At 45.4% G+C, this 70,742-nt stretch overlaps 6 protein-coding genes across 8 annotated transcripts; 4 read left to right on the forward strand and 2 right to left on the reverse strand.

The window, feature by feature from the left end:
- Positions 1-97: 97 nt before the first annotated feature.
- On the reverse strand, positions 98-635 carry LOC129597449 (uncharacterized; the record flags this gene model as incomplete). The annotated part of the gene is made up of 1 exon (XM_055494995.1): positions 98-635. A coding segment is annotated over exon 1 (538 nt), but the record flags the coding sequence as incomplete, so codon positions are not given.
- A 13,666-nt stretch (positions 636-14,301) lies between these two features.
- On the forward strand, positions 14,302-15,949 carry LOC129597490 (uncharacterized). Of its 2 annotated transcripts, none has more exons than XM_055495061.1 (2): positions 14,302-14,433; positions 14,809-15,949. In XM_055495061.1, the coding sequence occupies exons 1-2, from the start codon at positions 14,370-14,372 to the stop codon at positions 15,780-15,782; spliced, it is 1,038 nt and encodes a 345-aa protein (XP_055351036.1). In that variant the 5' UTR covers positions 14,302-14,369; the 3' UTR covers positions 15,783-15,949. The 2 variants fall into 2 exon arrangements, with proteins under 2 accessions (XP_055351036.1, XP_055351037.1); XM_055495062.1 differs by having other exon boundaries at positions 14,311-14,424.
- A 1,860-nt stretch (positions 15,950-17,809) lies between these two features.
- On the forward strand, positions 17,810-19,794 carry LOC129597484 (uncharacterized protein K02A2.6-like). Its single transcript, XM_055495055.1, has 2 exons — positions 17,810-18,748; positions 18,898-19,794. The coding sequence occupies exons 1-2, from the start codon at positions 17,810-17,812 to the stop codon at positions 19,792-19,794; spliced, it is 1,836 nt and encodes a 611-aa protein (XP_055351030.1).
- Positions 19,795-30,840: 11,046 nt separating this feature from the next.
- Positions 30,841-35,161, forward strand: LOC129597480 (uncharacterized). 2 transcript variants are annotated; one of them, XM_055495049.1, is made up of 5 exons: positions 30,841-31,065; positions 32,108-32,386; positions 33,044-33,232; positions 33,327-33,470; positions 34,696-35,161. In XM_055495049.1, the coding sequence occupies exons 2-5, from the start codon at positions 32,330-32,332 to the stop codon at positions 34,810-34,812; spliced, it is 507 nt and encodes a 168-aa protein (XP_055351024.1). In that variant the 5' UTR covers positions 30,841-31,065; positions 32,108-32,329; the 3' UTR covers positions 34,813-35,161. The 2 variants fall into 2 exon arrangements, with proteins under 2 accessions (XP_055351024.1, XP_055351022.1); XM_055495047.1 differs by having other exon boundaries at positions 30,846-31,060.
- A 3,229-nt stretch (positions 35,162-38,390) lies between these two features.
- Positions 38,391-41,659, reverse strand: LOC129597498 (uncharacterized). The gene is made up of 10 exons (XM_055495071.1): positions 41,316-41,659; positions 40,607-40,834; positions 40,317-40,386; positions 40,006-40,187; positions 39,659-39,928; positions 39,296-39,542; positions 39,064-39,227; positions 38,906-38,999; positions 38,559-38,832; positions 38,391-38,475 (listed from the first exon to the last, which is right to left on the reverse strand). The coding sequence occupies exons 3-9, from the start codon at positions 40,353-40,355 to the stop codon at positions 38,563-38,565; spliced, it is 1,266 nt and encodes a 421-aa protein (XP_055351046.1). The 5' UTR covers positions 40,356-40,386; positions 40,607-40,834; positions 41,316-41,659; the 3' UTR covers positions 38,391-38,475; positions 38,559-38,562.
- Positions 41,660-54,618: 12,959 nt separating this feature from the next.
- LOC129597491 (mitogen-activated protein kinase kinase kinase 19-like) lies at positions 54,619-57,271 on the forward strand. Its single transcript, XM_055495063.1, has 3 exons — positions 54,619-55,052; positions 55,105-56,506; positions 56,764-57,271. Exons 1-2 carry the CDS (start codon positions 54,695-54,697, stop codon positions 56,343-56,345), a joined length of 1,599 nt encoding a protein of 532 aa, XP_055351038.1. The 5' UTR covers positions 54,619-54,694; the 3' UTR covers positions 56,346-56,506; positions 56,764-57,271.
- Positions 57,272-70,742: the final 13,471 nt, after the last annotated feature.

Consider the following 70,742-nt stretch of genomic DNA (forward strand, 5'->3'; position numbering starts at 1 on the left):
CTATCCACGGCGACAACATCTTCTTTCCGGTTTCGACGTTGCGGAGCCAAGGTTGTTGGGTCCTTTATAGTTGAGTACCGTCCATACTCCATCGTACCGTTCCTTCCTGGTAGGATCCTTGTTGGATACTCTACCAGGACGAGGAGATCTCTCTTCTGGAAGTCCGGTACGGATTTCTTCTTATTGTAGAGTTCGGCTGCTTTCTGGAAGGCTTCGTCGATGTTCGTCTTCGCGATGTCGTGAGCCCTCTGGAGCCGTTCCTTCATCCTTCTGATGTATTGTTCCTTGTCGGTGTAGTGTTCCGGTGCATTGGTTCCGGTGATGACGTCCTGGGGTATGGTCATCTCACGTCCATACAGCATGTAGTAGGGTGAGAACCCGGTGGTCGCATGTTTGGCTCGGTTGATTCCACATACTACGTACTGTAGATTCCGGTGCCATCGGTGACCATCCTTGGCGTCGCATTCCTTCCGATTGCCGTCCAAGATCGTCTGCATGGAACGTTCGACTTGGCCTTGACCCTCTGGGTGGTAGGCTGTTCCAAAGGTATGCTCGATCCCGAAGATCCTGGCCACTTTGGCGAAGGTCTTAGCCGTGAAGTGGGATCCTTGGTCGGTGTGAAGGTGGGTCGGCATGCCGTATTTTAGACATCACTCCACGAAGAACTTTTCGAACTCCTGCCGAGTTAGTCTTGGTCGCTCGGGCTATGGTGAACTTGGTGAACTGGTCGGTAACGACCGCGATGTATTGGTATCCTTTCGACTCAGTCCGGGTAAAGGTCCTTTAAAGTCCGCGTAGATTCGGAACCATGGTTCACCGACCTCCATCTTCTGGAGTTTACCGGGTGGTTTAGTCCGGGCTTGTTCACCAAGGTACACCGGGGGCAGTTATCCACGTAGTCGTGAATGTCGGATAGCATCCGGTCCCAGTAGTACCGAAGCTTCGCTGCCTCCAATGTCTTCACACGGCCGAAGTGGTTGCCGGTTTTTCCGTCGTGAAGTGCTCGGATGATGCCTTTTCGCATGAAGAGCGGGACCACGAACCGTCGTTCCAACTTGGTGTTGTGGGTGGTCAGCCGGTATAATAGACCTCCGCTCATCTGGTAATGTTCCAACAATGGGGATTTATGGTCCAGCTGATCCTGGTTTTCCAGCTCATCGATCTTCTTCCGGAGGTGGGGGTCCCGGAGTTGCAGTCTGCGTAACTCCTTGTTGGACTCGATCGGCTTCTCTTCTTCATCCTCGGGTTCGCCTTGTGAACCCGGAGCCTCCGGTCCGTTAACCTCAGTAGTCCGTACTCTTGCGGTTTCGACCCTCGACTCGCCTTGTGAGCCCGGATCGTCCGGTACGACTACGTTGCTTACCCTTACATATGGGGTAGATAGGTCGTTCCAGTCCGAGATGACCTTGCATCCAGGCAGCGGGGTTACTTTTGGGACGGGGCGACGCATATTTGTGGTCTGCCTCCATTCAGCTGCCACTCGGAGAGACCTTATTTTAGCCTCATCCGTCCAGCCTCCGGGCTCAAGTATGAGGTCCGGATGTCTTCGGCTCTTTTCCTTGATTTCGTGTCGTTGTACCCGGAGAGACCTTATTTTGATCTCGTCCTTTAAGTCCTCAAAATTGGGTACCTTGTCCAATTCTTCATGGGGGTCGTTATCGTCGGGTCGTTCAAGGGGCCACCGAGACAGAGCATCCGCATTATCGCAGAAAATTCCAGGTTTGTACTCGATGGTAATGTCCTTGCCTTGCAGAGCCAAAGCCCACCGTGTTAACCGGGGGTTGATGCCGGGTCTATTGGACTCGCAGCGCATCAAGTTCTGTAAGGCTCGGTGATCCGTTCTGACGGTGAAGGGTCCATGGTCAATGAAGTGTTTAAACTTCTGGACGGCCCAAACTACGGCTAGGCATTCCCATTCGGTGACTCCGTAGTTCTTCTCGGCTCCATGGAGAACTCGGCTGGCAAATGCTACAGGGTGGTCTTCTTGTGACAACACCGCGCCAAGTCCGGCTCCACTGGCATCGCATTCGATTACCGTCTTCTTGGTCGGGTCGAATTTCGCGAGTACTGGGGCTGTAGTTAGAGCCTCTTTGATGCCATTGAACTCCGCTGTATGGTCGTCCGTCCAGTCTGTCCGGATGGAATTAGTCTTCCGAAGGAGTTCATAAATCTTCGATGTCCGTTGGGCATAGTTGCGGATGAACTTCCGATAGTAGTTAGCCAACCCGAGGAACGACCGCAATTGGCATTCTGTTCGCGGGGGTTGGTGTTGCGCAATAGCCGCTACCTTTTCGTCGTCGGTCTGGACTCCGGCTTTGCTGAGGACATGTCCGAGGAAGGGTAACTATCCGTTCCAACCTCGCACTTCGAGGGTTTGATGGTGAACCCGGCCTCAAGTAGGCAGTCCAGGGTGGCTCGGAAGGCTTCCTTGAATTCTTCAAAGGTCCGGCCAAAAGAAGATGATGTCATCGATGTACGCAAAAACACCTTTCTTGCGGGCTTTTGCGGTTATCTTATCGACATGCATCTGGAAGGTTGCGGGTCCGTTACAGACTCCGAACGGCATCCGGTTAAACCTGTACATGCCTTCTGGCGTAACGAAGGTTGTCATGTCCTTCGAGGCTTCGTCCATTGGGATCTGCCAAAAACCGGATTGGCAATCTACCTTGCCGTAATATTCCATCCCGGCGCACTTGTCCAGTAGTTCATCCGGGTTCGGAAGGGGGTAGTTGTTCTTTTTGGTTACTGCATTCAACTTAATGTAGTTGATGCAGAACCTGGTTCCGACGGAGCCGTCCGGGTTTTTCTTGGCTGCCAAGACCACGGGAAGCTCCATGCTGCGTCGGAGGTTCGATAACTCCTTGGTCCAGCATCTCTTGGACGTGTTTGGAGATGAATTCGGACCCTTCCAACTGGTTCTAGTTGGGTTCATCTTTATAGGCTTTGCACCTTGGACGTCGATGACGTGGGTGACTCCCTTGACGTCACCGTAGGGTCGTTTGAGGTTGGAAAGACAAGCCGATACTCCCACGATGTCCCGTAGAACTTGTCGCTGCTCATCGGTTAAGTTGTCACCGAGCTTCATGGAGTTGATGGCTTTCTTTTGTTCTTCGACGGTTGCCGGGTCTTCGTCACCTTCTTGGGTAAGTCGGACCCGGGCCTTTTGGTCGTCCGTCATATGTTCGTACGGCTCGACTCGACCCATTGGGGTTCCTTTCCGGATGGTTATATCCTTATTAGTGTGGTTAGCCACGAGGATGGTGAACTTCTTCCCGTCATGTGGGGTCGGACCATCCTTCATCTCGATACCTTCCGCTAAGGCTTCTTCCGAGCCGAGGTACATCAGGTACTTGTTCTTAGCGGGGTCAACTTCTATGTCGAGGGTTACCGTAACTTCGACGATAGCCCTGGGAAGTAGCTGGATCCGTACCGTAGTGGCGTCATATTGTGTCGCCCTCGGTAAGCTGTATGGCCGGTCTCCATTTTGTGAGACCCGGGCTACTCCCATCGGGATTTCCCATTCAATCCCTTCATTGTCGGGCTCGAACCCGTAAGTGTCGCTGTAGTGCATGTATCCGATCTTCGCACCCCTTCGGAGTACCTGGTTGTACTCAGTCGCGTTTTGGATCTTGATCCATGCAGTATCGCAAGTTGGTCGGATCTCAATGGTGTCTTCGATCGGCCGAACTCCCGGAGTACTTCCGCCGGAAAGACTCGAATTGGATATCCCGGTGAGGGGCCATACTCTTAAGGGTTCGCACCAGTACGGCGCATGTTGAGAAGGGTGGTAAGGTACACCTGTTCTCAATGAACACGGGCTGTCGGTCTTCGTCCTTGTCCTCGGTATGGAGCTGAAGACGATTGACGGTTGGGCCTGTAGCTATTGGCTTCAGCCTCCGTACCCGTTTCCATGGGTTATAGACGGTCTTCTCGGACTTAGTCTGTCGTACCGAGGCTGCCTTCGGTTTAGCCGAGGCTCCGTCTGGACTTGCATTTTTGTTGGGTTCAACCGGGTTACCTCCGACGGATGTCGCCTGTTGGGCAATCTGTTCGTCGTCGGTCTGAGATACCCGTTGTCCCGCCGCACGGACGTCATACGTGGGGCTGGCTTCCGAGGATTCGGCTTCGGAGGTGTTAGGGTCCTGTTCCAGGCCCGTATCGCTGGACGTAGCCGAGGTTACTGGGCTGTCAGCCGGGTGAAAACCGTAATTGCGGTTAACTCAGCCCGTCGTTGTGAGCCTCCGTTCTGGGGTTGCTGGGCTTCCTTTGAGGTTCGTTGCCGGACGATCCACCTTTTGGGGTTCGTCCGGGGGTGTGTCGATTCTACCCATTGAACCGAAGGGTCAGCCTATGTCGTTATCGTCGTCGTCATCGGAAGTATCCGAGGAGTTATTGTCTGAGGGGTCGGATGGCTCATTATCGGAGTCAGTGTCCGGTGAGTCACTTGTGCTCTGTACATCCGAGGCTTCCGAATCCCAATCTCCAAATTCGTCGGCTTCGCCTTCCTCCGCTGTTCCGGCGGATGGTCCAAGTAGACCGTCAGTGACCCTAGTTGGGGTCTGCTGAGTCGGTCCTTCCCGGTTCGGGAGGTCCAGGGGATGGTGGCCTACCATGCTCCCAGACTTCTTCGTTTCGAGTTCTGAGGGCTTGGACGATCGCTCCATTGTTTTCATGGCAGATCGGGCATTCTAAGGCCATATATTCCTGATCCGGGGCTTGTGCCCGTGTGTTGGCTAGGCGGCCCCCCGTTTTGTGGGTGCACAGCCTCGGCTAGCCTTACTTTCTTGGCCTGGTGCCAGTTACAAGGCTCGATCGGAGGTTCAGAGTCCGGTACGACCCTAGTTATGCGGGTGTCTTCGCCGTATCGACTCCAAAAGGAGGCAGTATCCAGGGTACCGAAGTGGTAAGGGTCCCGGAAGTGCCACATAAGGCGTCGACCCAGTTCATGGGACTGGATTTCCAGTATTGCCGGTATAGGGAGCTGATGTTCCACAAATTGTGCGTGGAGTACGATCCGCTCTTCTTCCCATTCGATGATCTCCTCTTCTAAGGCTTCGGTTAGGTTAATTACCTCCTGGCATTCCTCCCCTTGCGGCTCGGATCTGATCATCCGTTCTTGCGCCGACTCGGTCGAGTGCGAGTCTTATGCCGATCGTCCGGGTTTCAAGGAGGTGTCGAATGCCGGAAAACCAGGTTCGGTACCTTTGGTTAAGTATACCAGAGGCCGATGCCTCTGGTATCGGGATAGACTTTAGTATCCCTCGGACTGGTTCCAATCGGGTCGTCCGTACTTTCGCCAAGTATTGTTCGATGGCGTTATGGATCTGCAGCTCCGTTACGAGGCTTCGTTCGGTATCCGAGCATTGCGGGCAGACCGAGGGTCCGGGGTTCATCGGGTGATCAAGCCGACTTATCCGAGCCTCATTCGCTGCCGTGCCCGATGCCTCTGGTATCGGGATAGGCTGCACTACACCCGAAGATGGGTTCCGCTGACCCTCGTTGGGGGTCGTTGGCGCTCGGATGAAAACAAACTTGGAATGCAAGTAGTCGCATCCAAGAAGCACAGGAACGTCCGAGTCGTTGGGTTGGACGTGGAAGGTATGGGGACTGGTGAATCCTTGCAAAGTTACCGGTTCGGTACAGCAATGGGTCACCATGAAGGCGATTTGTCCGCCAACACCGCGTATTTTGGTGAAGTACCCCAGGGATTCGAGTTTAAGATTGTTGGCTCGGCAGAAACGCTCCTCTATTAGGGATGTTTCGGCTCCGGTGTCCAACATGGCCGTAGTTGTGACCGGTCCAATTTGAACTTCATGTGTCCATGCCCGGACCACCTTCGGTCGTCCGGTGGACTGTAACGGTTGGATCGTTACTTCTCGGATGGTAACTTCGACCGGAATTAGGGTTGTCGTTGATTTGCCGGGGACACTATTGGTGTCTACGCGCAGCGGTGATGAAATTCTGTCCCGTCTCGGTAGGTCTACTCCGTCTTGTGGGATGACCTCCGAGGGTCGGTGTGGACTTAGTCGTTCTGCCGGGGCTTGTAAGCCTGGTAGCCCGGGTGGAACTTCCATAACCGAGTGACTCGCCTCCGGACGGTTAGCTACTCCGTCCATTAACGATTCGGCGGTTTCCACCGGGTATATCCGGCTTGCTATCCGTTCTTCCATGGATGGTTGACCTTCTCGTAAAGTTGAGAGGTTATATTGCATGTTGAAGAACGTCCGCGATCCGGTTACAGTTCGTGCCGGTTGTCGCTGGAAGAGGTCCGCTTCCTGCTGCAGACAGTAGGCGGGTACCTGTGCCTCCAAAGGTACTGCTTCCCAGTCTTCGAAGTACTCCGTTACTTCGTCGGTCGGAAACCTCCGGCCGTCTACCTGGTTGGCCTACCAAGGACGGTTCAGGCGTCATTCTGACGTCCTGCGAGGTTGCGGGTCGGCGTCCCGATTCTCCGCTTAGCCCGTGGCTCATGCCTAATTGGGCACCGAGCCGTCCGGGCAGCCTGGTGACGTTTCTCGTCCCGGCTGGTCGGGTCCGGTTTCTCCGGCCGACATCCCCGGCTTCACCTTCTGGGCCTGGGGTCCGGGCGTTCTGTGTCCCGGCTGCCGATCGGATCCAAGTTCCTGGCCGATCCTCCCAGGTACCTGTTCTGGTCCGGGAGCCGCATTTTCGGCGTGGCGAGGTTCGGGTCGATTCTCCGAGTATCCGAACCGGGGATGTTCGGCGCCGAGTTGGGCTGCCGTCCCCGCCGCTAAAATTCTAGCGGACTCGCTGACCGTTGCGGAGGATAAGTCCTCGTTGAGGTTCCGAGTTGTGTCCAAGGGGTTATTCCGGTTAGTGGGGTTATCCTTATCCGGTGGTTCCGTTGGATGACAGAGGTCGAATGAGTCACCGGAGCTCATCGACCTTAGACGTTTCCCTGGGATGTACCCGGGACAGGTCCGCCAACTGCCGGTTGGTATCCGCCCGGGCCCCTATTGGGGGCCGGGGACGGCGGCAGTTGCGGCCGTTGGGCTGGTGGCGGAGTTGCCAATGGGGGTCGACCACCATTCTGGGGGTTCCCTCCATTTCCCTGGCCAGGCTGCCGGTTAGGGCTGCCTTGGCCGCCGAATCCGCCGGCATTCTGCTGGCGGGGGCGCGGGGGTGGTACGATGTTCGGGTAGTTTTGATTCGCCGAGCCTAATGGCCATCCGTTATCGTACCGGTACCTCCAGTCCAGGTACCATCTCCGGTTTGGGTTGTCTTCTAACCGGAGGTTGGCGTAGCCACAACTCGCTTGGTTGTGGTTGCCCCATAGGCAGTGACCGCAGGAAAATATTCCGTCCTGGGTCTACTGGAAGAACTTAGCTTCCATCCGATCGACGTAGGTTGCCTGCTGGCGAGCCTCCTGCTGTGGTGTCCGAGGCTGCCGCTGCATTCTGGGCCTGGCCGCCTCCACCCGCGCGGTTGCCGAAGTTTCCGCGGCCGCGATTCCCGCCGCCACGTCTTCCGCCGGAGCCACCATATTGTGAGGCTCCACCGCGTCCATATCCGCCTCCGAAGCCATACCCCTGGTTCTGAGGTTGGCCGTAGCCGGAGTTCTGGCCGTAGCCCTGTTGGGGCTGGCCGTAGCCGGGGCTCCGAGGCTGGCTGTAGCCCTGTTGGGGCTGGCCATAGCCGGAGTAACCCTGGCTCTGTGGTTGGCCGTAGCCGGGGCTCCGAGGCTGACTCGGTTGGCCGCTGCTCCCGTAAGCTGGCGGCGTGACCATGGTCCCTGTTGGGGCTCCATTGAGGTTCATCGCCGCCATTGCCGCCCAAGTCTGTTCAAGTTGACCACGGGCCTGGGGTGGTGGTGTCGCCGGAGGGCTCTGTCGGTGAAGCCCCGGTTGCACATTCTGGTAACCTGGCGAGTTGGGTTGGATGTATCCGGGAGCCGGTTGGGTCACAGGAACGGGAGTCGCCGTCCTGACGGTGATGTAGTTGGTGGAGTTGCCACCTTTAACTACCTGATACATCGGCTTGCCCCGGGTGAAGTCCCGTACATAGTCCCGGAACTCATGCGTCGTCTTCGGCATTCGGACGTCCAGAGCTGCCCGAAGGATTGGCTCCGTGACATTCGTCCGTAGGTAGAAGACTGCCAGTTCGTCGGTGAGGTTGCCTCGTTGCTTGAGGTTTATGATGGCGTCGTAGTACTGCTCGGGGGTCTCTTGCCCCAGCATGTACTTTCTGGTGGTGATGTCCGCGACTGCTGTGACCTGTTTGTCAGGGTCCATGAACCGGGCCGCAAATTGCTGCAGCCAATAATCAACGGTCCATCCGTTTTCTTCGGGTTCCAGAGTTGATTGGTTCTGGTACCACTCCAGGGCTTGTCCAGTTAGGGCGCCCTCTAGCTCCGTCATAAAGGCGACGTCCGTCATTGCGACGCCGTCAGCCTCCGAGCGATAAATTCGCCGGATCTTTGTGATCCAGCCTTCCACCTTGGCCCCGTCGCCGTTAAACTTCGGCAACTCTGCCCGATTCTTCCGAGCCAAGATCCGGTTGTTCCGCTCTTCGTATCGGCGCCGCCCTTCTTCATAGCCCTCCTGTCGGGCTTGAGCAATGTCTTGCTCATCAGGTGGTGGGGTCTGACGGTGTTGGACCGCCGGCATCGCCTGTTGGGCTACCGGAGGGTTCCAAGCCACCGGGTAGGCCGCTTGCTGGTTCTGCGCAGCCGGGGCGGAGGTGGGTGGGTTGAGGTTGAGGCTGTGGTTGGGGTTGAGGTATGGGTTACCAGGGGTGCCGGCTGGGGCTGTCCAGGTCCGGGCGGATTCTGCGCTCCATACCCCTGGTTCGGCGGTTGGTTTGGTGCCACATACCCAGGCATCCTCTGGGACTCTGTTGTGGTCGAGCCACATCCCGGTGGTATAACCACATTGGTCGGCCTGGGGCGCCGGACCTGTGGGTCCATATTTGCCCTGCAAGCTGGCATTCCCGACCAGCAGCCGGGGGGCCAGACCTATTGGGTCACGGTTGTCTGGCCGAGGCTGCTGTGATGCGTTATCCGGGTACCGGGTCAGCCAATCATGCCCTGCCTGCCGATAGGTTGAACCATCCTCGGCGTGTTCTGGGAACCCGAACGTTGTCGGTCCCGGTTATTCTGAATGGGTGAGGCCAGGGCGGGGGTCGGGGCCAGGAGTTCAAATCTCAGGGAAGTTCGAGGCTCTCGGGGGTCGTCTGTCCGGTTGATCGATACTACAGGCCTTGTTCGGTTGAGAACATCGTCGTTGTGGATGTTCCTCCGTACCGTGTAGGTAGTATAAGTGGCCGTAGAGAATTGGGAACAGCCGTCGAATGTCATTTCGTTCCGGCTCCGGGGCTGTCGGTACCAACGGCGGCCTCGGCATAGGTCCAACCGAAGGTTCATTCCGAAGCATTCCGACCTGGTAGGTTTGACTCTCGAGAGCCCCCGTTTGACCTGTTGGGTTCAGCAGGGGGTTGTCTCGGCGCAGGTAGTCGTCAATCTGCCGACATTTGTCCTGCTCTTGGGTAGTCCGGTAGGATGGGGTTGCTCAGTCATAGAGTCCTCAAGGTAGGTCTTTTCCTCCTTCAGGCACGCGACCTCAATACCCAGGTCTTCTCGTTCCTGGACCAGCTGATTGTACTTATCGCACAGGCCGGTGTACTTGTTGGTCACGTCCGTGGTGTAATCGTAGAGTTCCTGTTGGTACTTTAGGAGACGGTCCTGGTCTATCTGCAGTTGGGTCTTCTCGGACTCTAACTGTGTGATCCGGGCTCGTTGGGCCTCGATGACTGCAAGATTCTCGACGCGAGCCTGTTCGAACCGGGCTGTCTCATTCTGGAGATGAGTGGTGAGGGGAAGAATCTGCTGGCCAATTTGGGCCTGGCATAGCCGAAGGTCTAGGGCTATACCCTCCGGGTCATTCTGGTTCTCCCGGAGGTTCGCGTAGGCCGTCCGAAGGAAGTCGAGTTCCGAGTTGAGCTCGTCGATCTCTCCCTCCAGGCCGATAATGCCCTGCTTAAGGTGATGGTTCTCCTCGCGGTACTCATCCACCCGGTCGAACATCTTATGGAGTTCCGCCGAGCCAGCCTCGGAGTAGCCGAGGGCCTGTAACCGCTGCTCCAAGTCTTGGCGCAGGGTGGCCACTTCGGCCCGAGACTGCTCCAGCATGTCCTGGAGTCTAGTGACTTCGGCTTGTTCGTGACGGCAGGGCTCCTCAGTTACTTGCAACTGGGCCTCTAACCGTTCGATCTCTTGGGTAAGGTCATCAATGACAGCATTCGCACGTTCAAGTTCGTCAGTGAGCCTCTTGCGCTCCTGTTTGTGCAAAGCCACCGTCTGGGACAGAACATTCTCCGTCGATTCGACGATGTTTTGTCCGGCCAAGAGCTGGTTTTGCAGCTCGTAAATCCGTTGACGGAGGGCTTGTGGGTTGTCAATCTTCTCCGGAGGGTCTTTGTCAGGTACCGCCGGGGTGTAGTCCGAGGCTCCGATGTGAGCCTGGGTATTGCTTCGGTGACGGAAACCTGAAGCCTTTTCTGCTGTCCGGACGCTCGGTCACCTTATTGGGTAACACAGTTGCGTCGAAGACATCGTCGGTCGGTGATGGAGTTTTACCAGCCCCGAGGTCCGAGGGTTCGAACATCGGGGGTGTAGCCGGAAGGTCCGAGGTTGGCTTTGCAACCTTCGGTGAAGCCGATTTCGACTTCCGATCAGTCTTTGAGGCTTCGATCCGGCTGGCTCGGGTCGGCATAGGTTCACTGCCGGGGGTCTTGGGTTTCGGGGATGACGGTCCGCCAACCGAGGTTAAGTTAACCTCGGTAACCGAACCCTCAACCTCGCCCGTGGAGGTTGCAACCGACGAAATCCGGAATTTGACCGGGGAAACAGCTTTCTTAGCCGAGGAAGTGGGGGTTGCCGGCCGGGTCCTGGGTGTTCCAACCTGTTGGGTCGGAGTCCGGACCCCAGTGTTGGGGGTCCGAGCCTCGGTGTCCGAGGCTCGAGCCTCGGTGTTCGAGGTTCCAGCCGACTGCAACCTTCCCGTTGGTGATTTCGAAGTTCCCGGGGTCGGCTTCGGTGAGTTTGAAGTCCGACTTGAAGTTCCAGTAAGGATCCTCGGGTCCGGTGTGGTCACCTTCGGAGTCCCCGAGGGTCGCTTCGGGTCCGGCGACGTCGATTTCCGACTGTTGTCCAAAGATTTTGGGTTGTTGCCCGTTGGTTTGGGGCTTTGAGCCAGGGTCAATGGGGACTTAGTCGGTGAACCCGCCTTGTGGGTCACCCCCCGGGTCGGTGATACCATACCCTTCATCTGGCTCGGGCTCATCTGGCCTTGCCTCGGTTTCGGTCCAGCCATGCTGCCCTGTTGGGGCTGCACAGGGTCACCCATGTCCGGTGACGCCTCGGAGCTACTTAGCGCCGGGCTCGAGGCTCCATGGTCCGGGGTGATGGCCGGGAAGAGGACTGGCGAGGCACCTATTGGGTGCACAAGTCCAGCTGCAGGCTCGGAGTTCGCCTTTCGACCTATTGGGTCGTGCAGAACCTCCGGTTCGGCCTGTGGTAGCTCGAGGAACGTCCGGTCGTGGGCGTCCTCGAAGCTATCCTCCGGCGATTGAGTGAAGTCGTTCGCCAGGATCCGCGCGTCCCGCTTCTCCTTGGCCGACTTGGTCGACTGGTTCGACTTGCCGGACTTACTCGATCGGTTGGAATCCGACGAGTGAGGCTCACTACCCGGGCCGGCATGGCGGAAGGTGTACCCGCCTGCGTTGTCTCGTCGGGCGTAGCCTTGGTCGAACTTCCGTTCATACGGGTTCTCTCGACCGGACATCTTCGGTGGTGGCTCTATTGGAGCCTTGAAGTAGCCTCCGGGTTGACCCTTCAGCCAAGAAGTCGGACTATCCCTATTGGGGACTTGTCCGACGTTGATGAGGCTTTTTGCCTATTGAAGGTCCGAGGGTCCGGTGGGGGGGCAAAGGTCCGGTGGGGTGTGGGGTGATGGTGTAGGTGTGCTTGTACTACTTGCAACTCAGTACTGTTGTCAATACAGGGTACAGCTTACGTACGTCCTATACTACAGCACTGACCGCTATGACGTCACACACCGTTAAGTGGTCTTGCGGATTACTGCCTACGTCACGATTCTACGCGCCGCGTGCAAAATTCCAAAAAACAGTGACTCACTACGGACTTATAACATAGGGAATCTCCCCGTTATCCTGATTGGTCAGATTTTAATATGGTAAATCGGCCGTCGTGACGTCACAATTAATTTTTAATTTGAATTAATTATTTTTGCCGTGGGAAAATCGGCGAAAATTCCGGAAAAATTAAGAAAAATTATTTTTCACCGACCAAAAATTAATTTAGCCGGGGGAAATTAGCTCCCGTAATTTTCCGTAATTTTAGAAAGGTTGTTAACCGAGGCTCAGAGGGTCTACACCGAGGCTCGAGGGTCCGGCCTAGTAAGGCTGGCTAACCCTATTTCTACCCTAATTAGATGTTTTTAAGCCCGTTTTTTCGGGTAAAAATAAGTTTTAGCCGGCCAAAACTACTTTTAGTCCGGTGAAAATGAAAATTACCCCGCTATATCGGGTCTTTAGAGGCTCTACGAGGCTTACCGAGGGTCAGTCGACCCTATTTACCGGGTAAGTCCGCGTGAATCCGCTTGTCGATCCGGTGAATCCGCGCTGTTAAAGTTGCGGGTGCCACTTAAGGCAAAGGCGACCCCGATTGGTGAGGCTGCGAGGGTCCGCGAGGGTCCGCTGAGTCCGTGCCGTCCGTTCCGTCCGGGGATCCGCGGGAACCGCTAATCAACCCGGGCAAAGTCCGTCCGAGGGTTGTTGCCGCGAGGAACGTTCTGTCCACGCGCAAGGAAGAGGGTCTGCCGAGGCTTTCTGCCCGCAAGAGAGAGAGAAAAGACCAGACCGTTCTGGCTGGCGGCGATCAGATGGGGATAGGAACCGTTGGTTCTCTCCTTTCTTCACGTCGGCCGTACGGATGTAGGTCTACAGCGTGGTCTCAAGAGGTTCGCAGAAGGAAAAACTCAACGATCTGCTATCATGTGACAGCAGGCGAACAAAGGCTCACGATCGTGAGAAGAGGCTTTATTGTGGATAGCAATAAAGTACAGAGAACCCAAACACAAAGGCTCGATGTGAGCTGTAGATCAGAAATCACCGAATGTCAGCTAGTGAATGAAAAATGAACGGCACATCGAGCCGTAACATGGGAAAAAGCCTAATGCGGCACTGGGCAGATCCAACACGAGCGAGCGAACGCTGATAGGCCGAGATGTGGAAAGGAGGCGTGGCTCCGCCTACATCGAGGCCGATGATTGGCCGAGACGTGAGGCTGGGCGGAAAGCTGCCTGAGTCGAGGCCGATCTAGCGCTCGACAGCGAGTGCGACTCGGTGTGAGTCAGCACACCGGAAGCGGGACTGTCGCTGGCTGCCTACTCGTAGGCTGCCATAGCGACTGGCCCAACACTATTTCGGATTATTGAAAAATTTTATTTTTATTTTGCGCGTATTTCACTTGCAGTGGGGTCGTGAATAACATGTTACAGTTGTCTCGCCGTCAAAACCTAACTTTCAAACTTCGGTATCGGCTAATTTGCAAGCACATTCGTACAAATATTCTTTCTTGTGTGTAGCTTGTACTAACAATTTCTGAAGTAATAATTGGCGGGGATACCCAGGCACGCGTGTTGAAAGGGTCCACGACTCCACGGCTACAAAACAAAAAAAGAATTTTACAAAAAGCCTAAACTGTACCGGTGCAGGAATACTCGTAGTATGTATGTAATACGGTACCATGATTACGTATATCCATTTAATTGTAGATTGGCCACATCCTTTAAGCCACTGCAGATGAAATCACTTTTTAAAGCTTACTAGGGCAGTATCCTACCTTTCTCCCAAAATCTGAAGTTTTTTAACTTATACCTGGAAAATGGGCCCTGGTAAATGTCTACGTTAAAGCAGTACGGTACGAGCTCTTTATTTTATTGTCCATTTAATTAAAGCAGTTATGGTAAAACATCTAAATCTAAAAAATCAAATGGCACCTGGTTTATACATCTATTAGACTGATTTTTTGTTTTTTTTCGCAAAAATGTATTCTACGGATTCAGCTTCTTCAGACGGTACCGGTTCAAATGGTTCAAAGAGTTTAACTGAGCTGAAATACTGCGCTACCCGTTCTAACACGAAAACCCATCAGTTCTGCAAATTGCAGCTGCAGGGCAAAATAACGGATTCGACAAAGCTGTACTTACCGTGATCGATGAATAAGCACGCACCAACGTCTTCCTTCGCATTCACTGCGGACACATTCACTGCCAGTGATTATATACCCTGTGATAGATTACACAGCTGAATTGGCTCAAAACTCGAATATGGAAAAACTGAGATACGGGCTCGTAATTTTTTGGTTTATTTCGAACATGGAGGGTAAGACATGTAAGTAACAACGGAATTTATAAGTTCTATTATGCGAGACGTTCATCCTCATAAGTCATACCATAGAATTTCTAAACGCAACGAATTTCTAAACGAATTTCTTTTTTTCATTTCTATTTCTATTTATTTTTCGCAGTTCTTTTTACTCAAAGTTTCCTCTCCCGAATCATTATTATGTGTTTTATGTATGAAGGGTAAAAATATATACGTACTATGGGTGTTAGGTGTTACAAAGTGGTATAGTATGGTTGAAATGATGAACTGCGTAATTTTGCCTTTAACCTATGTTAATGTGAATAACCCATTAAAAACAACCGTGTTATTATTGTAAACATTCTTAAATTCATGATCTCTATTTTATGAACATCTTGCTAGGTGGGATGGCTGACCCGGACCAGGATCTTAGCCATAAAAATTCATCAGCATTCAACGGTATAATTTTTCCAGTCGCAGCAAATCCTTTTCGGGCAGACTTACTTACATTTGAAGAATGCAATCTTTATTTAAAATATCAACAGGAGCAATCGATATGCATGGTGGTGTTTGGTTACGATCCGTGCAATGTACATGATGACAGTCCTATCAAGGTTATGCTGAACACGTACTTGGATGTATCATGTATATACATGCCGCATGCGCTAGTAGCTAATACCACCAGACATGTGCGGCAAATTAGCCCGTATCGCGCCGTCCTGCTGAATCTGTTTGAAGGGCAGATAGATCAGGATCCCGTTACCGTTGATGTAGTCGAACCCATTCGTAATCAAACCGCGCACCTCGCTGTTTACGATTGCCAATCGCCGAATGCAACCGCCAAAGTATACGCACTGGGGATTTTGCCAAATGTGTACAGTTTCGCGCTCAAATATTGTCCCAACGTGACGATTCAGAAGAAGCACTTCGACGGAATGCCGCAGCTACGGCTGATCACGTTTGAGTTAATTACAATTAGCGCGCTGGAGCCGGGCACGTTCACGGATTTGATCCATCTGCGTAGCCTGACACTGGAGAGAGATTTCATCGGGGCGTTACTGAATCAAAATAGTCCTAAACCTAAACCCGCCTACAGCAGGTTTTCAAACGGCGATTACCTCCACTATTTGCACGATTTGCACTGCGCTTGCTCGTTTGCCTGGTTGCGCAGTTTCCTGAAACAGAAACCGTATTTGGTAGAAGAAAAGGACCTGGGTGAAGTATTCATAATCGGAAATTATTTATCTCCAAGTGTTAAAAGAAAGGGGAATGAAACGGATGTCTTCAGCGTAGACTGTTCCAGAAAAGTAACCCTGGATAATATTTGGACAGGCAGTGAATTCTCCTACAAAGCATGTTGCTCTGATAAGACGTGATTTATGTAGGAGATTCGATTTTCGCATTACCATGATCTAAATTTTTGGGATATGTCGCAGTTTCTCGCATTTTGAACGCTTTTACAACGCCGCTTCGCATTTTGAACAATCGCAACCTTGCCGTGTGCTAACTCTGTAAATATATTTATTGCAGCACTCTAAGTCGAGCCTTTTCTGAGCACTGTTTTACTAGTACATATACTAGCGATATAACGTTTTTGTTCCGAGAAATTCCGGATTATCGTGACATGAAGTATGATTATGCCGGATCTGGCTCCCCGGGCTATAGTGGCATAAGCTGTGCGTGGCTTATGTATGAGAATATAGGAACAACGTTACCAATTGGAAGGACATTCAATGTCCGTGCATCAGTTTGCTACAAGGTGCTGTTTGGATATTGCGGATGCGAGTTTGCATGGTACCGTCAATGGTGGGAAAATAACTCCGCTTTGCTGCATAGTGCGCGTGACACGGGGATTGTGTTTAAGTTTAAAGATTCTATTGCAAGCGATTATATGTATCCATCTGACATCTATGTACCCATCGATTGTGCTGTGGATATTCCCACGGGAGTTGCGTCGGGCAATCTCAACCAGACGGAGTACTCGACTAATGATGGCCCTGCTAGTATGTAGTGGCCCTAGAAGTCCGCGATCGTAATCATGTTTTTCGTTGATTCAGTGACGCATTGGTGAAATGTTATGCGTTTCGCTTGCTACGTTCCACAGTTTAGACTCGGTCGCTGACTTATAGCCCCTGCCGAGCATCACGTACATCAAGCAGCAGCGTAGAATGTTAAGCAGAGCTTTTATGATTGTTTGCTAATTAAGTTAAAGGCTGGAGCTTAAACAAAATCTCGAACAATCCTACTTCTAGTTTTTGCTTATAAAGAAATTTTCTGGGAGAGCAGAGCCACTGGGCACTGGCGCTCACAATTGTACTTCTTATTAGCTGGTTACAATCTCGAAAAATCGATGTTGGGTCATATTTTCCTGGCCTGTCTGAGTACGCAGATTACAGAACCGCAGTAAATTAGAGCGCGTCTCGGATCCATAAGGAAAGAGAGCTGATTCACGTCGGCTGCGAAGTTGCCGGAGACTCTCCGCAGGCAGAGATGCAAGACCGCAGATTGTGGTCCGCGAAACCGCCTCGAGCGGTGGAAAAAGCGCGGCATAAAATTTTATTACGCACTGCAATGCAGAACCTTCTACTGCTGCCTTTTAATGCTGACTAAAACAGTTCTCGAATTGATACCTGCATGGACTTCCGACTTCCTGAATAATGGATTAACGGAACTGAATCAAATTATTGAAATTTTTCATTGTACATAGTTTTTTTTCACTTGATTTGCACACTAGTACTCACAACACCGCATCCGTACGACAGTACAACTGCACAAGTATCGCTGAGTATCGGAATATCTATATAATGTCTATATGTATAATTACTTTTACTTTTTTAGCTGTTCTCTAGGTCATATTTATCGGTACAACACACACAATTTAACCGATTTAATTTTTGTCAGAAGTCAGTGCTCTATGTGATGAATGCTAATTATATGAATACTAATTATCTGTGCCAGGATTTCGGCCCTCTCATTCGGCCCCGTTGATCTCAGCTTCGATCTGCTCATCCAATTTGTGTTCTTATGTAATTTGTGCGCCATCGATACGCCCCAAAAGGGAAGGAGTAGCCCCAAAAACAAATTGTTGCCATGGGCCCCCATAGACATACATGGTAAATACATTGTCTGTTTGCGGACCGTTCGGAAAAACCGAGATAGACCGCGGCCTTCGGCATCGGCACGTTACAAAGTATTGAAAATTTAAGAAACTGTCAGATATATGTGTGTATACACATGACCTTTCTGCTTAGCAACGTTATGTACATGAGTCAATGTTTTGGTTTTGCTGACAGTCAGTCAGCGACCTGCGAGTTTGATAATAAATATACGTTTATTATCACGCCACGACAAACTGGCGTGAAGGCAACACGACCTCACGCGGTCTGATTCCCTACACCTCATAATGTCTCTCACGACGTCGACATCGCCTGCTTCGCCATCAGCCCCCACGACGTCCAGCGAGAAGACTGGATCAGGGCTGATCAAATTTGAACCCGCGAAGATGACATGGCGGTGGTGGCAATTCCAATATCGGAATTACGTAAAACTCCGGAAGATCACGGACATTGAAGACCAGAAGTGTCTCTTATTGGACGCCCTCGGCATCGACGCTGGAGAAATGCTGTTCTCCATGTGTCTTCCGGGCAATCCAGACGACTTCACGGTTGCCCAGATCGTGGACAAGCTTGAGCACGCCTACGTGAAAAAGACAAACGCTGCAACCGAGTGGGCCAACTACTTTAAGTTACGGCAAGAGGCCGGCGAGACCTTGCTGGACTTTTCAAACCGCCTGCGACGAAAGGCGCTTCCCTGCGCATTTCCAGCCGACGTGCTCGAGAAGAACATGTCGGCGACCTTTCTAAACGGAATCTCCAGCGACGCTACGCGCCAGCATCTACAGTCGCAAACTTACAACACACTCGAAAAAGCTCTTGAGATATGTGAAGAATATGAGCTGCGCAAGTCCAACAAGAAAGGTCAGACAGCGCCGGATGTGACGCGCGTCGACAATGCCCGGAGTGGCGGGGGCGGTGCCAGCAGAGGACGCGGTCGTGGACGCGGCAGCATGCAGAACCGTAGCAGCCGTCCTGACCGAAAGCCAGCTACCGCGAGAGATGCGTGCGATGGATGTGGCTCCATGCAGCACGAGAGGTCACAGTGCTGGGCGAAAGATCTTGCCTGCAAAAACTGCGGTAAAAAAGGGCACATCGCGAAGGTGTGTCGGAGCGGAAAGCAACCTGCAGCGCAGCAGCGAAGAGATGGGCGGCGGACATTTCTGGTGGAGGAGGAATTCGACGTCCTGTCCGTAGACACGACGGATGGACGATCCATCCACGTACCAGTAAAGCTGGATGGCGTGCTGTGTCGCCCGTACTGGATACAGGATCCAGCGTGACGATTATCACGGCCGACACGTGGCGATCAATCGGATCCCCGAAGCTGTCACCGTATACGAATACTCTGCGGAGCTTCACGGGGCACACATTAAAGGTCATCGGTACTGCAACCGTGGAAGTCGCCCACGCACGCACTTGCAAGTCACTGCCGATTGTGGTGGTGGCCAAAGAAGGCAACGTCCTGGGAAGGGACTGGATCCGCGCCTTGGACCTCAGCCGACTGAGTCTGCGGGATTTGCAGTCGACTATGGTGTCCACAGTTTCCGGCACGCTGGAGGTGGAACAGTTGCTGAAGAAGCGCAGCGCTGTTTTCCGGGACGAACTGGGCCATTGTAAACATTACAAGGCTCACCTGCACTTAAAGCCGGGCGCGACGCCTGTATTCCGGAAAGCCAGACCGGTCCCGTTTGCTTTTCGCGAAGCACTGGAGCGCGACCTGGATCGCCTGGTGGAGAGAGGCATCCTTACACCAGTAAAACGGGCCAACTGGGCAGCAGTGGTGACGGCGCAGAAACGGGCTCGAGACATCCGTACCTGTGCCGACCTTAGCACGGGACTCAACGACGCTCTCGACGTCCAGCAGTACCCACTGCCGACGCCCGATGAGCTGTTTGCGAAACTGAACGGAGGAAAGCAGTTCAGTACGTTGGATCTGGCGGAAGCGTACGCCCAGGTGGAGCTCGATGAGGAGAGCAAGAACCTGGTGGTAATAAACACGCACAAAGGGTTGTTCCGGTACAACCGACTGCCCTTCGGTGTCGCCTGCTGTCCCTCCGTGTTCCAGCAGATCATGGAAAGCGCCCTCCAGGGATGCGAGGGTGTCGCCGTTTACCTCGATGACATCATCGTCACCGGGGCGACGGAAGAGGAGCACCTCCGGAACCTGGAGAAGGTCCTCCAACGTCTGGAAGAGCACGCGAGGGTGTCGCCATTTACCTCGATGACATCATCGTCACTGGGGCGACGGAAGAGTAGCACCTCCGGAACCTGAAGAAGGTCCTCCAACGTCTTCCTTCAGGACTCCATGGAGTATCTGGGGTTCGTGGTAAACCACCGAGGTCGCCACATTTACCAAAACCGCGTCAAGGCACTGCGCGATATGGCCCGGCCGACCAACATCAGCGAACTCCGAGCGTTCATGGGTCTGGCCAACCATTACGGGAAGTTCGTACGCGACCTGTCCGGGAAGTGTGCGCCATTCCACAACCTCCTCAAGGCTGGAGTCCTCTGGTCCTGGTCCAAGGACTGCAAAACGCAGTTCCTTTCTTTAAAGCAGCAGATTGTCCGCGCGACATCCCTGGTTCATTACGACCCCCGGATGCCTCTGGTCCTCGCCGCGGACGCGTCACAATACGGCATTGGCGCCGTGATCCGCCACCGTTTTCCGGACGGCACGGAACGACCAATCGCGCACGCCTCGAAGACGCTCACAGCCGCCGAAAAGAACTACGGCCAGATAGAAAAGGAGGCCCTGGCACTGGTGTTTGGGTGCCGGAAGTTCCATCAATATATCGCTGGGCGCGAGTTCACTTTGTGCACTGACCACAAACCGCTGCTCAGTATGTATGGTCAACGGAAAGGAGTGCCGGTGGGGACTGCAAACCGCCTCCAACGGTGGGCGCTGATGCTGATGGGATATTCGTTCAGCATCGAATACCGCCGCACCGAGGAGTTTGGCCAAGCTGACGGACTGAGCCGCCTGCCACTGCATTCGACGCAGCTGGATGGCCTGCCCGCTCTGGGGATGGACAGTGTGGTCAACGCTGTTCACGTCGACAACGTGTCGCGTTTCCCGGTCTCGGTGGAAGCGATCGCCGAGGAAACAGCCAGAGATCCGGAACTGTCCACCGTGTATGGATACTTTATGAACGGCTGGCCGTCGACGGTAGATACCCTAGCGCGTTCCTACAAGCGACTAGAGCACGAGCTCGTCACCATCAACGGCTGCGTATGCTGGGGATCCCGGACCGTCGTGCCATCGAAGCACCGGCAGCAGATCCTGGATTACCTTCGCAGCGCCCACATGGGAGCGGGGAAGATGAAGGGTGAAGCACGAGGATACTGTTGGTGGCCTAACATGAACAAAGACATCGAACGAATGTCCAGTGAATGCCGAATTTGCACTGAACGCGCAAAAGAAACGGCAAAGATCCCGCTGGCGCAGTGGGAAGTGCCGGATGCACCTTGGAAGAGGCTCCACATGGACTTCACCGGTCCATTTCACGGCACAATGCTGCTAGTGATTCTGGACGCCATGTCGAAGTGGCCGGAGGTGATCCAGATGAAACACGCCACGTCCGACGGCGTTCTGGAGGCCCTCCTGAATCTGTTCAGCCGTTACGGAGCCTGCACCGAAATCGTCACCGTTAACGGTACGCAGTTTACCTCGCAAGAGTTTCCAAATTTCTGCACGGTACACAGCATCCGACATCTGCGTACACCACCTGGCCACCCACAGCCGAACGACCAGGCGGAGCGCTACGTTCAAACCTTTAAGGACGGAATCAGCAACCTGATGGCCGACCGGAAGCCATTGCCCACAGCTCTGCGGGAATTCCTGTTCCGATACCGGAACGCGCCACAGGCCACAACTGGCAAGTCGCCAGCGGAATTGTTTCTGAGCCGCAAACTGCGTGGTCAGCTGGACTTGCTGGTGCCTGTTCTAATGACAACAGTGGAGCGTAACCGGAAGCGTTACCAGCGAAATTTCGACCAACGGACACAGGAGAAGCATTTCCAAGTTGGCGATTACGTAATGGTACGGATTACCGTCCGAACCGCGCAGTTGATTGGCAGCGTGGACAGCTGGTTAAGCGTGAAGGTACCTGCATCTGGGTTGTCGTGGTCAACGAAATTGACCTGCGAAGGCACGAAAATCAGATGCGACCGAGGCATTGGCTGCACCCAGACGAGCGTGCGCTACCGAATCCACCAGCTGCACCTGTCGTACCTGTCGCACCAAAGATACCGGGTGTACCGAAAGTACCAGTCGCATCGCCAGCAGCGCCTGCGCAGACGGCTGCACTGCCTAACGATGTCATTCCGGAAGCGATCACAAAGCAGGATGCTGGTGGACAGATCGGTACTGATAAAACGCCTGAACTTACATTACCGTCTGTCGATAGCGCCAAACCAGCGAAGCCAGCGAATGCGAAAAATGCTAAGAAAACGCTACGCGTTCCTGAAGCGAAAATTGATACCAGTTCCCAACTGAAGCCACCAGAAGCAGAAGTGCGACGAAGCGGAAGAGACCGAAAAGAACCGGATCGACTGATCGCGGATCCAAAATTCGGACGCTAATTTTATTTTTGGCTTTGGTTGAGTGGGTTTCCCCACTGGGGGAGGTGTCAGATATATGTGTGTATACACCTGACCTTTCTGCATAGCAACGTTATGTACTGTATTTTCACGAGTTTAAGGGACACGAAAATGCCTTAGGTCTGCTCGCAGCCACCCGGGGCCTGCAGCTACGTTCAAACTGGTTCACTGACAATGCTGTTCACAACTGCAGGGAATTTTCAGTTTCGAAAAAACCGTAGTGCATATGAAGCCGCGTATTTAACATACTTGTCTAAGTGCGGACAGAGCCATAAAACAATAAACCATGTGCGGGACCAGTGGTCGTGGCCTACCGCTTTGAACATGGAACAGCCGCTTCGTAAGTAAACAGAAGCCGACGAATCAGCGGCCTGTAACCTTGCATAAGTGTAACAATGGTAACATTTGTGTGTAACAGCGGCATATTAGGGAAACTGTTACTGGTCGATACAACATGCCATTAACAAAACCGTAAACGACGAGTCGGTATTCAACATACATAATTATACTGTACTCGTATATCTGTACTGGACTAATTCGTCGTTACTGTACAAAACGGTATTTACTCGTAGTGATCTTATTGTTAATTGTGAAATTACTTATGTGCTTTTGCATAGTATAATGAATTAATTTAGGTATTTATGCTGTTATATTCAAGTAAATATGGAAATAACTGCATAGTTATTACCATTACTACCTTTATTCATGAAATTAATAAGCCACGACCACACTGACAAACAAACAAAAAGCAAAAAATCGCACACGACATTGATGTATAAAATTAAACGCAAAAAAATTAAACAAAATTAAAAATTAAATTAAACAAAAAAACAAATCAATAGTTTTCGTCCGAATTTTCTTCAACACTGCTGCCCAAGCCACCGTAATATTTGATCGCCTGCTTATTTGCATAAGCATGTTTGCTGGCATCGCTTAGAATCGTCTGTTCAGCATTGTTCACGTAAATGCTACCAGTGGACATATAACAGTGACCAGCAGACGCCAGATGGAGGTAGCTGCCACTCACGTTACTGTCTTTCCTATTTGAGCTCCGAATGCATTGAACGGAGCTGACTAAATAAACAAGCAAACGGTACGGCGGCGAGGAAGCGGTCAAAGGGCCAGTCCCGCACATATTCTTGGTCTGTTCCCTTTCAAATACTTCAATTACGCGGCTTCATATGCACTACGGAAAAATATGTACTACTCGAAGTGGAAGTGGCTTATTAATTTCATGAATAAAGGTAGTAATGGTAATAACTATGCAGTTATTTCCATATTTACTTGAATATAACAGCATAAATACCTAAATTAATTCATTATACTATGCAAAAGCACATAAGTAATTTCACAATTAACAATAAGATCACTACGAGTAAATACCGTTTTGTACAGTAACGACGAATTAGTCCAGTACAGATATACGAGTACAGTATAATTATGTATGTTGAATACCGACTCGTCGTTTACGGTTTTGTTAATGGCATGTTGTATCGACCAGTAACAGTTTCCCTAATATGCCGCTGTTACACACAAATGTTACCATTGTTACACTTATGCAAGGTAACAGGCCGCTGATTCGTCGGCTTCTGTTTACTTACGAAGCGGCTGTTCCATGTTCAAAGCGGTAGGCCACGACCACTGGTCCCGCACATGGTTTATTGTTTTATGGCTCTGTCCGCACTTAGACAAGTATGTTAAATACGCGGCTTCATATGCACTACGATTTTTCCTTCTTTTTTGGATATCCACTACGAAATTCTGAACGCAATAATTCGGAAAAACCAAAAGTAACTCCCTCAACTCGGCTTTTGCACAAGCGCTTTGCGACTTGAAACGGCGGCCTAGCTGCTGATAGGACAGGACTGATAGATTTTGTTCGTGCTGATCACCACACAAAGATTGGCACAAACTGATTGAAACGGGCTTACCTCGCTCAAATTAAGAACTCATGCACTCCGAAAACCAAAACAAATGATAGAACATAGAGAAAGCCTAAACGATTCTGCAGAAACGCAAAGGAACAATGTTGCCCCTAGTTCCCCCCCCCTGGCCAGGGGTAGTCACTGGCACACAGTGCAGCAGTCAGTAGAATCATAATTTTGGGCCAATTAGCAAAGCGAATTTGCCATTATAAATTCTGCTAACATAACTTTTTCGATAATCATGGATATCCAGAAACGAAGAGTACTACGGATTGTGAAACTTCAAACAGTAGCCCGTAATGAGCAATAGCAAATTCAAAAATTAATTTTTAATTTCAGGGCTGAGTGAGCAGAACTGAACGTAGCTGCAGGCCCCGGGTGGCTGCGAGCAGACCTAGGGCATTTTCGTGTCCCTTAAACTCGTGAAAATACAGTACATGAGTCAATGTTTTGGTTTTGCTGACAGTCAGTCAGCGACCTGCGAGTTTGATAATAAATATACGTTTATTATCACGCCACGACAGAAACATGTGAAAAAATTAATCGCAGTCAATCCCACCAGCGTGATCGGTATACCTCGTATTCTTTCATATACGATATTTCTTAGATATCTTAGGTTTCTTAGGTTTCTTAGGTTTTCTTAGGTTTCTTAGATTTCTTGGGTTTCTTTGTTTTCTTAGGTTTCTTAGGGTTTCTCAAGTTTTCTTAGATTTTCTCTTTCTTAGTTTTCGTAGTTTTCTTAGCGGCTGGGACCAACGCAATCAACCGTTGCGAAGTGTGCATTGCGTAACAAACTTGCGCCGCAAAAGTTTGTGTACGGAGGTAGATCCCGTAAACTGGTTTATATGAATACTAATTATCTGTGCCAGGAATTCGGCCCTCTTATTCGGCGCCGGTGATCTCAGCTTCTGCTCATCCAATTTTCCTACTTCAAAATGCGTTAGAAACCTCTCGATCACGCGGGTGTTCTGAGACCAGTTATTGCTTGCTGTGTGCAGAACCTCATGACCAGTGGTCACTTTAAAGCTTGTTACCATGGATGCCATAAGGCTGACAAGGGCGGGTGCTCGCTCTTGTGCTTCTTAATCTGCAGATTTCTAGGGAAACAGCTTATTTCTAACGATGTTGCAACGTACTGCATGATTTGACGGTAACAAAATTCTAAAAATAGTCGCAAGCCAATATTCATCCGTGCTCAGCTTGTACTTAATATTTTTGTAATTTGGTTATGAATCAAAACTCACACTAACTTATTACTGGTATTGCGCTACAAGTTGAATACAGTACTGTAATAATATGGACATCGAACATATTCGTACTCTTTATTGTTCTGTGGCATTTGGTTTTTTGTTGAACCTCCACATTTCCTGGTTTAATCCATCCGCCAGGATTGCGCTTTTTAATAGCTGCAACCTGCCTGTGGCAAATCCGCAAATGTGAATATTTACGATTATATTAAGGTAGAAGAAACTACAGTACACAAAAACAAACGGTGTACCGATCATTTTTTAGCGCATTGAGCCGTACGTAGTAGACGGACTGACGGATGTATTAAATAATATTAAATCCAGCGCATGAGTCACGCTTGAACTGTGTACTGAACGGATTATCCGCCTCGGGCAAATGTGAACAAACAGCCACCTGCTAGCGCGACCACTGATCAAACGACGCTAGATTTTTCTACCGAAAGCCGCAGCCGCTGCGAACAACACAATTGTATGCCAATATGTAATACGATGGCAGCCGCGCGATAAACAGGACACGTGTGTTACAGCTATCACAACATTCTTCCGCGCAAACATCCATCAGCAATAATCATCATACAATCATCTGTTGTTGTGCAGCATGTTTTCTGCTGCATCGTCTCCGGTTCAATGCCTACCCACCGCTGGCGCCTGTTTGTCCTGTGGATGCTTATCATATTCCCCTGTGATTATGCCCTCTCCAAGGCCCGTCCGAAGAAACCACCCAAGAAGAAGTATTTCCTCACAGCCTGCGCCATGATCAAGAACGAACTGAACGTCGTCCTGGAATGGATTGAATTCCACCGTCTGCAGGGTGTGGAGCATTTCGTCTTCCTGGACGATGAGAGCACGGACGATATCTACCTGCTCCCGCGGCTGTACGCCGCCATCGGCCATCCCGACATGATCGAAATCCTACCGCAGAATTATCGTCGTCGTCAGAAACCCAATAATTTCACGTATCTCGAATACATGGACGGCCAGATGGAGGGGCTGAATCAGTGTAATAAACGCTTTAAGGGCGTCTCCGAATGGCTGCTGATCAGCGATGTGGATGAGTTTATGTTCTCCCCCAAGTATCCCACCCTGGTGGAGTATATCCGCAGTGAAGCGAGCGAAGCCATTAGTATTATCTACGCGGAGGCGCTGCGTTTCGGGGCGGGTGGCGTTGTCGATGAGAATCGCGTGCGTTTCACACTGGATCCGTACTCCCAGCACGTTCTCGTTATCAACGACGTCTTCAACGGGGAGATGCTGCTGACGTCACGCAACCGCTACCGCGCCCCTTTAAATGGTCTGGAAGACGACTGGGAAGAGAAGTACAACGCGACATGTCTGAAGTTGAAATACCCGGATGATTGTCACCATAACAACGGCAAATCCATCTGGCGACCAGAACGCTGCGGATTGGCCGGTGTACACTACTGTATGGAGGATCATCTGAACGGTGACTGGCTGGAACCTAGCATCCATGAATTACGCTTGAACCACTACGCGTTCCGCTCGAAAGAACACATGGAGGAATTGGGAAAAATCGAGATGGGACGGTTGAAGCATTTTGTCTTTAATAAACTGGATAAGGTGTGGTTCTCCACGGTGGAGGATAATTCCACGGGGATTTTTCGGGAGGCGCTGCTGCAGCGTTTGGAGGTGTTCCCCATGTTGACGCTGTACCATGCGCGTGCCCAGAGCGTGTCGCTGGCCAACTGGATTACGTTTTATTTCCCCAGTGCGACGGGGAGGTCGCTGTTCTACGTGGTGTTTTCGCTGTACGGGATGATCGCGGTCGGGTTATGTGTGTTGCTCAGTGGGATGGTGGCCAGGTTGCTGCTCAATCGACGACGAAAGAGTGTGATATGAACGCGCGGCGTATGACATTTTTTTTGTGGATTTTTTTTTCTGTGGTTTTGTAAGAAATGATGTTTATTTTTTCTGCATGAATCTTGCCATAGAAAGTTCCGGAATAGACGGAATATACTTCCGGAAGTGAACGTTATCTGTCTTTGTATAATCTCTGCACAGATCTATAGTATGGTTTACCAAAAATTCATTTTGTTTGGATAGAAGATTTTCGCTTTTGGGAGAGTGAAAGACCGAAAATTAAGAATAAACGACTATTTTTGGCATCTTACAGGCGCACAATAAAATGTTGTTATTATTTTGTTTCGGGTGTCGGCAGAATACCAAAATGCGCAACATATAGTAGGGCACTAAGTAACCCAGTTAATCAAAGCAATAACACGTCATTTTATCTGGATAACTGAACTTGAACAAATATTTACTTCACACGGTCTAAATCCAGAAATCCGTGCTTAGCGAAACATGTTTATTACTCCGCAAGCTGTGTGAGTGTGTGGTGCAACCTACACACTGCAGTAAATACACTTCATAATATCATCGATAATTATTTTTTTATTAGCATTTTATAATAATTACCTATATGCGTATTCAGCCGCATGCATGGTTGATTCAACAACAATTTGTTGGATTCTGTGTTCCTTCTATAATAATATGTACATCGCATTATTAATTTAGTAAGTACAATTGTACGTAATGTTAGTCAATATTCGCTATTAACGAACGAATCATTCTAGCCTAAATTTAAATTAATTTTAATCCAAAACAAGACAGATGTAGATATATTATAAGCACACTGTACAGTACGTATATTCTAAGGATTTCCCGTTGTTGTTTTCCCATACGTAAATCCGTAATCAAGCAGGTAAAATGGTTATGTGGCTTGCAACATACCAGATCTCAAAAGTGCAGCAGTAATGTTTTCTTATCGTAAGAAAACATTACAGCTGTGTGTCCTTCTATAGAAGGTGAATTTATGTCAAAAGACTGTAGGATAGCTACGCGGTAGCTTTAAAGCTTGGGACACTGCCACATGCGGCCAGGAACTAGGAAGACTATGTACATGTACAATGTGCAGAATGCTTCTGCACACGTGCTATATTCTTGCAAAAAACATCACTTTAACGTGTATACAACCGTATATACAACCGTGTATGCATTAAGAGATCAAGGATCAGATATAACTGAGCAGTTAATAAAAAACCCGAATTTTTTACTCTCCCCTTTTCCGTAGATTATTATAATTACTCAGTACTAGCAATAGGTTTGCAGCCCCCTTGGAATGTTCTCGGCTATAATAGTACACAATAAATCTTTTATATTAGATTGTTTAACATTTATAGAATACTACATTAGTGCTTATATATTATGTCATTACGTTGTATACTCGTATAAACTCGTACGATCGTATCTTGTGATTGCGTTAATATAACTGTCATACTTTGTACAATAAATTTAAAGGTTATTCTTATTCTTGGATCATATATTATGCATACAACGCGTGTCTATATTCGTATTATCGTACATGCTATGCATTTACTTCCAAGTTCCCACATCTGTCAGCTTCTAATTTCAAAATTCGATGCATCTTTTTATTATCTATTAAAGGTCAAGTACATTTATTCCCGCAACTTAAAACTGTAACTTATTATAAACGTCATAAACGTCGGCAGAAATGGCATAATCATCTTCAAAAAACATACATTTCATCCAAGAATTTGCCCATTGCATGGCGCCCTTCTCAGGATGGATGCATGCTGCGTTGCCGTTTTCGATTTGTTGAGCTGGCGGAAAAATTCCAAATTTTCTGATGTGACTTTATTTATATAATTATATGCAAATAATTTAAGTCTTCTTTGTCACCCTACGAGTAGAGTAAACGGCAGTAGTCTAAGTTTTCAAACGCCGAGTAAAATTATTACCTCTGAGGCTCTGCGGTTAATTGATCGAACTAATTTGTTTTGCCCGATAATAATTATTACTTTTTCTACAGAATCGCCGATCAGCGTAAAATTGCTTCAGTATTATTCAACCCGCTCTTCTAATGGAAGAAATTTTTCTGTGCCGACCGGCATTGCACGTTACACAGGTGGGGAAAAATATCAGACAAGTTAAAAAGTACAAACTGTGCACAATTTATTGCTGTAACGGGTTTAATTTTTGAATATAACTTATAGACAGCAAATTTTGTGATGCCCATGTGCAGTAGTACCTACTTATGGTTAGCTGTTACGGCGTATGTATTCATTGTCAGTACACGGTACGTACGACGCGCCATGCTCCCGCTTATTTATTTGTTCGACGCCGTATATTTATTTATATATTGTTTTCTGTAAATCTTAAAGTCTAGCGCGCAATTTTCTTTTCTTGTTAGGCTCATAAGTGTTATTAATTATTACCATTGAGATTATTTTAATTTCGCAGTAGTACTAATATACAGATTTGTTTTATTCTTAATTTTGACAATTTAACGTATTTCGTAGAAGTACATATTTTAAAATTGCAACAAACATCGCATTTTGCTTACAATGCGAATTTTTTCGTTGGCCGGTGCGTGTAGTGCGCGACCGGTCTGATTCACATGAGCGGTAGCGATAATCGCGCCATATGCGCAGAGTCGCAAATACTGGGCTATACACCGACACCGCGCGTACGTACGTGGGAGTTTCCTTTTTTGGAGTTTCCGCTTCTCCGCGCGCGCTAGCTGCATAACGCGCGTGGATCGATAAAAAGTGGTTGGGTGGCATTTTTATGCAGCGTGTGTGAGCGACTTGCGTTTCTCACACACTCACATATTCGCATGGACGTAAACGCGCGGTGTACATTGCGGCAGACAGTGAAAGAACACAGCAACAATTTATTGCCACTCGCCAGTTACGTAACCAGCGTCAGTCAAGCGCGTCTGTTCCGACAAACGACCAGTGAATAGTCACGGCGATTCGCACACGGCGGTATTGTGGGAGAAAGTGATCCAATTACGCGTCAACAAGACCAATTTTTTCTTTCGTTAAGCACCGGATAAAAAACCTAAAAAACTGCGTTAGCAGAAAAATTTACATATTTTAAAAATGACAATTTTTTACTTTAAAAAAAAAGTTTTCTACAAAAAAATGTTTCTAAAAATTTTTATTTAAAAATTTACACCAGAATTATACAACAACAATATTTAGCAAAAGTTGTTATAAAATGTTGACCTTTCTACGCAAGAATTATATACCATCTGCGTTGCTGAAATTAAACGTAATTTGAATTTGAAAATAATTTCCCTTGATCTTCCGGTTCTGTTTTGCAGGATTTTTTTTACAAAATGTGAGTTGTATATTCCTCCGGAAATCTTGCGTTTAAGCTTGCAAAATTGCTTGGAGAAACCCGGATTAGGAAAATATTGAGCGCATAGCTTGTCTGGGTGAATCGATTTGTTGTTGATCGGAAATCGATGTAAAATCATGCAAAACACCCGAACCGACCCCAATAAAACATAAACCATAAAAACCAACACACTGCGCAGCTGGTGCAGATACGATGTTTATTTTCATTCCATTTTCAGCATCGCACAGCTGCTGTCGTTGTACAACATTCTGCAGGTACGTATCTGTAGTATTTGTACGACCGGCGTTTACAACCGGTTTTAGCCATTAAAAATGCAGTACTGCATCTGTATCCGACTGGCGGTGTACGCCGCGCAGCAGCGTCATGTTTTCTCACCAGTCTCCCTCGTCTCAGCAAACATCACGGCAGCGCAGATATCCAGTTAGTTGGTTTATGTCGGTTTTTGTTCAGACGACGACGAGGGGAAATTTTTTGATCGCCGACCAACGGAGGATTACTGACGGATTACACTGACCATCAAATCCCATTACTTTATCGCCATTCTGGTCAATCTCCGCCGCCTAATTCACTGTATAAACAGCCGGTACGGTGAGTCGCCGTTGATGCGGCATGAATGGCGTTTGTTATTGTAAAGGATTTTCATTAAAAACATGCAATAATTTGGAAGCATTTCTTTGCAAACATTTTTCCTTGTAAAAACTACTATTTGATTCGTGTTTAATAATTCTATGAACTTCTTCTCTTAGCTGAAATAATTTACATGGCATTTATTACAGTAAACGTTAAGGTGATTTATTGTGCAAATATTTTCGAGTATAAAGTAAATTCCCGTCTCTAATTTATTAGCTGCCTCATTCTTTAATCGGCACTTTCCCAATAATTAAAACAATCATTACATTAATTATAATAAAGATTGTTTCAAATTCAGCCAGATGCTACCATCGAATAGTTTTTGCTGATTATATTTTCTGTTTGTCAATGTATTCATACTGGAAAACCGTCCGTATTATTGTCTTGTAAACACCGATTTATTTGCAATTTTAAAGAGAATTTTTGGAAATTTATGCAGTGAACAAGCACAAACGAACGATGGCAAAATTAATCAGTTGCAGTATGTTTATTAATCGAAATTCCGGAATCATACTGCATGTTACCTTTTGTACGATCAATATAATATAGTTGTTGAAAGACAATCAATAATCAGTAGGTAAACTGTAATTAAATCAGACTGTTTATTAATCCGATCTAGTAAAAATCCAATTATATTACAAGGGAAATAATAATTGTAAAATTTTTCTTTCTTCCCAGCATTTTCTCGAAAATTTATAACCGTAATTGGCATATAAACGACAACATTGAATTCATCCGACAGAAAAGGGCGGAAACGTTTTTGACCGTTTAAAAAAAGTGCTGAAAAGCACTTTTGACTAAAATAGCGGTTATTCACACTGGGCAGCAGTCAGCGAGCGCTGCGATGAATTATTTCTGCCATTACACCGGCAAAAGCAAGAAATCCATGAGTCGGCAGCGTTAAAAGCGCCGACCGGCTGCGTTTGGCTTTAAATCTGTCATTTAGCGCATCAGCGCATGACTCTTTAATTTGTCTCATCAAGGTTTGTACATTTTGCAGCTGACACACACACTGAGTGACCATCTTCATCGTCAGCAACTGATCGGAAGTGAAGCATTTTGGAGGAGAAAGTCTGATTTTGATTTACCAGCCGGCAAACTGGTTTTCCCACATTTCCATCCGCCATTAACAGCATCGTTTTGCACCCTTCAATCAGCAGCAGCCGCCGCGGTGGACTGCCGGCTTTTTTAAGGAAACTGCTCGACCAGAAATAACGGACCAATGGCCTATCTCAGCTTTTTGATGTCCCGCACGGGAATTCTCAAGTTACTGGAGACGGTAATTATTTGAGGGATTTGTTTGAAAATTATAAGATAATCTAGTTTTACAAATTTCTAGTAATACGTACTTTGTGGCAGTTTGTGGGAATTTATCCAAATTTTACATTGCGAAAAATGCGCAAGTGACCATTTGATTAACAATAATGTATATCGACACCAGCAAAATTTTTCTAAATAATTCCCAAAAGCTGATTATTTTTATTAAAATATCAGCGCGTTTGGATGCTTTTAATATGCTCAGTATAACGTCCAAATTTGTTTTCTGTTATTTTTACTTGCTTGACTTTTTTCTTAATCGTAAACTAGAGAGGTTTGTTTTAATACAACGTTCTGCAGTTTATTTTTTGAACTTTTTTAAATAATATTCTTATTCGCGACTTAATTCTTTTTAATCTGTTTCTAATCGTTTTCTTATTTTTTTAACGCTTTAATTTTGGCAGCTGGTAATACCACTTCCGGTTTATGTATTTCGGCAAAATTTTCCCAAGCATGCTTTGCACAGTGGGAATTTTGTGCATTCACGAGTTTGTGCATTTACGTGTACACAAAATCTCTCATGCATGTGTAGAAATTTATTTTGGCTCCTCCAAAACATAACATTAGCGTAATAGTAAATCAAGAAATTAATATCGAATGCAGTTGTATTGTGCTGCAGATTATCGGGATCGTGGTTATCGCCATCGTCTCGCAGTATGGCATCCACGTCTTCCACTATCCCGACATGATCCCCGCCAGTTCCTTCCTGTTGGGCGTGGCCGCCGGTGGTTTGATTGTCTCCTTTATCGAACTGGTCACTTTCTTCTACGACGATGATACACGCTATGCAGTGCGCAAAAGTCTTTTTGTAAGTACTTATTTTCTGGCAGAGTAATTATTATGCACTAGCGATCAACATGCCTTAGCGGGATTCCCTACCTTGCGTGTTTGTCTTGGTATAGGAAGTGATGTTCTGTTGCGTAATGTGCGCGCTATACTTAGCGGCGGCCTGCACCATGGTCTACTTTGTACACGTACGGGCCCGACTGCACTACGAGACCACCAATCACGAATTCGACATTTATCCGGGATGCATTGCGGCAACGGTACGTATTACGTAACTGTTCAACATCGTATAAATGTAACAAGAAATTATTTGGAAATAATGGTTCTGCAATGTATTAATTCTTTTGGTATACTTCGCTTTTACTCGCGTTCCGACCGCTTACAGATTACACTTCCACGTTCCGACCACCGGTCTGCATTAGTAAACCCCCCCAGCGCGCGGTTACATTTGAAAGGTAGCGACGGCAGGCTTTGCCAATGAAAAATTGAAAATACTGGAATCCACTTTTAATGCTCATCCCTCGTAAACTACGAAGCAAATACGCTAAAACAATACTGTAGTGCCAATTAAATTCCGCACCATTTCGTAAAGCGTGATGCTCTAAAGCTGTATGTGGGGTTCAGCGTTCGCTGAACGCGCTGAACAGCGTCAGACTGCCAGTAGCAAAGGGCCGAGCGTTGCTCACTCTTGAAAAATTGTTCCTGCTTCAAAACGGTTCTCTATCGAGATTTATAGACTTGAATCTAATCCAAAATATGCTTTTACAATTTATGTTTACAAAATATGCGAATGCGAACTGGTGTGAATATTATCTGACTCGAATAGCTTTGTCGTACCCGCACGTACTACTGAGTATGAATTATTTGAAACTGCTTGTTCAGCCAGTTCACGAGCCTGTAGACAGTGAACCCAGTGAACGCTAAAGCCATCCATACAGCGCTTGTCTAGCATGCTGTACGAAAAAGTGCGGAATTCACTTGGCACCACAGTAATTTAAGATACGGGAAAAAAATTATAAATTTTTCAAGCCTAGGTAAGTGACAATTCATAGAAATCAAAACAAGTTATAGACATCGGCGATCTTTCGTGCGCTTAAGCATACAATCAACGGCGAAGAGCTACGCAGAGATCCTATGGTCTGTCTACGAGAAAGGAAAATGACTATAACTTTTCTTAATCGCCATAAATTTCCACTTATTTGGAATCAAAAATATTTTAAATTTTTTCTCCATCTTTTAGTCCATTGATTGAGTGATATTATTCCGTAATGCATGGGGAATGAGCGTTTGAAGTGAGCGAATGATGCAGATTTAACAGTAAGCGAAAGCTGCGCTCAGCGCTACGTAGAAAAATGTAATCGCGCGCAGGGGGGTTTACTAATGCAGACCGGTGGACGGAACGTGAAGGTGTATTCTGTAAGCGGTCGGAACGCGAGTAAAACCGAAGTATGCATATGGAAACAATGAATTTTGCAATTTTTGTAGGTTTTCGCTTTCATAAACATGCTGCTGTATTTGATCGATACAATTTTGGCCTATTCGGACATGAAAGCCACAGTGGCCGGTGGACCGCGATATTTCGAGACGGTGGTCTACAAATAATTGTTATCCTGATAAAGCTGCCTCCTGCAGTTCCCGTTTCCTTTACGTGCTTTTATAACTGTTAATTGTCTTCCTCACTTTCCTGCTAAAAGTACTAATGAAACGCCACTACCATAACTTGAATAATGAGTGGCAGGCGCGTGATTTAAGATTGCCAAATGTCCTGTATGATTGTATCGTCTAACAATCACATGGAACATTTTCTAGATTGTTCCGGACTTTTGCAAGGCCACATGAGAATTTTGATATTCCCGTTTCAGTGTGCGCTAATTTACTTCTGGCATTACGGAACTATTACTGCGGTTTATCAGTAACATTTTTGAAAGCTCGTATTCGAAAACGAAACACACACGAACGACGTTGGGCGTTAATCCATAGTAAGTAAATGAACGACTGTCGTTCGGTTTGGCACCCGTGAAGTATATTTCCCACAAACCGATTTCCTTCCGGTTTTCTTCTTCGCCTGATTAAGTAAAACGCAACTTTACAGAGTACAGTAGTACTTAAAATTTTTAAAAAAAGCTCGAATCGCTATCATGCATACCGAGCCGAGCGACCATAGTACAAGTAGGAAAATACACTCGCTTATTGCGATCACTACAATAAAGAAAATACATGAACGATGAATAAAGCGCAGAAAAGAAAAACGGTACCAACATCAGCACTATACGTGTGTGCTGCGTCAAACCATTCGAGCTACCAGCTGTCAGAGCGGCATCCGCTCTCTATAGGATCGTTCGATAGAATATTTCGATAGATTTGTATGCTTTGCCGATAGCCTAGTGGTGCCTCTCTCGGCCTTAGAGTATGGAGGTTGTGGGTTCGATTCCCTCAATCGGCAGATTTTTTGCGAGTTTCTGTGCGAGCCTAGCCCAGCCCTTTCATGGTAGCAGAGCCGTTCGATCTACGGATCCTCCTATTAATTCTATTAAATTATTCGATTAATTAAGCGATTATAAACTACTATTATTAAGCCGATTTGCCGAACGTATGACTTAACCGTTGTACGTACAGCCGACTCGATATGAGTATGAGCCGACTCTATCAGTACGGGATTTGGGCTGTATCAGCTCGAGGGACCTCGCTTCGTAGCGGAGGGGGTGTCAGAGCGGCATCCGCTCTCTATAGGATCGTTCGATAGAATATTTCGATAGATTTGTATGCTTTGCCGATAGCCTAGTGGTGCCTCTCTCGGCCTTAGAGTATGGAGGTTGCTATAAAAAAAGTACTGTGACAGTAACATCCGGTTGGAAGCGGATAATCACTATATAATAATCGCGTAAGCCTTTACGAAATTCAAACTCTGTCGAGTTCGCCAGCCCGATTCACTGAACCAAAATCCCCTGTCTACATGTCATTCGATAGCCTTTAGTGTGTAGATTTGCCATCGCAAGTCAGTTTTTAGAGAAAAAAAAACGTTTGAAAGAAAACTTTGAAAAACTTTAATATATAAAGCCTATAGGAAATGTCATGTATTGTACGAACGGCATAATCTTTTATTATGTCCGCTCGGGACAGCAGCAAACAACCAACTAAACTCTAGACATGGCAACAATAACGGACAACAACAATACCGTTGCTACGGCACATTAGCCATAGGCTATTATCCATTTCACGAGATACTCGTACAACCTTTGTACGAGTACTCACATACACTACAGGAAAAGTCAAGGATCCACCATTGCAAAACCGACCATTCCACCACTGTCTCGACAGCCAAAACGCGTTCTTTGCGGGGATTGGGGGCAACTTTGATGTTCTTGATTCTTGAATCATGATCACGTGGTATTCCGTAATCTTGAACGAATTAATAAATATTTCATCAATAGTTGCCTGACTTGCCTCCAAAAAAAAGATTTGAGAAGGAAGACCTAACAAAGTCTTCGAGTATGGAATTTGCTTCTCAAGTAGCTGCTGTTTGCAGTGGTTTGACCAAATTGAAGTTGCAAATTTCCCCGGGCGGCTGCCATTGTTACTGATTTCAGGAATTGCCTTTGAAAGCAAAAATTTACTCACCACAACTAATGAGTACCTTTAATTGGTTTTCAGTGGAAAATAATGTCCGAGAAGTAGAGTTCGCAAATCGTCAAGATTTCAGCAGCGAAACGGAAATTTTTAGCCTTTTTGGAAAACTTGACGAAACTTAACTGTTTGTAAATTTCGAAAAATAATAACGAAACTTCGCGATTTTACCAAACCATTTAAGGAAACTTGGCGATAACGGAAAATATTTTGCTGACTAAAAAACGAACGGCGAGAAGGTCACATTTTTAGTTTAAATATAACGGCAAGCTAGCAGCCGCACATCCACATGAGCTTGGTTTGATAACTCTACAGTTAATGTGTATTAACTGCAACGAGAGCTATAGCTAAAAATTAATTTCTTTTATTTTAACGATAACTTAGCGGTCGGTAGGCGCGAACTGCAGTAAGCCAAGGTGGAATCTCCGTTAATGTTATTGAGACCCAGAAATTTTTGCGAAACCTGAAGCAAATTCTTCACTTTGTCAAAGAAGGCGGAGCCGCAGGCGACGCCGAGCTGCGGCGCGAGCGGAGCTTGCGGAGCAGCAAGCGAGGCAACTTTCTTTACACTTCAAGGTTAGCAACTTAGCGGTACATTGAAATTAGAAACATCGCGGCTTAGCGCGCGATGGTAGAAATGAGAAGATAGCATGAATTGTATTTGAATTAGTTATGGAGCTTCTGTTTTGAAACTAAGTGAAAAATTCGGCTTTTTACTGTAATGGTGAGGAGGATTAGTGCAGAAGCTGAAGTGAATGAAAGCCGGCCCTTTTTCGGGAAAATTGAGCACATGGCGGTCATTTTTGCAAGGAAATATTTATCGCTCATTTATTCCGCGAAATTTGCTCTGACCAGTCAGCTAGAATATACCTATGTACAGCTATGTACAACGGACGTTTTCGTTCCGTAATACTGATTTAGCTGGTGAAATTGGTATTTACTATCAATACTTTGCGCAAAACAGCTAAAACTTTCAAATGATTTCAGTTTTTACCTGACCGGAAAAAAGTAAAGGGAAATTAACGGCACTACTTTTGTCGATCACTGTCTCTTAACAAATCCACCCAAATTGAGAATACGAAGCTTTAACTGAATCGAAGATATGAATTGACTGCTCACCGCATCATACCCTCGTGAAAATTAAAGTTACAAAAAAGATCTAGTTAAGAATTCGTGTACTATAGATTATACTACTAAACGTTGTAAAATATTTTGTGAGCAGCCGATTCTATGTCGAAGTTTTATGTAACTTCTCATCTTTGTTTACTTACACAGTTACACTTAATGCTACACAAAACTTCCACGACAGTTCAACATTTTCATTATCACAAATCGAGAACAGACACGGCAAAATACTATTCGTAAAAAAATAAAAAAAACAATCAGAACGTCGCAATTATTTGCTAAAGTCTGTCGTAAATCCTGACTTATTTAAGTAAGCCAGGAGAAAAACAGCGAAGTTATTGATGCGAAACAAAAAATCATAGGGTCAAGATGATGACTGTAGGAAATGAGAATCGTCGAAGAGGGTGAGAACTAATCCAGGCAAAGGAAGGGCGCTCGGCTAATTCGAACCAGAAACACCACAGTCGCAGCGGTCAAGACCGACAGGATGCGTGTCTAAGCCAAAGGAGCATACATCTGGAAACAAAGAACGTAATATTCTCAACCGAATTAAAATTATCAAGTGAAGTTGGACAAGAAAAATAGATGATTTTGCTTACTTTTCTACGTGTTGCACAAAATGACGAGCTGAGTACTTCCATCCTTCACAGTCTCGTATGTCACCAGCTCGATCAGGTCGTCCGTCAAAGGGATGTTCAGTGGCGGGATGTCGAAAACTGTATGCGGTGGAATCACTCGCTCCCTCGTGGCCAGCGGTCCGGAAGCCAGAGGACATTCCCGAGCGTTGCATTCAATTGCACGTGCAACGTCACCTTTATAAAAAGGTCCAGACAAAGGAGCGAAGCAGCCTCGGCATTTCAGATAAAACTGTTTCTGCAGAACAAATACTGTCATCAGCAACAGATTTATTATCCAGAATAACTGGAGTCGACTCCTTAATTCTTACCGCATGAATCTTCCTCATATGCGTGCTAATATGCAGCCAGTTGATTTTCTCACCGCAGAGGGTACACAAGACGTAATAGAACTCCCCCTTTGACCTGCATTAAAGCATTCATTACAAACTGTATACCCATTGAAAAAAATGTGAACAATAATAACTACCATTTATGAGCGTGGTTTAAATAAGAACGGACTTCCGATCTAATCAGACACATCACGCAATGGCAGGTTGCAGTTTCTGTCCAATGCTTGTGCGGCAAGGACAGATCAAGCCGACGGGTGGCGAGGCGGCAAAGTCCCACAGAGTCCAGCATACTTTTCGCCGTCTGTTAAATGCGTAAATAAAATGACTGACAGTCGTACAAATTAAGACTTAACCGAACAATTCCTGTACCTCCGGCGAGTTTGAAAGAAACGGTTTAATCCAGTCGTAGACATAGCACGACACCGACGCCTGGTCTTTAACAGATGGAGGCTTCTGAAGACTGCGGGGTAGGAAGGCAGAAGAGGCAAGTCTAGGTCGACCTTTGTGTTTTGCCAAGAACTCCGCCCACTCCCGGACCGCCTTTTCCATATCCATTGAGAAGCGAATGTATTTATGGAGCTCATTGCCCATCAGCTCACAGTCAACGTCGGAGTTTCTGTAAAACCGGCAGATGCTTGATTATTGATTTAGCGAAAAATTGAATAAATATTAAGATCTTTATGTTAGATACAAATACTGAAAATATTTATGCTCTGGGGAATTCTGCAGTACCCGAAAATTGGAACGTTCTGCGTGATCCTGGCGAATATATTGAGCCGCGTGAGGTCATTACCGCTCAGATAAAACTTCCCCTTGTTTTCATATCCGTCAAAACTTTCTGGAAAAGCGCAGCGGAAAGTATTCAGCGGGAGTACAATCGAACTCATTCCCGGAAGAGGAATCTCCGGTGCTATGGTCACCAACGATACGACGGTGTCTAAATTCTGCACCAGATCCGACATCGCAGTGAATCTCAGAGCTGCAGAAAGCCTCCACCCTTCGCTGCAAACAAGAAAAAAATACAATTAGAAAATGGGTCGACCCAGCATAGACTGCTAAAATACACAAGTATGTATTACACGTTGCAATTCGGACAACGACAGACGATGTCGTGATTCTCGTCAGCATTTGCACCCGGCTGTTTTGCAATCCATTCGTCTGCGCATTTATGACACACTATTCCACTACAGCAGGGCGAAATCACAAGGCTATGGAACGGACAATCAACGCCAATCATACACTGAACGGAATTCTTCACATCCTGCAAACAAAACAGAAAATCATAAAAACAACTTGTAAATGTCCATGGGATAAGTTGAGAATTAATTTTGAAAAATCTTAAGACCTAAATTTTGCATTTAATCCGCTATTTAAAGATGGCTGAACTTACGTATACTGCCTCTAATAATCTTCTTCGGTGATTTTCCATTTTAGGAGTCGACTCCACTAGCAGCGGTATCCTGTAGCGAGAAATCCGATTTTCGGTAAATATAGTACCGTAGTAATAATCCAGAATAGTCGCGGCTACAGCTTGCTTAAGGAGAAGCCGTTACTACAAAAATCGATACGAGTACCGAAGCCGTCAAGGAAAAATAATCTATAACCTTTTCGCAGTGTAATCCCTTAGGCCACAATGAAGTGCGCCATGCGAGTCTGCTGCCAACCCTGTACAGTACTTACCCATAGATAATGCCGATCAAGAAAATGTGCCAAACGCCAGTCCAGAACACAGTTATGATTACGGAAAGTATCAAGCCACCGCATCAAACAACGACCTACTGTGATACATTCATATGATGAGAGAGATCTCCCGGCTTCGATCCCGGCCCGGTTGTATTACCGTCCTGTGGCAGCTGCGGCTTGTGCAGGCACGGACAGCTGATCGGGGCGCAACAATATCCAAAGAATCTGCAATCAGGAAACAAACTGCAACAACGTTTCAGAATTCCTGAATGCTTCCGATCATGTTACATTTCACATAAAGCTCAAGCTAAATAATCTCGAATCGCACGCCTACAAATGCTATTTTCGGTACTGAATTTTCTTTTTTCAGTACGGAATTTTCAGTACTGAAACCAGGCGTACAGACACATAGGAACCCTGATTCTTGAGATCATAAAGATGCTACTCTACAGAAATTCTCTATCTGGCGCAGCCGGCGATCTATTTCGACTACAGTGGCTACACACCGCCACTGTAGCTTAACGGTTACTTGCAAGTTTACGATATCTCGCAGCCCCTTTTCTGTCTGTGGCCCTCCAAACTTGGAGTAGCACTTAAAATCCTAGCCTATTGCAAAACTGAATGGTTTTTCAATTTTACATTCTACCGATAAAGACGCACGTAACAACTATTTATTAAATTTAACCCCAGCAGGCAAAGCACTTACACTACGGTAGGCAATCAGTGACGCGTCGCGCAACCAAGAAACACTTGGATCGTCCACTTGCGTTGTCCACGTGGGTCGTTGGGCGCTATGATCCGTCTTGTTTCGGCTGTAGAAACCCAATCGCGAAGGCAAGCGCCATTCTGCATTCAGATCATCCGACTCTTCACCGCAATCCACCACACCGCCGCACTCAACAGAACAAGGAGAACATGAACAAGAGGATACCGCAGTTGCTAATCCAGAAAAATGGGAATATTCGTTACAAGAGGAATGATCAACAATAGTAATTCTTTAGATCAGTCAACGCTTCACATCACATAATCATAATCGAAGAAACTTTTGAACCGTTGTTCGGGATGCTAAATTAAAAGTTATGAGTGGCATTTACTTGTCGAAAGGTAAAACTATAAACACTGATATTTTGCGCAACTACTGGTTCTTCTAATTCTCTAATTACCACGTTCTCACAGTTCACTGGAAAAACCTGTTGTCGGAACCCAGCGTGTGTGCATGCGGCGCGATTCTTTGACATACCGAAAGCGTCTGACGCGCCACCTACCTCTTCTTGACTTGCAACACTACTCAGTAACGCAGAAGTACTTATAATTGGAACATCTTACTCGGACATTACTTACTATGTTCTTAGTGAATTACTTAGTTTAGTTTAGTTGCGTTTAGTTGTTAAACTTGTTTCGTTTATATGTTTAATTTCTCCTTTCTTAACATCGTTCTCTACTTTTATATTTTTGTTAACTTATGCTCTTCCATCACATTTTCAATAAAAATTGACAGTGACTACATGAGACCCACGTCAACCTATGGACATCTTTTAGAGCATTTCTGACATCGGGATAATTTTCAGCGCATCTTTCTAATATAGAAACCATTTCTCAATATTTTTTTAGAAAAAAAAAATTTCTTACTGCCGGGTCCCATTACGCACCTCGATAACCTTGGGCGGTTCCGATGACGCCACGAACGGAATCTTTTATTTATGCGTTTTATCTACTTTTTCTAGGTAAACCGATATCGCTGATTCTGAATATGCTGTCAAAAAAACAGTTTAAGCCTAGGAAAAAAAATTTTTTGTTGTTGAAAACAAATTTTTACATATTCTATCAAAATTTTTCCGTCATATAACAAGCACAATTTGCCTGACAGCATTCAGAATCAGCGGTATCCAAGAAATCCAAGAAATTTAGAGATTTAAAGAACCTAAATAGTCTACGAAAACTAAGAGACCAAGTACTCTTAGTAATTTAAAATACGTAAGTAATTTTAAATTCATGTACTTCTTAATTTAAAATATCTAAGTAATATAACTGATTTGAGTAATTGAGAATCTATTAATTTAATAAATCAAGAAATCCAAGGATAACATACAAATTTTTTAAATCACAATCTTTAAAACCATATGTCGGCAATCGCCTAGTACGGGTTAGTATAGCGAGGCCACGCCCAACACTAAGCGTTAGTTTGAAAAGCCTTTTGCTGCCTAAAATTTGCCGGTCTTTGTCTTGTCTGCAACAATGTTAAGCATATCTGCAGTGTTTGCAAGTTTGTCCCTTAACATTTTTTGATTTTATTAATTTATCCTGGTGCTGTTATTGTTGGGTCGACCCGTGTCAAGTGAGAAACGCCTGCGTTATGTTTTGTATGCTGTTGCCAAAAATCAAGGATTTTTGTTACAAAGTAAAGAGTGTTTGTTTTTAGCATGTCCAGCGATGACGAGTCGTTATTCGAAGGATGCTTTATCATTGATCCCCGACCGTGCAAGTCTCGAGAAGCAGTCCTCCAAGCCCTGAAAACAGCTACCACAAGGGTTGTGAAAAAACCAAATAAAGAGATGAAAAAGGTCGACCTACCGTCTGAAGAAGAGCCGCGAGCTCCCGCAACAAGTGATACACCAGAAGATACCTGGGAATCGTTCCCTATTCGAGTAAGTACATTCCCGTAAGATGCCGTGGCGATATACGTGTTCTGCTCATATGAACAAGTTCTATGTTCGCATAAAGTTGCCCATACATAAGAAACTAATTTTAACTTATTTTATGGTTTAATGCAGTTAAGTAAATTTCAGGTACAAAAACGTGATGCTCCTATCTTTCAAGAGCCGACCGGACCGAAAAAGAGCAATGAAGAATTCGATGATTTTGACTATGAAAGTTTAGCTTTTGAAGACGAAATTGTGCTACCGAAAAGAAAAAAACAAAAGTAATGATCATAATTACTTTTTAATTCCATCGTGTTGAAAACGCTGCTTGGGTCGACCCGTTTTATTTATTCGTAAAGATCTGAATTTATTTACATGATAAATCGCTCATTCGGTATACAGACAAAGAATTCAGGATAATTATTATTATGCTTTCCATATATACACACAACAGGTCTAAACAGGCTATCGATAGCCACTACATCGCACTTCTGACAATCAAATCGCAAGCATTTTCTTATAAAAGACGGATTTGTACCATCTGGCAGTTTAATGGCACTAAACGGCTCAGTTTTTATGTGCTCAACAGCAGCATAAATAGTTCGTACAGCTGATTCAAAAATTACGAATTTTAACAGCTTCAGTATTCTGCCATCCTCCGTTTGGAACCAGTAGTTGCACCGCACCTCTTTTCTGCTAGTACCGTAACACTCCAGTTCAACGCCATCGCTCCGGATTACTCGGTTCCGGAAGCTATGTGGACAACCTTCTAGCGCTTCTTGCAAAAGGCCTATCTTTTCCAAAATTTGCAATTCCAAATCCGCATCGTAAATGGGTCGACCCGTTAACTTATACGAAAAATAGGGAGTCTTTATGTCATCACTAGCGCCAGCCACTGACTGGTGACAGCGCGAAGCCTCTAAATGCTGATAATTCCGTACAATTTGTGACGCCACGTCCGTACTGCCATGAACCGATTTCATTAATCCACCCAAAAAGTCTTCAAAGTAAAAGGTCGACCATTGATATGCAGGCCCCCAGTTTTCAAGGGCTGTAGAAAGATGAATAAGTTGGTGAACGTTAAACAACATCCGCCGCTCTCCGTACAATTGTTGGAATTGCTGGCAATAACGAGAAATTAGGCCATGAGCGGTAGCAGCGTGGTCACTTAGTGACCCTCCATAATCCAACATGAGATAATGCATAGCCATCACTAAATCTAGCAGATTTTCGTAAAGTACGTGAGGCAACTGTCCATCCAAAACATAAAACGCTCCATACATGAGAAAATTAAGATATTCAGAGGCGTGATACGACGAACATTCCGATATGGGTGGAATTGTGCGGCTAAATTGTGATGGAAAGATGATCCGAGAAATTCTTAGGTCGACCTCGTTCTGAAGATTAGCGGGTAGAATTTTCCTCCTTTTGTTATTAATATTGGTGTAAATAGGAAGACAGCACATGGGATCCTGCATCCAGTATTTGCATAGCTTTTTGGTTACTCCTAAACCAACAGCGTGGAGAATATCAGGAGGACAATGCACATCGGGACTGAAAGAGGGAATTCGAAACAATCTGCTTGCACGGATAATTCCATGGAATTGTTTATTGTGCTGCAAAGCAATCCGTGCACTGCGGATATACTCCTGACGATCTTTTTTTGCCGAAACACAATCGAAGGGGTACACGCGAACGCCATCAACTACTTTTCCGGTGTGCAGGCACGCAGTGCATCCATATTCTCCGGCAAAAGATCCGTGACACAAGATGTCATTTCTTGCAATGGTATCAGCCACCCATAATGCCGGCTTTATTGCACTGATTCCGTCCGCTTGGGTCGACCCATTTGCAGTATCTAAAAGTTCCGCTGCAAGGAGTTGTAAGATAATATCCATGTTCGGTTTCACCTTTCCCACCGCAAGGGCAAACAGAAACCGGTTCCGGTATCGCTTACGCGTAGGAAGTTCGTTGATTATGTAGCTAACAACTGTAATCGATCCGTTCAAACTTCCATTGAACCCAAATGTTTGTCCGTCGTCCACATGAAATGTCAGCGATATATCTCTTCCGCCTATATTCAGCCTTTGATATTCCTTCCCATAAAAAATGTCCAGATCTGTAACGCTGTTCCTGAATGTAAATACATCGCCTCTTTTGTCCGAGTTTATATATCGTTCGACAGTGCACCTAATCGGAAACGTGTGAAAAATGCTCCCTCGCGTTCGGCTGTCTTTAATGGTTTTATGGGTCGACCCGCATTCTGCACTGGAACAGCTTATTGGATCCCGAAGATTGCTTTCTTCTTCAATGTAGTTTTGATGCTCAAAGCAAAAATGATGGATATTCGGATTCAGTAGATAAGGCGTTAGAAACGAATCAAGATAATACAGATTTCCAGGGAACTCTGAAGTGTCCTTGGGTAGTTTCTGGAAAAAGTGCAACATTGCCCCCTGTTGAACGCGTGACATTTTGTGCTTCCTGCAGATCCGCACGAACTGCATGACATTCCCTAGGGTGTCGACACCGGGATCACCTCCAGCTTCTTCATGCGTATCTGAATCCGAGCTGACATCTCCGTTAGTTGTATAAACCACGTCCGAAGCAGTCGCTTTGTCATCCCGGGTGCCGTCGGGAGGCATGCGCTTGAAATAAACATTTAACAAAATTAATAACTTTAGTTAATAATAATTGCGGATTATATGAACAAAACATTTGACTTTCCATTTAACATTTTAAAACTAGAACAACTTATATCACTGATAAGATCTGAGTGTTTAAAACTGTAACACTCGTAGCAAATTAATTTCATGAAATTAATAAATGAAATACCAGGGAGTCGACTCCGTCTGTCTGCGATTCACTGTCACTTGACTCAACAATTCGAGAGTTGTCCAGTTGTCTGCGGTTTCTCCAGTGAGATGTTTTCGGCAAAAGTCCGTCTTCATACAAGTACGATCGATACCGTTTTTGGCGCTTGCGTTGTTTTTCTGCCATTATCGAAATTATTTTAATGAAAGTTGTAACGAAAAAATTACTTTAGAATAGTTCACGGTAAATGTAGCTGCAGAAAATCAAAGACGCCGTCACTATTGTTGTTTCGCTTTATCAAGCCGCGCGCATAAAGAGCCGGTAACCCTAGCTTCCGCTATTAATTTTTGGTTGAACTGAACTGTACCTGCTTGTGCACGATAACAGCTGTAATAGATGGGCGTCGCGCGGCGATGGTAAGCAAATCGGCATGTATGTACCGAAAGCATAAGGGGTCGACCCCTATAAACGTAGATGATAGCGATACGCCCGATTCGTGCCGTCCGCATATTTTCTTTTTCACTCGGCGACACGTTCACGTAACCTTTATTTGTGCGCTGTGAAGAAGTTGCAGATCTGTGCTCTTCAAATTCTTCGTTTTGTTAGAATAATTTTTTACTTCCTTGGAACTCTGCAGCATCACCTCAGGATGTCTGTTCAAAAAGATAAGCCGCCTGCTCAAAAGGGTCGACCGCAGCGTGCCAAGAAGGTTTCCGGATCTTTGAACGAAGACGACACAGAAATGGATGATCAACAACGCCAGCAGAAAGAAATTCATGTCCGGCATGCCGCTCGAAAAGGTAGTAACCAACTAAAGTTGAAAAGATTTCGGGGAGTCGACTCCTAATCAGTTTTGCAATTTTTCCAACGTTCAGTAGTTGATTCTGCATATATGCAGGTAAAAATGGCGCCAATCACCAAATCAAAATGTTTTGAATTTCCAACCTAATTTTATCGTTTTGTATGTGAAGAGCTTACTGTTGACAGTGACAGCCGTATTATTTGTCATCGATTTGACACTGCCAAAATTTTAATTTTGGGCTTTCTAAATGTGGCTGAATGGAGTCGACTCCGGCCCGTTTTGTTAATATTTTACCGGTTGTTTAATTAGATGAAGATAAACGCAAGGGCTTAGAGATTAGAACGTTTTCAACAACTGCTAAATAAAAGAAAATTTTTCAGATTTTTGTGTTGTTCAATTTGTTGACGACGGACTTGTTCACATTATTTCTATGGAGCGGCCGTCCAGCAGCGCGGCATGGCGTTTGGAAGAAATGTCCACTTATGAACCACTGCTGAAAGAGGGAGATATTATTAGCGTGAAGGCGCCAAGGAACCAAGACGCCCTGCAACGCTTCTTCTCGGCTCGGGTTGTTAAAATTTCTTCAAGCGAAAAAGATGCTGTTTCCGTTGCAAAGAATTTGGATTCGCGAAAGGTAAGATAGTGTTGCAAAACGTGCATTAATGCCAATTTTGTTTTTTATTATCGTATTTCGTCACTATTAGAGTCGTCGTGCAGTTTGTCAGCAAAGCAATATTTTGCAGAAAGGAAAGGGCGCGCGGACGCTGGAGTCGACTCCATCTAAAAAGAAAAGTCAAGAAGACCTGCTTAACGAACTCAGTTCAGAGCCTGAATCCAAAACGGATGCTAGCAACACCCGGGATCTCAACTGCAACTGGAAATTTGATCCCTATACCGGAAAGCCCGTTGGACAATGTAGTCCCGTCGCAACCGGTAGCGGAAGCATGAAAGGAAAGCAATCAGGTACAGAGAAGCTCGGTTGCTGTTTCTGTTTGTTTTATTATTTTAAAAATATTAGTCAATTTAGAGCTGCCGGCACATAAGCGGAAACGACAGGAATCTGAGGAATCTAATGGTAAGTGGTTCCGATTGTTTCGTGGTACAGCAGGTCGACCTTTTCCATGGTGAGCTCAAGATGGCGTAAGAACGCTTGAATACTGCCACAAGTCAGCAATACATCTGCGAGTTATTAACATGTACTGTACATTCTTGGCAGGAAGTGATGATGACAACTATACATGGTACAGGCTGTCTCCACCTACGGGCAAGCCAAAACTGCCGGCAATAGCGGCCCGAGAATTGTTTCCTCAAAAGATTATGCGTAAGTTACCTGTTAGAGGCCAAAATAATCACATTTGACTATCACGGTGTTAACGTATCATTTAGGAGCCGACAAAGGTGACGAAGCAGATTACCCAGGTTACGACAAGGAGTCGACTCCACCGATGAAAGGTAACAGAACCGTTTGCATGTAAATATGCTGATTGCTTTCAGCATTCGCTTTTGCCGCTATTTTGCAATGCATCTCTTTTATTCACAGATTTTGACGCTGAGCAACGTGGCGGCTCATCAAAAGTGGAGAAGCAAGCTAGCGGTACAAGAACTTATTAAGCAATTACCTAACCATTGTACCCAGTAAAATCATATTTTATAGGCAAAAAAAGTGCTGGGAATGCGAAACATAAAGGTGCGGTATATCCTGTTTCAGCTTTTTTCATACAGATGCTGCACAGATAAGCTTGGTCTTTTTTCGATAATTTTTAATAAATAACTTATTGGATGAGGTCGACCTTTTCCCGTGAAGTTTTTTTTATGTTTCACTTAGATGCAATCATGGAAGAGCAAAGAGAATTGGCCGAGACCTGTCGACAGCAGCTGAGATTGAAAACCAAAGAGAAGGTGGAGCTCTATCCGGGATCCGGAGTGTATTTGCCGAAGGGGCAGTTCATCAATTTCGAGGCCCACTTAAAGCCAAAGAACGCCCTCATGGACGGTGTCAACCTTGCGGTGATGTTTTTCCGCAATACAGAAACGGCAACCCGGATCTTTCGAGGAGACCATTATGGCTTGAAATCTGCGCTCGGGACAGATCTGATGGGCGAATTGATGGGTATTAATTAAAATTTCAAAAACCAGTTATGACATTATCACCAGAGAAAATTTTTGATCGTAGCTTACATCAATGGATATCATCCAGCTACGGCCGGGAAACAGTTGAAGATCCAGGAAGCAGAGCTGATCCGCGCTTTCAGCCGTAAGCTGTACTACCTGCGTAATCATGGGAAGGAGTCGACTCCACGCAAAGATTAAGCGTTTCCAACGAAATCAGTGTTAACATTGGCGCAATGATGTTTTATTGGCTATTTTACCACCGGCGGAATACGTCCGATTTAGCGTTTTGCATTTATGATACCCCCTAGCATATTTTTGATACCTTACGTGAATACCTAAAGTGCACGCGATGTTTTATTTTTATGCACTTTTTGAGTACGTTTTCTGTATCTTTAGTCTCCGAAATGTGCTGCACTGTTACCTACAAGTGTTACTGGGGAACTTTCAATAAAACTTCTAAAAACGAGTTCCAAATTAAGTTGGTAATTGTAAGTTCTACACTAACTTTTGTGGCACAAAAAGGTATAGCTGCTGTTCAAAAATTGTTACAAAAAAACTTATACATTTTCACGGGGGATAACGGTTTAAGTACCGCGCAATTTGCGCGGGGTCTACTAGTTGAGATAATAACATTTGAAAATTTTAATCACCAACCGGCATCTGGACACTTTTATTATAAACAATTTTATTATAAATACTTTTTTATGGATCGAGCGTCCTTCAAATGGTAGAAAAATCACCGTACATAAGTACCTGCTTCCGCTGGCAGTGGCCGACCGAGAGGCACAAGTAGGATGCGGCCTGAGAACTTGAGGTAAGGTAAGACTGTAAGAGTGCCTAAATTAAATTAACCGCCACTGCCTAATTGTACGACAAAACATCATCGTTGCTCTGGCGGCTACAGCACGCACAACGAGGGTAAATCGTGATGTGTGGGCGTCGGTCACCACCAACTGGTCGACACCAGGTCGACAATTGCAGAAGGATGTTGCTACCATACGCATAAGCAAGTTGGACAACTCCCTAAACCGACAGTTGCTTTGCCTTTGATGGGCATTGCACCGCTGCCTTGAACAATGGGCAATGTACAAGTATTCAAAGGGAAATTCTAGAACTTAATAGTACTGGTTCTGGAAGTGGTTGTGGTACGTAGTTGTGCTGGTAGTGGCTTTGGTGCTTTGCAGGCGTACTGAATGATTTGAAAAGCGAACTCACCAAGTATCACCCATCAGAACTATGGAGTATCACCCACTGTGACCTTTCTGTTCCATAAAAAATGCCTCATCAGAGGCCTAACTTCGCTGAAGAAACAAAATTCATTCAGCAATGTTCGTTACAGCAGCATTATTTATCACTGCGGTATCATTTCTTCTTTGAAAGTTGGCTTTTAGATTTTTGGGTACCATTATCGATTTGTGCCGTTTTGTGAGCAAGGTTACCGTGTACAGATCTGTAGTCGTGTATGCTGTACAGCCCCGCTATGTTACGGTAGCCAGTGTTGCCATCACTGACTGCGGTGAGATCATTGCGATACTTCCGTAACGGATAGAAATCAATCACTGCATTGTCCTGAATTCAGAACCCTAGCTGCGCTCCGGAAGAACTGACCCAGCAATCATTCGTACAGCGACCGTCAGCCCTGAATCTCAGTATGGATACTTTACTGAACATGAGAAGCGCATCGTTCGGCTGGTTGTGTGTGACGTAGCATGCCGTAGTTTGCGGCCCTCATCATCCTGGTAATCCTAACCGCGATACGCCGTACATCGAGGAAATTTAATCTTCCATTGTGTATACAGCTATTATGCGAGAAACGCAATAAAGCGTGGTCCGGTAGGGGTTTCGGATTACAGTAAATTTACGCTAAGTGCAATAGTTTTGTCGCAAACTGCTATTTCCGCTGCGTTCAGGCGATACCAGTTCACAGCTACGCACTTTTCTTCATATCGATCCATGACGGGAATTAATATAAGCGATAGGCAAGCGCAAAATCAGGTACGGCTGGTACGCTATATCGAACCCGTGGATTTGTTGTAAGACTAACGGCTTCGATACTTCCCGCATTCTCATTATTAACCTATTCAGAGCTATTGTTCCATTAGTTATTGCCGCCCGTGATTTTAACAAGGTAGGAACTTTCGAAACTTATCCTGAATTCTTTCGGGCTGTCAGTCCTTATTGTTATAGTCTTCGCGAGCAGAATACTCGAAATGGCCCTGGATAAGTGTGCATTGCTGAAGTTCTGTTTGGCACTGGCGATATTGATCCTGAGCTGGTAAGGTCATCGACATTTTTCCTTTGCTTAAGTGCTAGTTATACGGTGCTTTGAGGTCATTGCATCTGTTTGTGGTTTTTCCGCTCGTTTCGCTAAAGTAACCGCAAGAAATTATACCAGCAGTAATAACGGTATCGCTCGCTATTCGGTTGGAAGCAAAAAGCTCGTGATCGACACAGTTTGACATCCAGGTTGATTTCGATGGCGTAAGAAGTTTTTGTTTACGGGTCTTCGTTTAGGGTTTTTGATTCTTTTTGTTTACGGTTATTTGTTTGTGAAACTTGTGTATAGATACTTCTTGATATTGCCAAAATAAAACTTTTATTTCAAACTTGTACAAGTAATGCCATTTACACTTAAACTAAGAATGCCACAGTAATGCTTTTTGGAGCCACGAAAATAATTCCACAATATGTTTTCAGCATAAATCTACGGTTGCGTAATGAGCAAAAGTCGCTGCTGGAACGACGCATTGCTCTTCGAGAAGCCGCACGCTCTACGATCACACGGAACGGATCTACCGGACCAGATAGTGGCTTTCATGGCACATCGGAAGCGCTACAGCCAATTACCGAAGAGCGACTGACCCCACCGGTCTCTGACAAAAATCGCCCACGCTTACTGCACCGAATCCTGGGCACTGAACAGCGCCCGGCCGATCCGTCCGTCCGTTGTTGCCACTGTGGTCATCAAGTTGACTGCATTGGTCGTCATCCCGGGAGTGAAAACGATCGGGAGCTGGCTTAAGCAGTCCGCGATTGTGGCGCCGGTCATCATCATCCTGTTTGTCCTGGCGGTGTTGGACTTCTGCACCAGGATCATGATACTTATCACCGGCTTCTCTGTCACACATACGCTTGATTAGTGGATAACGTATTTTATCAGTCAGCGTCCCTTCGAGAATTACACGCCTACCCCGAAACGAAATTCCTTGCCGTATCGTTATGAACTTGTATAATTATGCGTATCCGCTACAGTAGTAGTTTACACTCTGCACTATTGTAGAGTGCATGGCACTGAGTGGTTTTATTGTTTTTTAATCGGTACACCTGGTATTTCTTTACAGAGAGCAGCGATACTGTCGATACATATGTACAGATACGTCTTACTTTTTAGCATGGAAAAGATCGAATAAGAGTTATGCAACCGCTCGTCCTTTAATCTTGTCGAATCAACCAAAACCTTCCCAAATTAAATAAGAATCTATCTAAAATTCTTACAAAAAAATAGTACCGCTGGGTCAATCGCTAATAAAATACGGTGTTTTAAAAGCTTATTGTTCGAACAGAAATCAATAGACTTTAAGTGCTTTTAATCTTCTCGTACCAGCATCAAGTGTGGTGAAAATCTGCTTGAAAGTGTACTTTTTGGCATTGTGCTAATAAGTATACGCTTGTTGAATCCCTAAAATGCATTGCCATGCATCGCAATTACGCTCCAGAAACGTGGAAAATCTGATTTATCCAGAAAGGTCAAGGGTCAAACTTACCATGATACCATTTAATCGGAAAGCATTATTTCCATTCGTACAACAAAATCCTCAATTGTTCACCCGCTAGATTACGCCAACTCAACTGCTTTAAAGGTTCCAAAATAAATTTTATTCCGGATTGTGTGCACGCGATAACAAGCGGGCAGACGGCATGACCTGGATCCCTGTACGCGATGGCAAAGCGGTTGTATGGGATGCAACATGCTGGGATACTGGGCCGTGTCGCATGTGCATGTCAGCTCGAAAAAAAAGTGGGATTTGGCTTAAGAAATGAGCGCGGGAAATGGAAGCACAATACGCTTTCGTCAAAAATTTTGGATATCTGCTTTACCTCCTGGCAGTCCAGACGCTCGGGACCTTCGAAACGGCTTTTTTCAAGCTGATTCGCTTCGTCGGCCGGAAGATCCGCGAAGTCACACAAGTGAGAACCACCGCCTATGGCTTTTTAAGACAATCTCAAGGTTGCAGCGGCTGTTTTAGGTACACTTAAGTGACTTAACGAACGTTTTAAGAGACACTAACGATTTTGGGTGCTATTAATTTTTATTGTTTAAAAATTTATGCTTATATAAGAGTAAACCTCCGCAGGCGAATTTTTATATTTTTTAATAGCCATAATGTTTAAATTCGCGCATATTAACAGCATATGGGGCTAGGCTTTCGTGTCGTCTCATTTTGTTAACGGGTTTATAGGCACTATATCTTTATCTCATCATCACTAGCAAATTCCTCTTGACCACAATGTTAAGTTTCATCGAAAGTGCCTCGATTTAAAATGGAGCTAAAAATAAGTGGAAGAAATACTTTATTCCAAAACATTAGAGCAGTTTACTGTAGATGCCGGCAACGCGATAAAATTCCTATGCAACAGGCTGGTCTGAAGCGAAGTGTTGTTATCATCGTTGGAATCTTGCTAAAAGTTAGTTTGGGCAGCAGCAAATCGGTTTTTGCGCTGGGCAGGCTGGCAGTGGGGCGATACAGTGCTTAGGCTGCGGTTGCCAAAACAGAAAAGTATGAGAACAGCCGTTATACTTAACATTAAACGAATTTTACAAACAATATTTCACACAAACTAGTATAAAAGTACAAAAACCAGAAACACAGCAGCAACTGTCGCTTTCGGTTTTACTACTTAACTACTGTACTTTCAAAAGCCGCAGCAGGTGAGTTAGTAAAAAAAATCGCGTAATGGAGCGTTTCTTAATTGTACGGGCGAAATACAAAGGCATATCGTGCAAGTCTGTGAAATTAAAAAACCCGTTCGTTTTAGATCCGGCGACTACGACGGGCGCTGACCGTATGCGATTCTAGCCCGCTTACGCTGTCAAATGTCAAAATCTACTCTCACCATAATTATTACTGTCAAACAGGGTGCACACTGTATTATGCATATGTATAATAAAAAATAAAAGTTTCGTATAATAAACAATTTAAAATGAATAAGAAGTAAGAACAGAGCCTTGCGCAGTCGGCCTTTTTTAATTTTGTGTCGTAAAAGTAAGTGATTGGCGTGTAAATACCGGCTGCAGTCGTACGTTGTAACTGCAAAGTGCCAGTAAAGTACTTACGTATTGTAGTTTATGGTAAAAACTAGAAGTAGATACTCGTAAATCACACGTTTTGTACGGGTGGAGTATCTGTAAACGTATCGCAGAATGTACGAGATGTAAGCTGCACAACCCGCTGGCTGCAATTAAGGTTGCTTCCGTAATGCTGCAGTGAACGATTGTAAAAGTGATCAGTTACGGTACTAAGCCCATACGTTCGGGCCCAACGTTTGCCCCGGAGGTGTCAGCAACGCTATAAAATACAGTAATTCACCGTCTCCGTGCTATGTACAGGCACATCCACTTATTTTATAACAGTTAACCCCTCAGAGTGGCATGCTTTAAGAATCGGTGCATTCCGCACACCGAATTACTTACTTACTTAGACATTTAAAGTGTGGTAGGAAATGGACCTACCGGCCATTGAAACCGACACAATATGCTTTAGCAATAACAGTGTTGTCAATTGCGTGTACGGAATCCATGATTACATCGCGCGAGGGGCTTTTGGCATAGTCCATAAAGGACGCGCTACACTTTGCACACAAAATGCGTCGTCCCCGTGTGTTGACATTGCGGTTAAATCTGTTCATATGGATGACAGAGTGCAGCTGCAAACCGACTCAGAGCACTTCATGAAAATGCGTAGAAGATTTACAACACTGCTTGGCCTGAAAAACGCCCATGTGGCAACATACCACGAAATCAAAATTACGAAAACGGAAGGCGGACCTCTGGTTGAAATTGTCATGGACTATTACGGTGGTACGTTATAAAGCCTCTGAAAAAGGTACGTTATTAATTATTGCTGTTTCAGGCGGTGATCTGAGTGAACATTTGAGCAGACTGCAGGATGAAGGAAGCTTGCTGGAAGAGCCCTCAGCACTGCGTTATGCGTCCGAAATTGCCAGCGGTTTAAGCTATTTGCATTGCAACAGAATTTTTCACGGGGATTTGAAGCCAGGAAATCTTTTCATGAAAACAGGCGACGATATTTCTTGGACAGTGGTGATTGGTGACCTGGATGACCTCGTTCAAATTCAGCGATCCGTGACACAGGCTCGCGACATTACGCATCATCGCGGGACAACACGTTTCATGTCACCCGAAACGATAAAGAGGCTGGCCAGGGCCAGGGGTGTAAACCGACCGGCCGGACGTAAAAGCGATGTCTGGAGTGTAGGATGTATTATGCTGGAACTCGGCTTTTTTGTAACCGGGCAACACGAAAGATACCTATCACGAAAGATGGGAGAAACTGTTGATTGTAGCACGATCAATGATAACAGATTTATGGAATTAATTACCAAAGGGTACATTCCCTATGTGCCTCCCTCCACACCACTGAATCTGGCTGGCTGCATTCAGCTCTGCCTATGCAGAGACGCCCAAGATAGAACTGATGCTGAAGAACTTGCGCGGCGTTTGCCCAAGAAAAGCGAAAACCCAGCCATTACAGCGAACGATTTTGAACAGCAGCCTGAAATAATAAATTTATTGGGGGGCCCTGAAAGTTCCGATACTCTTTACACCACCACTAACAGTACTACGCATGATGGTCCAAGTTCCGAAGAAAAACGAGAAGTCTCAAGCGAAACAGCAGGATCACCGGGGTCGGCTGACACTGCACCGATAGGTCAAGTTGTCTACTTGAATGCACAAGCTCCGGTCGTCGCGGAACGCGCTACACCGAATATTTCAGCTGATCAGTTGTTAAAACAGTTGCACCAGAAAGACGGGAAATTCCCTGTGGAATCAATTATATTGTTTTGTGCAAACAAAACGATCAGCAAAGGTGCTTCGCTGATCTGCCTCAAGGTTTTCAATCCTGTAGACTATTCAGTCACGAAGCTGGAGATGCCGCTGAAGCTGGCAAACAAAACATTTTCACTAGAATTTGTGGCCTGGAACGGTTCAGTGATTTGCCAGTACCAAAACGAAAACCGGCTGCGATTTAACACTGTTGCCTGGGACGTTGCAAAGGGAACTCAGACCGTCCATGGTTTCGCGAAACAAGATATTCGTTTCAAGTGTCCCGTTGAGTTAAATGGAGGATAATGTGTGTGGGACTCAAATTATTACCTTCACGGACAACACCCTTGTACAAGTTACTGGTTCATTGAGGGCGGTCTGGGCTCCACGAATAGTGTTCTGAAGAATTCATTAATAACATCTGCAGATTCACAGAACTATTTGCGAATTTCGCAGTCAGAACGATGGTTAGTAAAAAAATTTCAAAAAACTGTACAATGCTGTTAAATTGAGCGCAAGTACAGATACAGTAGTAGGAACTTGAAAGAAAGATTACATAGGCTAAAAATATCTGAGGATTTTTAGAGGAAGAGAAATATCCAGGTCGGAAACGATTACACAAATCAAGTTTCACGGTTTAATAATTCCGTTGTGAAGCAGCACAGGCGTGCTGTGCCTCTTACAGTTCTCACGCATACATATAACATGCTATTTTGTTTCGTAGGATACCTTCCATACACAGCGGGATTAGCTACAAGAACAAGATATTTTATTTTGGAAATTCCCTTATGGATCATGGAGAGAGAGACCCCTTTTGTGTGAAATTCGTGATTGATACAAATGTGCCTTGCGTTTTATCCTATGAATTTCAATCGCATAGTTTTGGGTTACGCTCATTCGCTCTAGTTCTGCTGCAAAAGCATATTTATATTGTGGGTGGCCGCTACTGCTCATTTCCTTGTGTCGTGGATAACTGTGGTCACGCTGAAAGCTTATGTGCACGTCTAAATGTTGACAATATGAAACTGGAGAAGACGGCCCCTCTACTGCAACCAAGACATTCACATTGCGCGATAATGTGCAATGGGAAGATCTTTGTTTTTGGTGGATGGACTGCGACAGACGATAACCTCGTTACAGGAAAAACGGCAACAGATGTGGAGATGTACGACAAGGACACGGACAAGTGGTGCAAGGTCACCACCACAGATATGGACGCTGACACAGGATATATGCCTATTTTTGCTTTTAATACGGTTATATAATGGAGTAAAGATATATTATATTATGGAGTAAAGACGGTTGCAATACGAAGCCGGCTCTTAAGGGTTTTGTTTACAAATTACAAATAGATTACTTGATTACCTGATGTACATTGTACATACTCGTATTAGTCGTATATATATTATAACAACAATCTATCTGACAGGTGTTCTAGTGGAGTGGGGAACAGTCTTTACCACGATCATGTAGTTGATGGGAAGAAAGATGGTACGGTCTAGGGCGCTGTTACTACTTCTCAACGCAATGGCTTAGGTGGCTGTGTTTGGAATGACGCTGGTTCACCATCAGCACTCATGCTTGACAACGGAAGTTCAAGGCATGTTTTATCACAAAGGCTAACAAGAACGTAGCGAGACTGGCGCCAAGGTTTGAGGAAGCGGAAGCGGAAGCGGAAGCAAGCGTTACAAGACGGGATTCTAGACATTCTGTAGAAGGTCACTTAGGACAGCTAGCCGTCCAAATTTACAAAAAATTCTTTATGAAATGAATCACCAGATTCACTACTGCGTGGCCTTATGGGTCCTAATGGGAATTGGAAATACCGCCACATACGCATACTGCCGCCACAATATCATTATTAATTATCACATACTTAATCTAATTTGTCCGCGTTTTTGGGATTGTTGGTAGACTAGTGCAGCGTGTTCACGGTTCATCATAAATTCTAAAATTACCAGGTAGGATGGGCATGGTCAATTTAACATCGTACAAATTTGACTATTAGACTCACTGAAATTTTTTGCAGCATTATTAAGTTTGTGATTCGAATGTTTTTCATATCTTTGGTGGGACGTTAGCGTTAACTACATACGCACTGCAGACGGGTGTAATATATGTATGCGCTACAGTAACGCTACGTTAGCCTAGTTCAAAATGCATGGCAGTCGCAAAGTGTATAAAGTTTTTATACGTATGTACCGTACATGTACATGCAATAATGAAAACAACACAGCTCAGCTACGTAGGTATATGCAGCTTTTGTCTGCACTGCATTGCGCTGTGACAAGTATTAAACCCATTTTTGTTGCCGGCAACTTAAAACGCATTTACACTTTTGGGCTTAATGCAGTTGAACCTAACGCGAACCAGATATTACCGCAGGCGTTATTACATAAATGCAAGATTTCTTTGATTGAATTGTGGGCGACTGAGACAAAACTAGGTACAAAAGAAGCGTGCAAAAATCAGTAAGTTTTAAAAATTATGTAGCGCCCAAAAGTCAATTTTTCAACTTGGTTTCCCGTCTTTGTACGTCAAGAGCAGTTCTGCTACATTTTTTCTTTTCCAGTGACAATGAGTGCAAAAGTTGAAAATCTATTTGTTTTCCGCAACGGAAATTTTCACAATTCTTATTCTTACGACATTAATAGAAACTATATTGCAAGAGGCACTTTCGGCATCTTGTGCAAAGCTCCATTGGACAGTGATCCGAGAAATGTAATTGCCGTCAAAGTTATTCATCTTGATAAAAAAGATGCAGTACTGTCCAAGGGCTCAGAAAAATTTAGTAAGCTTAGGACAAGGTTGCAGGTGTTAGTCAAACTACAACATACAAACTTGGTTGTTTACCATAAAGTGTCCTTGAATAAAGTTGGAAAAGCGGGTATGATCGAGCTGGCCATGGAATATTGTTCAGGTAAGCCCCCATTGCTTTTATTTCGGCACAGTCTCGTAGCGTTTTTGTCCTTGCACTGCTTTGATCGTTCAGTAAGCTCGAATAAGAGTGGTTTTCGTTGGGCCGCCAAACGATCAAGCCATAAAATTTTAAAACTCAAAGCATGGCTTTTTTTTCAAACAGTCTGTGTTCGAAAGCCGTAACTCGTAATTATCGCAACTCGCAAGCTATTGTGAATACTTACCGGTATTCACACCATCTTTAGCTCACACAGTACGTACGTCATATGCATGTACAGTATGTCTCAATTCCCGGTGACTGCAAGGCGAAAATTCCACTTCTTGCTAAACTGTGAATACCTAAATCAACCACTAACATTAACGAGAATTAATGGAAGAAAATTTAAGCCCGCTGTACAAGCGAAAATTATCCTAAGCATATCTGCTTCAGGAGGCGACTTGGAAAAACACCTCAGAAAACTGCAGAACGATCACCGACCACTGGACGAGCCGTTGGCACTTCAGTATTCGATTGATATAGCTAACGGATTGGATTTTTTACATGATAATTATATTGTTCATGGAGATTTAAAGCCCGGAAACATCTTTCTGCTGCCAGTTGACGCTGATCGCTGGAGACTGGTCATTGGCGATTTGGATGACTTTGTGCAACTGCAGCGGTCTATAACATCGTCGCGCGACATAACCCAGATTCGTGGCACAAAGCACTACATGTCACCGGAGATGTTGAAGAAATTTGTGGGCGTAGACACAGATGAATTTCCGGGACGTAAAACGGATATATGGAGTCTAGGGTGTATTTTGCTTGAGCTTGCCGGCAGCGTGATTGGGCGAACGGCATGGCATTCGTGTCTCCTGGATCCACAGTCGGGAAAATTTAGGAAGGGAAAGATATCGGATAATGAGTTTTTTATTTTGATAACCAACGGCTATGTGCCGTATGCTCCCGAAATCCTCCCAGACGTGTTCTACCAAGCCATTCGGCAGTGCTTATGTCGAGATCCTAAAGCACGTATTACGGCAGAAAGGTTGTGGATTCTGTTAAAAAAACAGCATTTACAACTTCCCAGGTCAGGCGAGGCGGTAATGCTATTATGCGCTGACGGGAGCCAGCGTTGGAGCTCAGCTCTCACGGTTAAAATTTTCGACACTTTCAAATGCACCGTACAACATTACGATATGCCGGCCGGTTTATGTAGACGATTTTTCTCCACGGAGTTTGCCGTTTACAACAATTTCATTATTTGCCAATGCCGGACGGAGCATGACCGCTTACTAGATCGTGAGACGATTGCATGGGATGTGCCCAAAGGAGCGTGGAGATCGATATCACGCCACAGTTACAGTAAATATATTCGGCTGAGATGTCCGGTGGTGATCGATAAAATTGGTTATTCACCCCGATTCTCGTTCGATGCAGTGGATTTGACTGTTGGCTCCATCTCCTCCTTTGCAGAGATTCCATCGCTCTGTGACGCTACTAAACCAATATGGTACGTCTTATACAAAACCAAGTTAGTCTGCTGTCTGATCATAATTTCGGCCCAGAAATTTTGTGACAGCAATCTCGGAATTTAGGTACTTTGATGATTCGCATTCCAGGTACAGGGGTGCCGCGCCAAGTTTGGGCAGTTTTTCTTAAAAATCGCTAAAGGCCACCAACCAAGAATTTACTTACTAGTTATTCGATTTTTTTATAGTCACCGTATGACTGAAGCATCTTTTTCACTACGGGTCACGACATCGAGGGCGTGGCTTGCATTTAAGCACGACTTATATTAAGCAGACCAGGTTAAAAATGCGGTTCGACCCATGAATCATTCTTTCCTACCACCCATTTAGATTTTTTTAAGAAATTGCACTACTGCTAAATCCAAAAACTGATTATGTTGGGCTGTCTGCCATTCAAAATTCTTGCTAAATACGTCTGACACCGCTCTATTTAAATGAAGACTACGCGACCTTTGCAGTATTACTGGAGGCACTGACAAAATGGAGGATGGTGCCCTTGGCGAGCTCGCACGGCAATCGCTAAAGGTCAGACGTGCTCATGATAAGTAAATCTCGCTCGCTAAGCATTAAGGAACAACTGGACTGGACTGTCATTTTCAGACAAGAAAGCCCGCGGCATTCCGTTTAAAATATTTTAGCACCAACGAAAACTTTTTTGGCCCTTGCTTTGTCGGCCTTTTCTTCGATTTTTCCGCCTGCTCTATCTTACCGCCTGCCTAACAGATATCAGAAAAACCACAAAATCATTCTACCTTAATGCATGTCTCATTCATCAAAAACATTATCTCGAAGTCACTTGGCTCTGCGCGCTAGGCAACCGCATTCTTCCGGAAGCCCTTTTAACATACAAGTCTATGGGAGAAGCAACGTTTTCTGGGGTCACCTCGAGCACCAATCCCGCAAAAGTTCTTACTGACCCACATACCTCTTAAGCCACTCAGCAGGTTAATGAAAATGTCCATGGAAAAATATCACTTGGATGATTTTCTGGAAGGTGAGTTATAAGCCCTCTAAAAGTGACCACCACCCCATCCCGGTTTTAGCCGGTTGGCAACTTATTGCCACTTTTAACATTTTAAATTTTACCCTACTCAATATCCTGATCCGCAATGAAAAAGTTGTACAGGAAAAGTGCAAAACGAAAAATAAATCGAAGTATAGATATATTTTTAATTGGATTTAAGCCACTACCCAAACTTAGCGCGGCACCCCTGTACTTGCACAACATATCTTCGTAATCCAGATGTCAGAAACATGGAATTTTGCGTGTGTTGTTTCCCTGAAATCAACTTTTGTACAAGCGATAAAACAATAATTATTTGTAACAATCATTTGATCTGCGTAACTGATGCGAATTATTGGTACAAGTATGGGCGAAGTTTTTAGCAATCATAACACAGTTCGTGTCAGAGAAGAAACTGAAACATTAAAATGGAACTGAAATAGTGATGCTTGGTGCCTGTGCATGAATGTATGTGAATTTACTCTGTAAATGTGTGATCAAAAAGCTATTTGCCGGCTGGGTGTTTGTATTTGCATACAATATAAGGCAGAACTTGAGCAGGTGCGCACTAAAAAGTACTTCACGCTTTTAGGCCCGGATCCATGCATAATGGAGTGCAATACAACAACAACTTATTAGTGTACTTTGGGACCTATTTTCCACTGCACGGAAGTCCTGACACTTCCAATCCCGGGGACGTGACATTCGTCGCTTGTTTCGACACCGTAACCCGTAAATGGGATTCGCTTCCAACATTACCCTTTCGCTGGCGCTCGTTTTCTCTGCTGGTCCTCGGAATGCGCATTTGTGTGTTGGGTTGCCGCTCGTGTTCTTCCCTGTGCTCTGTAGATGCAATATGCACGCATGCCGTCCGCCGGTGCATGGGTTTGAACATGGACACTCGAACGTGGGAATATATAGCGGATCTTGTCTTACCCAGGCACTCACACTGTGCCATCACATTGGATGACAAGATGTACATTTGCGGCGGCTGGACACTGGCCAGTGGACGTACTGTTCAAAAGATGGACATGGAACAATCATCACTATATAATAATCGCGTAAGCCTTAGCGAAATTCCCACTCTGTCGAGTTCGCCAGCCCGATCCACTGAATCAAATTTCCATGTCAACATATCATTCGATAGCCCTTTGTGTGTAGATTTGCCATCGCAAGTCAGTTTTTATAGAAAAACAAACGTTTGAAAAAAAACTTCAAAAAACTTTAACATAGAAAGCCAATAGGAAAAGTTTTGAATCCACCACTGCCAAACTGTCCACCCCACCACTGCCTGGACAGCTAAAACGCGTTTTGGCCAACTTTGCTGATGGACTGGGGGAAAGTTCTTGAATTAGGAGCACGTACTGTTCCTTAGTCTTGAATGAAATTATGAATTTTTAATCAAAAAATCGCTTAAAAAAATAAAATTTTCTGGAGTCTTCGAGTATGGAACTGCTCAAATCTGTTCTCAAGGAGCTGTCGTTCGCAGTGGTTCGACCAGTTTATAGCTGCAACTTTTCCACGGGCGGTTGCCATTGGTAGTGATTTGTCATTGAAGGAAAAATTAACTACGGTATGTACGACTTGCAGCTCGCAAGTTGCGAGTACTGCTTTCCGTAGAAAATGATGTCCGACAAAGGCGGTATTGCAAGTTTGGGCTGATTTAAAGGATAGCAATTAGCAAGCTGGCTGCTGCATATCGGCCATGTCGACATGAGCTTAGTAGATGTGTAACAGCTACTGCAGGGTAATAGCAAACGATAAGTTTTCTTATTTCGGTGATTGCTTAGCGATCGTTCGTGAGGCTTCATTATTGAGAGCGAGAGATTCTGGGAAACTCGAAATAATTTCGTCGCTTTTTCATAGAAGGCGGAGCCGCAGGCGACGCCGAGCTGCGGCGCGAGCGGAGCTCGCGGAGCAGCAAGCGAGGCAAGCGGCTTCACATTTCCGGCATAATAAGCGATGAACAAAATATTACAGTAGTTTGAAATGGCTGTTTGTTTTTCGAAAAAAGTAAGTTACCAATAGTCGCGGACCAGAAGGCGGGGCGAACCTGCCTTATCATAACAATATTTGGAAATGACTATTTATTTTTTTTGCAAAGTAATTTACCATCAGCTGAACTGAGAACAAAAAGCAACAGGGAATTAACTGATTGATGCATACTGTGATTGTAAAACAGGAGTTTTGGATTCAATGACAACCAGTGTGTCCGGACTGCAAAGCTAACGGTAAACTGAAATTTTAAAAAAGCGCGATGGTTAAAATGAGCGGGGAACATAAGTTTTACTTAAATTAAACACCTACTATTTTACAATTGGGCTAAAACTTTGAATGACTGTGATTTACCATTATGGTGCGAAGGATTTGTTCTGGAACCGAACTGAAGCCGGTCCCGTTCCGGGAAGAAAACTTGAAAAAATTCATATAGTCATGTCTAAGGTTGTCCTAGCAGTCGACGGTTTGAAAAAAGAACCAGTGGTGGCAGCATACTATCATCAGTTCTTAAAACGGCTATTGTTGACTACGCATAGTCTATAGCCGAAGTCTTTGCCAATGAATGTCAATGATGTTTTAATAGGCAACAGCCAATGCACATATCGGTATGCTTTTACATGTTTACACTAATTAAAATGAATAAATTTTAAAAATTGAAAAAACCCCCATGGCAATGAACGGCAGTGATAACAGTTAATTCAACTTAATTGCAATTCTATGATTTCCTGATAAGACTTATAAATCTAAGTCTATAAGACTTAGATTTATAAGATAACTATTATTTTTTGCACTAAATAATTCTTCTCTTATTTATTCCGCGCAATTTGCGCGGGGTCTACTAGTACGATAGTAAAACCGGCCAATGGCAACGGTAGAACTTAACTTGCTGGACAAGGATGACCAGCGACCACCAGTGTTTTGTATCAAAGGAACTTTTGAGAGGCAAACTAAGACGTCTACTACGCAGACCGAACAGCGCGATATCATACGTTCGGATATACAGGCGCATGAAGGGGATGTCGATATGATCAAGGAAGAAAGTGCATCACAACCGAACCAGCATGTGGACAAAATGGAGACCATTGCAGAAAACAGTAATATGGTTTCTCAAGGCGATGACATTCCAGCGGTGGATTTGTAAAAGAAGGATCGTAGGCGGAGCGCTGCTCAAAACCTGCAAAAGTTGGGATGTTTCCCTTAGAGACAATATACAGTACTTTGTATTATTGCGATGGCATTTAAATATATTGTAGTATTCTTTTAAAATGTGCTCTTCGTACATGGGTATCTGAATAAGTTACTTTACTCATCACTTACACTCACTTCTCTGCCTACTGCTCCTAATAACCGGCACTTTTTCCATTTTCGACAGTTTCTTATAGTCGCCGTATTCGTTTATCCTGCTGCCATAAAACCTGAGTGCTGACTGCTGAGCGCGTCTAAATAAGAACTTTTCCAGCTTTTGGCTTTGAGAAGCCGGGAGAAACGCGCTCTGGTTCGCTGCCGGGAGAAATATATCGCTGCACCATTGCTACTGTTGGTGACAGTGCCGCGGCAGCTATGGGCACTTTGCCACGTGTAAACCGCAGGATAACATTTTATATATGGTAATGGTTGTTTTAGTTTACCTTTTGATACAAATTTAGAGCTGTAATGTCTGGTTGTACCGACGAAGATCGTGAAGTAAAGCCGTTGTAACATTATCTATTTGATAATTAATTTTCTGAACGAGCGAGCGAGCGAGCGTCTGAACTGCACTTGCGAATCCGTACTTCATGCGTCCTACTACCCGAGTGGTTTTCCACAGTAAAATACTAACACATATCGGTGACCTTTCGTTCTTTTGTTTCACTTAAGCCATACCGCCTCGTGCAGCGGCTGGATTAAGCCACGCACATTGAGTAGCGATATCAGCATAACAAACGCGGTTCAACTTATCGTCACATAGGCCAACGGCACCGCCGTTAAAAAAGGCAGTGACGGCATAAACACTCCTAATTCAGGAGCACCCAAGACATAACCTCCATCCAACAATTTAAACTCGTCGATTTTACTGCAGTTTTAATCGCAGTTGGAGTTGCGCACCCGTTGTCATAACGGTACATTTAGAGTTTAACTACTGTACTTAACTATGTTTCTATGGTGGCTATTTCCTACGACCCGTGTAATCTCGATTCGTTCGAACGATTCATGCAACCTCTTTATTAAAGATATTACGTGAATCGTTCGCTGTTGACATGCCGCATTTTTCAATTGTGCGGTCTTTTGGTCAAAGAACATTGATGATTTCGGAGTAGATCGAGCATTTTTTGCAACACGGTAATATTAACAATTCGTCCGCTGAGCTACATAACGATACCGATACATATGTGTGTCCAACAAAAAATTGTTACCCTTGCAACAGAACAGGAGTAAAAACCTTTAAAAATGTAAGCTGGCAGTAAAAGAATCTTGAAGATTTAAAGCTGGCACCCTAAATAAACCATCCACAGTACTAATTATCAGTTATCCAGATTTTCTGTCGTGGGTACCACAATTTTAGTCGTCAAAGTCAGAAACCAAGCACGGACCAGATAATCAACTATTTGGGTGTGCAGTTTGACATCCAGCCTCATTCTTTGTAACATCCGTCGAGTATGTGCACAGTCAGCTGTCTCAGCATGGAGGTGTCCAATTCTCTTAGATCAGCGGCATCCCAGTTCTGTGGATTACCATCCGGACGGTGACTATTCAGCCTATAACCAATATTACATTTCGTAAGGTCCAGTTTTTAACCTTTTTATACGATAGAATCAAGTGTGCATATCATGATACCCACATTTTGAGGAGCACTCGAATTCCGGCCCACTCGTCAGGATAAGCCAACTTCTGCACCCAGCCGGCGTGTTTAGCCGTGACCTTATCATACGTCTGTTGACAAATGATCGGACAGTTGTCGTTTACTGCAGCTACAAAATGACGAACATGCTCAGCAACCGCTTCGCTCGAACGAAAACATAGTACCGGGACAACCACTTCCAGCCGAGGACGATCTATCATCGGCCAATCCCGTACTCCTCGTCGTGGAGGCGAACTGACAGAGGGCAATACGAAGTCCACCAGTCTGTGGAGGGTCGTTGGATCAGACGCGGTGTATCTGTAATTTATCATCAGCAGCTGCTCACACACGGGCATTATCGTGCACCACCCAGTGTATGCAAATCTCCCTTGACCGTTATTCTGGCTCAGACCCAAGAACTCGGGTAGATCATCTCCTTTATCCCAGGCGTTCTTGGCGATGATAGTTTGCAGACGCAGGCCCTTCGCTTTCAATACGGTCCTCAGTGGGCACAGTCTGAATACTACCGACTGCGTGTATTCTTCATCATTGCGCCCTTGGTCAATCAACGCCACAGTACGCGTGTTTTGGGTAATACTACGGTCTAGCATCGTTACAAATCTGTATTGAAAGTTGTTCCTCTCTATGGGGAAGTCAATATTTCTGGGTTCCTTGACGTACAGCGGACGGATGTCGATGACAATATGCCGGCTGCTAACTTTGTCCCCCAATAGCAGCCACCAAAGCTTGCACACCCTGGTAAATTATAATGATTACCATACCCTAACGCAGTATGTAAGGTAAACGCTATTTAATTCCGGAAAAACTACTGCGGCATAATAAGAATTTTTCCAGGCGAATATTACTGGTTGACCTCGAAGTTCTATTCAGCATGTAGTTTCTCAGATTAGAAACATCATCATGAAAGATTATCCTACCGGCTTGTTTGTATCTGCGTAGTGATGTCCAAAGAGTGCAGAACAGAAGCCACGATCGGACGAAGTAGGTGACTGATGGGCGTCTCATCGGCGTCTGAAAGTGAGTGTAGTCAATTTAACTGGAAAATGTCAAGGAAAATATACAGACACTTAACCCTATACGCAGTTTCGATAATCAACAGCAAAAGAGTATGTAAAAACATAAAATATCATAGTTCATTATACTTCTGTGTATGATAATTATGATAAGTATCCGGCATAAGCATAAGCTACAATGTAGGACGAAATGGTCGCATAGCCCCATACCCAGCATTCTGTACGCAAGCGGTGCGGTGCACTTGTACGAACCGGATATTTTTAACTTAGTCGTACAGTGCACTGCGCTGCATTCGTACTGAATGTGGATATTTTGGGTATGCGACCATTAATTTTTGTCCTAAGCTCGTATGTGGTCTCAAAGTTAAGTAGTACATACATGTACGGCTGTACATAGTTCATAATATTCATATCACTCACCCAGCCGGAAAGTATAAATTTCACAGTCGCTAATAACATCTCTGGGTGATTGTCTCGCCGTTTGCTCAGTAATACAGCACTGGCACGCTTCCTTTAAAGAATCTGCATTCCATAAAAAACTACGCCCAGCTGGATAATCGTGCACTTCGGCACAAACAAAAGTAACCGCTTCTACGCCCAGCCGCACAAACATCCGACAACCGACATCAAAAGTAAACATGGCATCTTGGTGGTGCTGGTGCGCTCCGGCACAGAGAAACAGGAAACACATCATATTAGCATGTCTTGTGAACTGTGTGCAGTTTCCACAAGGATGGCCAGCACTGCTAAACGCTATCCGGCACGTGTTCGCCAGAAATTTTGGCATGAAATTTGCACTATACAATAAATGTGCTTGGCTAAAACTGACAACATGCTTCCGGTAGACGAATCCATTTAGTTTTCCGAAGAAACTTGGTTCAATTGCAGGCGTCGGCAAATGGTCGGCAAGCTGAGTTTTGTCGACCATACGCAAGCCCGCCGAACGCGGATCATCCAGCTGCACAACGAGAAACATCTCGCCTAGACTATGGATGACGGTACCCGGTCGGAAGACCATCGGTTCGTCATCGCTGTCCCGCACTGCCACCTGCACGGATGTATTTAGATATGGTTTCAAACCGTGGAAAAAGTGGTGGGGCCATATATGTTTTGAGGGAATCCATTGTGCTGAGATTGCCCTGGCATCGAAGTCAACGAAAAAGCTGTCGCCGTCAATATCCTGAACGTATCCCAGCCACCATTGGCCGCTGTCGCGCTGCACAAGCACCGTGTTCCCGTAGTTGACCTCGCGTGATCCCGAATGCAGCTCGCGAAAGAATCGGCCGGAAATCATTTTGTCGCCAACAAGACCTGATCGGTTACGAACCGGATGATGGAGCCTACTGAAATGAACACGGATAAACATAAATACAACTGTGTGAGTTGGAACTCTTAAAGAAAAGTACTTACTAGTTACTAATATTACCATACGAGTTATTCTGTAATCACGGCATTCGGTCCCGACTCACGTATTCGAGGCAAATAATAACTTTAGTAATGTCTTTAATAACTTTAATTCGAGTGAATGCAGGAAAAAATTATGATAACGATTCTGGAAATATTGTAATGGGTCGCAAGAGCACTCGTACCAAAGGACAGTGCACCGCAGATAACTTTCGAGTTTTGTATAATATGATATCTGACAGAATAGTTTCTCAGCCTAATTCACCGTAAATTTATCGGGAATGCCCAATGGCTGACACTGAGTGAGGTTGTGTGCTTTTCTGCTTGACTACGAGTACTGTTTGACTTGGTATCAGAACTAGCCCCATTCTGCCGTTTTGACCTGCTTTTGTTTAGTCTTGCCCTGCCACGATGATTCAGGAGACAGGAAAAACCGGATCTAAAATCAGTACGAGGATACTGTTATATGAATTTCGTTTTAGTACTCAGTATGTACTTGTATGTGATGCTTATTAAAAGTTTTAACGGTTTTAGAAGGACTGTCCACTATTGTTCTCGCTTGGCTGACCCCGCAGAGTCACTCGCCTGTATTATTTTATTATTAATTTTTAGCAGCATTTAGCCTACACTTCATGGTGAAATTTAATCTGATTTTTATGCTCCTTCTGCATTATTAACACGCCAGAGCGGATTAAGGTTTTCACCAATCTTCTTTTAAAAATGATTAAACTTTGTGATGCAACCACACTACAGATACGCTAGCGGCTTACAGAAAAAGATAAGTATAGATTTTACTGTGTTTATCTGTTTGTATAAGAATAATCTGCAATTAGTAGGGATAATCCGTATCAGAAGGTCACATTCTCAGGCAGAACTGACCGTTTCTAGCAATGTCGGCATCACGTTTCACGAACGACAAAAAAGGGTCCTCTACACATGCCGCATCGGATCTGAGCGCATACAACCCGAGTATCATTCAAGTAAATATAAAACACAGTTAACCTTGTGATGCTGTTTGATTATTGGTCATGTACAGAGCATGTCCCAGATCAACAATAAATGGGTTTATTAACAGTAATTAAATTCTTAAAGTACGAATGCAAGACGATGCCACGCATCAGCATGTCAAGCGGAAGTATTGTAAAAGTTCACGAAGGCAAAACAACAAGAGACAAAACTGACACTAAGAGGGAAGCACTTCAGGAAATCTGAGCATCAAGTGCTCTTTTGCTCTTTACCACTCATCAGACCATCCGGGACTCCTAAACTAGGATTCGAAAACTGGCAAAATGTAGTAGGTAGGGCAGCATAACCTGTTGCAATTAAAGTATAAGTGAACTAACAAACTTTTCAAAAAAAGGTTACATTCATCATATTATCTGGAAGGATTTCTTAAAAGGGTCAAATCCTAAGGTTCTTCCATACGCTTGGTTTCTACTTAACTTACAACCAACATAGAAAGCGCGATTCAGCCAGCTAGTGTGTATCACATGAGGTCGAAATCCAGATTCAGTGAGACTGCAGTAATTACAATCTCAGCATCTTTAAAAGCAGCTGTCCAGTCCAGAAAAACCTGACTCTCGTTTTCCCGCAGACTAACCAACACCCATCCTGTTTCGCATTTCGTATCGCAAAACTCTATTGTGATTGCACACTCCCCTGCAGTATGTCTGCCGCCACAGATATACATTTTATCCTTGATAACGCAAGCAGCATGCTGGGATCTCGGTTGCCGAAATTGTTCAAACTTCTCCCAGTTAGCAGTTGCCAAGTTAAAACGAATGCAATCAGCCGTTGGAATTAGCGCAGCGTCCTGGAGAACTTTCCCGCCCAGAATGTACAAATACCCGTTCACGACTGCCATTGCAAATTCCCATCGGCATTGCGGCAAAGCGGGTAAGGATTCCCAGTCGTTGGTCACCGAATCGAATCGGTACAGGTGGCTCAATGTGGCACAAAATATTTGTTCACCATATGCTACGACTGCCTCAACAGAGAAGCAGATGCTGCAACCG

This window comes from Paramacrobiotus metropolitanus, unplaced genomic scaffold (genome assembly GCF_019649055.1).
Source record: "Paramacrobiotus metropolitanus isolate TYO unplaced genomic scaffold, Prichtersi_v1.0 Parri_scaffold0000105, whole genome shotgun sequence".
In the NCBI taxonomy this organism is placed as follows: domain Eukaryota; kingdom Metazoa; phylum Tardigrada; class Eutardigrada; order Parachela; family Macrobiotidae; genus Paramacrobiotus; species Paramacrobiotus metropolitanus.

Bases quoted from the DNA above. Each gene is read 5' to 3' on its own strand.
- LOC129597490 (XM_055495061.1), top strand. From the start codon at position 14,370: ATGGAAAAACTGAGATACGGGCTCGTAATTTTTTGGTTTATTTCGAAC. The intron at 14,434-14,808 runs GTAAGTAACAAC...ACATCTTGCTAG, and splicing joins GAACATGGAGGGTAAGACAT to GTGGGATGGCTGACCCGGAC.
- LOC129597484 (XM_055495055.1), top strand. From the start codon at position 17,810: ATGTCTCTCACGACGTCGACATCGCCTGCTTCGCCATCAGCCCCCACG. The intron at 18,749-18,897 runs GTAAAGCTGGAT...CACACATTAAAG, and splicing joins GACGATCCATCCACGTACCA to GTCATCGGTACTGCAACCGT.
- LOC129597480 (XM_055495049.1), top strand. From the start codon at position 32,330: ATGGCCTATCTCAGCTTTTTGATGTCCCGCACGGGAATTCTCAAGTTA. The intron at 32,387-33,043 runs GTAATTATTTGA...ATTGTGCTGCAG, and splicing joins TTCTCAAGTTACTGGAGACG to ATTATCGGGATCGTGGTTAT. The intron at 33,233-33,326 runs GTAAGTACTTAT...GTCTTGGTATAG, and splicing joins CAGTGCGCAAAAGTCTTTTT to GAAGTGATGTTCTGTTGCGT.
- LOC129597498 (XM_055495071.1), bottom strand. From the start codon at position 40,355: ATGGAAAATCACCGAAGAAGATTATTAGAGGCAGTATAC. The intron at 39,929-40,005 runs GTAATACATACT...TCTTGTTTGCAG, and splicing joins CGTTGTCCGAATTGCAACGT to CGAAGGGTGGAGGCTTTCTG. The intron at 39,543-39,658 runs GTACTGCAGAAT...CCGGTTTTACAG, and splicing joins CAGAACGTTCCAATTTTCGG to AAACTCCGACGTTGACTGTG.
- LOC129597491 (XM_055495063.1), top strand. From the start codon at position 54,695: ATGGACCTACCGGCCATTGAAACCGACACAATATGCTTTAGCAATAAC. The intron at 55,053-55,104 runs GTACGTTATAAA...TTGCTGTTTCAG, and splicing joins TGTCATGGACTATTACGGTG to GCGGTGATCTGAGTGAACAT.